Source organism: Phacochoerus africanus, chromosome 1 (genome assembly GCF_016906955.1).
Source record: "Phacochoerus africanus isolate WHEZ1 chromosome 1, ROS_Pafr_v1, whole genome shotgun sequence".
Lineage (NCBI taxonomy): Eukaryota > Metazoa > Chordata > Mammalia > Artiodactyla > Suidae > Phacochoerus > Phacochoerus africanus.
The window spans coordinates 181,508,060-181,580,148 of record NC_062544.1 but is presented as its reverse complement, the minus strand read 5'-3'; the positions used below and the strand labels follow the sequence as shown (position 1 = coordinate 181,580,148).

Below are 72,089 nucleotides of genomic sequence, written 5' to 3'. Positions count from 1 at the left end.
ACTACCTAAGGCAATATACAGATTCAATGCAATCCCTATCAAATTACCAAGGACATGTTTCACAGAACTTGAACAAAATATTTCAAAGTGTGTTTGGAAGCACAGAAGACCCAGAATAGCCAAAGACAAACTGAAAAAGAAAAATGGAGCTGGAGGAATCAGGCTCCTGGACGTCAGACTATACTACAAAGCAACAATCATCAAAACCATATGGTACTGGCACAAAGACAGAAATATAGATCAGTGGAACAGGATAGAAAGCCCAGAATTAAATCCACGCACCTACAGCCAACTAATCTGTGACAAAGTGGGCAAGGATATACAATGGAGGAAAGAGCCCCTTCAATAAGTGATGCTGGGAAAACTGGACAGCCCCATGTAAAAGAATGAAATTAGAACACTCCCTAACACCATACACAAAAATAAACTCAAAATGGATTAAAGACCTTGAAATGAGACCAGACACTATAAAATGCTTAGAGGAAAACATAAGCCAAACACTCTCTGACATAAATGATAGCAACATCTTCTCAGATCCACCTCTTAGAGTAATGACAATAAAAACAACAATAAACAATTGGGACTTCATTAAACTTAAAAGTTTCTGCACAGCAAAGGAAACCCTAAACAACACAAAAAGACAACCCACAGAATGGGAGAAAATCTTTGCAAGTGAATTGACTGACAAGGGATTCATCTCCAAAACTTATAAACACCTTCTGCAGCTCAATACCAAAATAACAAACAACCCCATCAAAAAATGGGCAGAAGATCTAAACAGATGATTTTCCAAAGACGACATACGGATGGCCAAAACACACATGAAAAAATTTTCAACATCACTCATTATTAGAGAAATGCAAATCAAAACCATGATGAGGTACCACCTTACACCAGCCAGAATGGTCATCATCAAAAAGTCTACAAACAATAAGTGCTAGAGAGGGTGTGGAGAAAAAGGAACCCTAGTACACTGTTAGTGGGATTGTAAATTGGTGCAATCACTGTGGAAAACAATATGGAGATGCCTCAGAAAATGAAAAATAGAACTACCATTTGATCTAGCAATCCCACTCCTGTGCATCTATCCAGAGAAAACCATGACTTGAAAAGACACATATACTCCAGTGTTCATTGCAGCACTATTTGCAATAGCCAAGACATGGAAACAACCTAAATGTCCATTGACAGAGGAGTGGAGCAGAATATGTGGTACATATACACAATGGAATATTACTCAGCCATTAAAAGGAACAAAATAATGACATTTTTAGCAACATGGATGGACCTAGAAATTACCATGCTAAGTGAAGTGAGCCGTACAATGAGACACTAACATCAAATGCTATCACTGACATGTGGAATCTGAAAAAAAGGACAAAATGAACTCTTTGCAGAACAGATATTGACTCACAGACTTTGAAAAACTTATGGTTTACAAAGGAGACAGGTTGGGAGGTGAGGGGATACGCTGGGGGTTTGGGATGGAAATCCTATAAAATTGGCTTGTGATGATCATTGTACAACTATAAATGTAATAAATTCATTGAGTAAAAACAAACAAACAAACAAAAAAGCAAACTTCTCCTTAGATCTTGTCTGTGGAGTGCGCCGAACCACTTCCAATTTGGCCCTGCCAGATTCCAAGCTTTGTCTGGTCAAATAAACTCTTAAAAATTTGGAAAAAAAAATATTGACTAGGTTTCAATGGGCGATTTTTATCTCAGATTTCTCATTACTTTAATAGGTTTCAAAATAAAGTAACATTTTTAAAAGAAAGAATATAAAGAAATCCTGACCCATTATATTTTCCACAAAGAAACTTCTAAAAAGAAGCATTTTTCATTGGTTTTTGAAGTAGAAGAGACATCCCGGTTAATTCACCTTTTTCCACATGCAAACACATTCAGTTCTGGAACATATCACTTTTAGTCTTTCCTTAGCATTATTAAAGAAATGAATATTTTCCAAAATAATCCTCTAATGTGCAGTATAAATCTATTTAGCATTGGTAACAGTAAAAGTAAATTAATTGTTTACTTCTCAAGAATATTAGTGTGCTATTTTATACAGGCAGTACACTTTATAATTACTTTCCAAATTGCTTCCAAGTAATTTTTTCTTATGATCCTTTTTTTGAAAAATGTTATAAGAAACTGATAGGGCAGATATACTTAGCCTGATCTTACAAACGAAAAGGAGAAAGTTTGAATGACTAGCCAAGGTCACTCGGCTAGGGTAAATAGGAACAGTGCCCAATCGTCTACTTCAGGGTTTTTCAGATTTTGTCAGTAAAAATCTGACTGTCACATTCTTATAGCAGTTTTTAAAAGTACTAACGAAATATTATATCAAGACGTTCCAGTCTTCAGCTGAGGTAATCACTCACCAGTTGCTTCTCCTTTGGGAGAGAAGAAAAAAATGGATTTTATAACCACCAGATCATAGTCACCTCCCAAGAGTCACAGTGGGACTAAAGACCAGATTGTTTATAATGGCATCTACATCACTGCTTATAATTTATAACCACAAGGAGAAAGAAAGTTGATGGAAAACTCAACAAAGCATGTTGATAACACAATATACTTTCTGAATAAATGGGCCAAATTTTATTTTGATACTAAGTAAAAATTCTCACCAATAGATGCCCAACTGTTTTTCCATTTGTTTTTCAGTTGACGGCAATAAATATAAACACAAATTTTTCATTTTTTTCCTGAGGAAACAAAGAACAGTTCAGGCTAGGAGAGGATAGAAATAAAAGGATTTAATAAAAATTAAAAAAAAAAAAAAACAGGAATGAAGAAACATGATCAGAAAAGGTTTTCCCCTTTAGTGTTGTCCTGACCCACCTAACCTAGACCCTTTGGTTATTTTTCCCTTGAGAGGTGATTGACTTGTGCTGAAGCTGTATATTCTCACAGTCTACTAGTAAAGAGCAGCCTGCATTTGCCTGATGGATGGCCTGTCATAGAGCTGCTCTCGGTGGGCAAGTAAAGAACTAAGACGCCTCCTTGTCCATTGATAAAAAACCTTCATTGTCAATTGATTTCATTAATACTACATGCTCCTGTGCCCACAAACTAAGGAGAAGAGATGGAGAACAGAAAGGAAGAAAGAAGAGAAGAGAACCTCAGGGTACAGAAGGGTGGATGCTAATTGTATGCAGAATTTCTCTTATAATCTTCTGCTGAAACGAAATAGAAATGTAGCACATTTCCCAGGGTAAAAAGCTGACTCCTGATACTTTTAACAGCTCCATCATATTTCATTGAGTTACCTACAGCACCCCACCCCATCAAAAAAAAAAAAAAATCCACCTAGGAAGTTAGATTTGTGGAGTTTGTCCTAACGTCTGTGGGGGAAGAAAAGAGAGTATTGGTGACAGTGATAATTGTCCTAGTATGGTTGGTTTCTTCTGGTTTTGCTTTAATTTTATATCAATTAAACATTTAAAACACCTTTAAGTTGCCCCTTACATTTTTATGAACAAGATATTTAGGTGGATATATTATAAATATAATACAAATATATTGAGTGGCCATGAAAAATAAAATATGGATTCCTGGGATATATTCTGACAGCAGTAAATGTTTTCACATTATATGATTTTATGGTATGGTCAAAAATTCTCCAGAAAGCAGTTAGCTGAATGAAATGGGACATCTTGCAAAGGTAGCCCCTAATAGAAATTGTTCTAACAATCAGTATGAATAAAACCAGAATAAAAATTTAATAAGATCAGGATGATACAGAACAGCAAACATGAAATAATGTGCTGAAACTGGGGAGACAGAGGAGAGCAACCCAGTCCAGAGCCACCCCTGCCTGGCTCCCCTCCCTCAGACACAATGCTGTACTGGGTGGAGGCTGCTGTCTTTATTTGTACAGTCACAGAGCAACTCAGGATAATTCCTAGGACTAGCATGAGGTTAAAAATAAAATAGTTTAGGCTCAGTGGAAACGAACCAGAGTAGCATCCACGAGGATGCGGGTCCAATCCCTGGCCTCACTCACTGGGTTAAGGATCCAGCATTGTGGTGAGCTGTGGTTTAGGTTGCAGATGCGGCTTGGATCTGACACTGCTGTGGCTGTGGTGTAGGCTGGCAGCTATAGCTCCAATTCAACCCCTAGCCTGGGAACCTCCATATGCTGCACCTGCAGCCCTAAAAACAAAAAGTTTTTTTAAATTTTTAAATAAAATAGTTTAGTAAGAAAGTGTTTACAAATTTTGAAATTTATATGTCACTATTTATTATTTATTAATATGATTATCAAAAATAAAAAGCCTTCTTGATATGCAGGTTTATTAAATACTGGGAAAGAAAATGAAACAAAGGAGCAAGGATTTATAGAGGCTACATTTTTGTCATATTAACATTTATTTAAAAACCAAGACAAAGCACTCTATTTAGTGGAATGTTTCAGGAAATACAGTAATAACAATAACTGTAGTAATAATAATAATAATAATAATAAGCTTTGCATCCATATGCTAACTTACAACTTAAACTTCATTTTACCTTCCCAATATGGATATTATTATTCCTATTTTATAATTAAGAAAAACATTAAGCAACTTGCCCAAGGTAGCTCAGCTCAAAACTGCAATGCTAAAGCTGAGACCCAGTCCCCTGATACCAGCTCACATGCTCATTTCAAGAGATTTTTAACGAGTATATTTGCCAATGAAACTAAATGCTGCTATCAAATGACCAAATTCAAGTTTTTAAGGAAAAATAGGAACCATCTTGGCACAGTGGAAACAAATCTGACTAGGAACCATGAGGTTGCAGGTCCAATCCCTGGCCTTGCTCAGTGAGTTAAGGATCTGGCGTTGCCCTGAGTTGTGATGTAGGTCACAGACACACATGGCTTGGATCCAGCATTGCTGTGTCTCTGGAGTAGGCCCGTGGCTACAGCTCCAATTCAACCCCTAGCCTGGGAACTTCCATATGCCTCGGGTGCAGCCCTAAAAAGACAAAAAAGAAAAGAAAAGGAAAAATAACACAGAAAATAACGTGTTGCTGAGGATTTAGAAATTAAAATCCTTGTATGCTCCTGGTAGGAATAATGTGGTGCAGCCACTAAGGAAAAGAGTATGGTGTTTCCTCAAAAAATTTTAAAAAAAAAAAGTTCTTTTGTGGCTCAGCAGGTTAAAGACCCAGCCAGCATTGTCACTGCTTCAGTTCGGATCACTGCTGTGGCAGGTGTTCAGTCCCTGGCCCAGGAATTTCCACATGCCACAACTGTGGCCAAAAAGAAAAAAAAAATTAAACATAACATTACCATATGATCCAGATGTTCCACTTCTGAATTGAAAGCTGAGATGCATAGACATTTTCACACCCACATTCATAGTAGCCTTATTCATAATGGCCAGAAGTAGTAGCAATCCAAGTGTCCATTGACAGATGAAGGGATAAACAAAATGTGGTATATATATATCATGCAGGTAGAAAAGAAGGAAATTCTTCTGCAATTGGGTGAACTTTGAAGACATTTCACTAAACCAGTCACAAAAGGCCAAATGCTGTGTGATTCAACTTGAGCTGCCTAGAGTGGTCCAATTCATAGAGACAAAAAATAGGATAGTGGTTACTAGAGACTGAGGACAGGGGGAAAAATAGGGAGTTATTGTTTAATGAAGACACTTTCGGTTTTGCAAGAAAAGGGTCCTGGAGATAGAGGATGGTGACCAGTTGCACAGCAAGGTAAACTTACATAATGTCACCGAACTGCATACATAAAAAATGGTTAAAATGGTACCTGGTAAAGTTTTTGTTATGTTTATCTTTCATACTTTTTAAATAAAGAAACTTTTAAATAACATATCCATTCAATGAAAAGTATCTGTGATGGTTAGGTACCTGGATCCTTCAACTTGGCTAGACCATGGTGGCTAGACCAGATTGGTCAAATACTAGTCTAGAGGTTAATGTAAAAGTATTTTTTTAGATGTAATTAACATTTACAATCCCTTGACTTTCAGTAAGATTATCCTATGTAAAGTGGGTGGGCCTTGTCCAATCAGTTAAAGACTTGAAGAGCAAAATGGAGGTTTTCCAAAGAAGAAAAAATTCTGCTTCCAAATTGCAACATGGAGATTCTGCCTGAATTTTCAAACTTCAGACTCAAGAAGACTACTACATCAGCTCTCACCTGAGTCTCCAACCTACAGGTTGTCCCATGGATTTCACACTTGCCCACCCCCACATTTGCATAGCCAATTCCTTAAACTAAACACCTCTCCTTCCTTCCCTCCCTCGCTCTCAACTTCTGATATCCTATTGGCTCTATTTCTCCACACATCCTTGATTAATATAGTATCTAAAAATCTTAAAGAAAAGCAGAGCCTTTAAAAAAAAGATAGTGTGTTCAACATTAGTAGCCAGCAGAAATGTAAGTTAAAACTATAATGAGATATCATCACAGACCTATCAGAATAGCTAAAACAGAAAATGCCAAACACTGGTAGGGATGCAGAGAAATTGGATCACTCATACACAACTGGTGATAATGTAAAACAGCACAAACACTCAGAAATAGTTTGGCCATTCTTTTTCATACTGAAAATGGACTATTACATGATCCAGTAATTGTACTCTTGATCATTTATCCCAGAGAAATCAACATTTATTTACACAGAAGAACTTACACAAATGTTCATAGCAGGTTCATTCATATAAGTCAAAAACTGGCAACTACCCAGGTGGTTTCAAAGGATGAATGGCTCAGTAAACTGGTGCATCCACACCATGGCAAACACTCAGCAGCAAAAAGCAATGAACTACTATATGCAACAACCTGGATGAACCTCCAAAAAAAAAAAATGATACTGAGTGAAGAAAATAAATCTCCAAATGATTCATATTTCAAGAGTCAATCTCTATAACAATCATGAAGTGACATAATTAGTGAAATGGAGAGCAGATTAGTGGTTGCTGGGTATAGGAAAAGGGGAGGAGGTGCGTATGCTATTAAGATGGAGCACAAAGCAGTCTTGCAGTGATGTTAGTTGCGTATCTTGTTTGTGGTGGTGATTATACAGGTTATACGTGTGACAAAATTACATAGAGCTACATACACACACACATATACATATGGTGCATGGACAGCTGGTCAAATCTGAATAATCCTTGTGGATTATGCCAGTGTCATATTCTAGGTTGCAATATTGTCCTATGGTTGTGTGGGATATTGGCACTGGACATGTAAGAACGGTTACAGGAGACTTCCCTGTACATCTCTTTGTGAACTTCTATCAATCTATAATTACTTCAAATTAAAAGTTTAAAAAAATAATGGAACACCTGTTTTTTTAATAGTTATATAAACTTTCACTCTATAGGAAATTAGACCTTATTCTAAATAAATTCTTTATTCTAGAGTTTCTTTAGTCAAGATGCATTTTTCCTGATCCACTCTGAGACCAATTTTTTTGTCCATTTAATTTACCACAATTTATTTCTGAAACAATGACTGCCTGTGTAATAAAATAAAATTACCGGGAAGCAAACCTACATCTATTAAGACTGTTTACATGTTTGTGAAATGTAACTATACAAAAGATATCAAATCTCATGAACAGAATAGTCATGCTACTCATTCAAATAATGTGACTCTATTATTTTAACAGTTTATGGCCCCCTTAAAGAGAAATAAGCTTCAGGATTAGAAATGCTACAGATCATTCCACCACCAGATATTTTCATTGACTGGGTTAGTGCCCTTTCAATACCAAGTTGATGAGCAATCATGGAAAACAATGTTATTAAGCTAGTTTGCATATTTATGAAGACTCAGTAGCTTAATAAACTTCTATTTGGCAATGAAAGTTTATGGAGATCACTAGAAATGTCAGAATCGTACTCTGAAGACACAATAAAATTTAGTAAGTTCTCATTTAAATTCCAACCTATCTAAAACAAAAAACAGTAGGGTTTTTTTATTAGCTCTAACTCATAACAAAATCCAATTTTCTTATGTAGTGTTCTGTTTACCTAATATTTAGTTGATCATATTGAAAGTCCTACCATACTCTAGAGTGCATGCAATAAATTTAAGGGATTTAGGCTTAATTTCATGAAAGTTGACTTCTACTCTCTTTAGCTGTACATAAAAGTTGATGGATAGTTAGAGAAAAGGGGTATAGTAGCTAAGATTACAAATAATACACCATACCCAATAAAGCTGCAACAACACTACCCCTAAAGCTAAAACATTATGCTATCACCCTGTGGTTTGGAACTAGATAATGAATCAGATCCTCTTGTTTTAAGCCGAGCATTTATCAGCTTAGAGTTTATCTCCACATTGACTGTTACTGCTCAAAGTAGAATTAAGAGTTAAGCTTTTATGTATTATAGCAACTGAAAGCAACTGATAAGTTTATAATGCTAATAGCCTTTAAAAAGCAGGATTCTGTAAGTTACATGTCAAGCTCCAGTCAGAGCATGGCCCTTTTTCTCCTCAGCTGCATGTATTCCACTCCTGAATCAGTTACTCACCTCTCTCTGTGGAACACAGAATACCAGGACAACCTGGATCATTTTCATGGCTGGCTGAGAAAGGACAGAAAAGATAAGTATCCCAAACTACACTATATATCTCAGCCCATCACAGTTACTCGGATTATTAAAATGATTTCTGTAAAAATCAAAGTAGAAATGTTTCTAAAGGGTATGTTTGTAATTTTAAGTAACTCACAGAGATCATCCCTGAGAAAAATCATAGAAGAATTAAAATCTCTGACTAAACAAGTTTTAGATAGATAAGGTTTTCACTTTTTTAACTAAGTTACTAAATTTTTTTTCGAGGTGGATTCTCTGCATAGATTCAGCCAAGCTGTTTATGCTAATAAGCCAAGACACTTCAACCAATATCTTTTCTTCATATTCATGTCTACCAGCCAATGGATGATGTGTGCAAAAAGCTAAGAGTAGAAGAAAAAAATATCCAGATCTAAACCAAACCAGAGGGAAAATCGGCAGTAGGTTTTGTATCCTTAACTTTATAGTCAAATTAAATAATTTTTTGAGAAGACACAGAGTTAATATTAGAGTGGAAGCTTTCCTCCTCCATATTTAGCTTTGTTCACCAAACCAATATATGATCATGCCAAATTGGCCTTACAATAAATTGGCTGCAAAATTCACTTTCCCTTCTTGCTTATACATTTTTTAACTTAATAAATATATATATACATTTTCTTTCTCCTCCAATCATTTTAAATCAAATAAGCAAATTTAACAAACTACAACATTAAATACATTGCAAGAAGAATAGTTCCCACTTAAATTCTAAAAAAGTTAGGTCCTTTTGACTTCATCAAATTCTTTTAAAATAATTATAGTAACAGCGCTGTTATAAGCTACAAAGGGCCAATATCATTGTCTCTGTTTTACAGATGAAGAAACTGAGGTTTATAGAAATTAAATGATTTTCCAAAATTATACAACTAATTAACAATAAAAATTTAGTGTATAGTTTTCTTTCACCTTCACTGTGCTTACTCAGAAAAGCACCATTTACAATTACATTTTAAAGTAAAGTTTAATTTAAAAAAAATGTTTTTGAATTAAAACACAGAAATTCATAGCATACATCATTTACTTCCTTTTTAAATTCCAGTTAGATAACCCCATATGCTGTTATTACTGTCAGTAACAGCAATATAATCTTAAATTTATCTTTAATTAATTCAAAGTAGAAAATCTTTGAACAGACACCTTTTTAATGACTTTAATTGATTCCGAAGCCAATTATGCCTTATTTTTAGTCTCCCACAGAGCCCAATTCTTAATAATCTTCCTTTTGTTGCAACTTAACCATTTGCATGAATCTTCTCTGACTTTTTAGAAACTAAGCCTGTTTTCTCAGTTGGAAGAAGTTTACATGCATAGATACAAAGGACAGTGCATATATGGAGGCACCACTCACAGCAATTGTCGAGTTGTGTGTTTATTAGGAAATGTTTCTGAAAGATGGCACTCCAAAGGCTTGCTCTAACAAAATCATTATGACTTGATAATTTTCTAACAGATGGAAATAAAATGTCTTGCAGAAAGATGACTTTCTCAATTCACAGAAAGACAACTAAATGGGCTAGCAGGGGTCCTGCTGATATCAAATACCTATGAAATACTAGCCTCACAGGGCAACTCTTTAAAAATCTTTAAATATGTCCAAAATAAGAGCTTTCAAAACTAGAAGGAAAAAGGGAAACAGGTAACAGATGTTGCAAAGAGTTAATACCTTTAATTTTTGAAGAGCACATTTAAGTGTAGAAGAATTTCTAAAAGAAAAAGAATTTATGTGGAAATTTTTCAGAAAATAATTATTGAATAGCACATTGAAAATGTTCAACTTCATTAATGTGCAAAGAAGGCTGGCAAGGCTGTGATGAAAGTATGACGAATGTGCTGCATTGGTATTGTGAACTGCAAAAGTCCTTTAAAAAAGGAATATAAAAATATGTAGTGAGAAGAAGAAAAAAAAAAAAACTTTCTGACACCTGACCTGATCATCCCACTCCTGGAATGGTACATAGGTATAAGAGATACTGCAGCATCACTGACATCCCTAACCCTCTCCTCAATACCATTTTCTGGCCAGGCTTGGCCCTGTTTCATAGTTCTAGTTAAGGAAAGTAAGAAGTAAGAGCAAGCCTTTTGGGTGCACTTTTCCCTTTTTTTGCTTTTTAGGGCTGTGCCCACAGCATATAGAAGTTCCCAGGCTAGGATCAAAGTTCCCAGGTCGAATTGGAGCTACAGCTGCCAACCTATGCCACAGCTACAGCTCACAGCAACACCCAATCCCTGACCCACCGACTGAGGCCAGGAATCAAGCCCATGTCCTCAGGAATACTAGTCAGATTTGTTTCTGCTGTGCCACAATGGGAACTCCCCCTTTCATTCTTCTTTCTTCCTACTTTACATGGGAAAGTGGTAGTTGAAGCTGGAGCCGCCATATAAAAGATCAAAAACATCATAGAGACACTGGCCTTGAATTCCATGAACCACCGAACCAATGCCAACAAAAACCACATAACCTACAAATGTGCAATACAGGAGAAATAAATTCTGGTTTGTTTGAGTCACTTAATGACATATGAAGGAATAAATTTAATAAAAAGTATTGCCTAATATGCTTCTGACTGCTTCTTTCAACGTTTTTCTGTAAGAGTGAAAAAAGGAAAGCAACCATTCACCTACTAATTGGAAGATTTTAGGAATACCAATGCAAACAAATCAAATGATCCATCTGAAGATCATGTGTTTGGTGGATTGATTGTATTAATGACCCCAATTTTTTTATCCTTTCCTAGATTCACACTTTGGACATAACACTTTGCAGTTACTCTTAACAAGGAGGCAGGACAATTTTCCCACTTGTGATTCTGAGTTCAGCAATGGGACTTGCCTTGAGCAAGGGGACTTTAGCAACCATGGCACAAGTTGTCTTGAAAAGTATTTCTTCAGTGTGCTTGTCCAAACAGTAGCACCTCCGCCATCACCAGGAAAATAAATCCAGGTGAGCCTGGTGGAGGCCAACACATGTGAGTGGCGCCAAGTCTCCCTAGTTGTCTGAGCTGAGGCCATTCTAAGCTATCTGACAGCCAGGCAACTCTCAGACACATAAGGAAGCCCTGCCAAGTTCAGGAGAGCTTCCCTAGATAGCCTGCAGCTGCCACGTGTGGAAGCCCAGACAAGATCAACTGAGCCTACTGCAGATAAGCTGAATTCTATAGACTCATGAAACATTACTGTTCCATGTCACAAGAGGCTTTGTGATTGATTCACAGTATTTATGTGGCAATAGGTAACTGATATAATGCAAAAAAATAATTTTATAAAATATGTATTCATCCATTTAATATTCAAAGCTCATCTACAATATACCAGGCATTACATTCAACAAAAAGAAGTAAAATACAGAATTGTACTACTCTATGAGGACAAAGTTGTAAACAATATGACATAGATGGGAAAAGTCAGGAAGAATGCTAAGGCCATATGTTGTCTTTGTTTGTTGTGACTTTCCTTTAAAATGGCCTTTCATGTGCCATGGGTATAGGTCTGTGACATGCAAAGGATGGAGGAGGAAATGTAAATTGAAAGAGTTGAGAGTTCCTGTCATGGCTCAGTGGTAATGAACCCGACCAGTATCCATGAGGACATGTGTTCAACCCCTGGCCTCACTCAGTGGGTTAAGGATCTGGCGTTGCTGTGAGCAGTAGTGTAGGTTGCAGATGCCACTCAGATCCCACTTTGCAGTGGCTATAATGTAGGCCAGCAGCTACAGCTCTAATTCAATAACCCCTAGCCTGGGCCCTAAAAAACAAACATCAAACAATTGAGTGAACTACAAGAATGATGTAGAAATGGGTAAGGAGACATTGGGACGATTAATCAGTCCTTTTGGGGATAAAGAATATGAAAACATGTTTGTAGGTTCAAGTGAAAGCACCAGAAAAGACAGAGCATTAGGAGAGATGATATAGGATAGCTGATACATGAGGTCAGTGAGGATGGGCAGGGGGCCACAGGACACCCAGCATAATTCAGTGCTGAACTGGAAGGAAAAGAGTTCATCTCTGTCTCTAAAACAGGGGGAGAGGATGGGAGAGTTTTATGTGCTTTTAACTGTAGAAAGCAATAAAGCTCCTACTTCAAGGGCTGCACTTTAAGCCTCAACGTAGCAAAATTATCTACTAAGGGTGAAGAGAATGAGATGGGGATGAAGCTAAAAGGGTTTTCCCCTCATTTCTATTTTTGCTGCCTTAACAGTTTCTGCCCTAATCTGCTTTAAAAGATTCTGTGGTTGTAAATTCCTTAGTAACATTTTGGAAATAAAATAACCAAAAAAATGGATCTAATCAAAAATAACATATAAGAGATCATGATGTTTCAGTGAAAAATATAATTTTCCTCCCCCACTGCTGCCATATTGCTTTTTTTTTAACAGCATGCAGAATGAAGCTGATATAAATAATTTAAAAACTAGTTTTACTTTGACAACCAAAGAATTAAAAGTTATGAATTTTGCAAAATATAATAGACTGGGGTCCAAAATTACTGACATCCATATTTTCCTTGACTTCATCCAGTTACAGGTTAACTTAAGTAAGCAGTTTGGTTACTTCTGTGCTCATGTGTGGATGTTTTCCCCTCCTCAGCTCAGTGGGTTACAGAACTCAGCTAATATCCATGAGGATGCAGATTTGATCCCTGTCCTCCCTCAGTAGGTTAAGGATCCGGCAATGCCACAAGCTGCAGCATAGATCGCAGATGCTGCTCAGATCCCGAGTTGCTGCGGCTGTGTTGTAGACCAGCAGCTTCAGCTCTGATTCAACACCTAGCCCAGGAACTTCTATGTGCCTCAGGTGTGGCCCTAAAAAAAAAAAAAAAAAAAAAAGACTTTATATGGTCAAACTCCAATGTTTTTCCTCAGAGGTTCCTAATATGCCTGGGGTCATAACCCCCCTAAAAACATACATTTGTGGGCACAGATTGAAATTTTGCACATCATTCCAGGAGGTTTACAGATTCCACAAAGCCCACCCAAGTGTCCTCACTGAATCTCTTCTAGATCATGTTTTCTAAGGTCCCACTAGATTAATAAATCTATGAAACTATGTTTGTTCTCTTTGGTGCTGCATCAGCCTTACCTAGAATGCCAATTCAGTGTTACCAAATCGACATTTCACCTGAGGCACCAAGATGCAATAGATCAAAAGGCAGGATTTACAGAGAAAATTAGGAGACCTGGTCCCCTGACTCCTGGACCAGTTAGCCAGATAAAGGATTTTTGTATAAAGATTTTTTTTCTGGATATACCACATACTCAGACCCAACTACCCATCTTCTAACTGCACCCTTACCTGAAGCCTAGTAAGCAGGGCAGGCAGCTTCAATGTGACACTTGGAGAGTGTGTGATTTGTGTCTCCTCTGTTGGGAGGCAGCATGAACCTGGAGCTGACTTCTAACCTGGGAGATCCAGAGGGGCAGAGATGTGACCAACTTCTTCAGAAAGGGATTACTCAGAATTTAGAATCAGCCTGTACTCCCAGAACTTATCAGAGGAAAGAACACAAAGGTGTTTTTATGTACCTGCATTGCCCTACACGACTAAGAGCCAATGTGGGTCAGCATCAGTCCTATCCAGTAGATGAGAAAAGACCGAATAACAGGAGTTCCCATTGTGGTTCAGCAGGTTAAGAACCCGACATAGTGTCTCTAAGGAAGCAGATTTGATCCCTGGCCTCACCCAGTGTGTTAAGGATCCAGCATTGCCACAAGCTGCAACACAGGTCAGAGATATGGCTCAGATCTGGTGTTGCTGTGGCATAGGCTAGCAGCTGCAGCTCCAATTCCACCCTTATCCCATGAACTTCCATATGCCACAGGTGCAACCATAAAAAGAAAGGAAAAAGAAAAAAAGACTCAGCAACAAAAAGCTGAGGTGGAAGTCAGAAATCCTAGGGCTTGCAGATGGAGGTTCATACATTCACTGACATCAATGTGCATCCCCCCTCCTGCCCAAAGAAGCTGCAGGTGAGAAATCTCTACTGATGGGAATCATGGCAGGAGCCTTGAGAGAACCTCAAAGAAAGTGAATTTTATCTGCCTGAGCCAGCTCACCACCATTATTTCAAGTAAGAACTTTATTATAGCCTTTACCCCTTCATCTATACCCCTCTTCTGTCCTCTTTTCCCTGCCAGAAATAACAAGCTGTGTTGAGAGAAGAGGGGAGGAATAAAGAAAAGAAGGGCCATAACACTCCCTCTCACAGCAGAGGGAAAGGACAGGATGGATGACACGCCAGTTATGAAATTTTGATCACTGTGGAAGACTGAAGACTCTAATTTCTGAACTGATAGTGTTCGTGACTTAACTCCACTGTGGGCAGTTCTTTTACTTAGGTCTGCTGAACCTGCCCACCGTTTTTTTAGTGGAAAAGCCTCTTCCAGGAAATGCAACTTTAGAGAAATCAGGGGAGACTAAAACAAAATTGCATTTTGATCGTGTCTCTCACACTATTTGTTCAATCTATATGTTCAGTTTACAGCATGAAAATTTAATAATGTTTCAGAGGTTGAAAGCTGTTGGCATGCATGCCTGGTAAGGCTAGCAAATGAGTGTATTTAGCTGCTGTAATGATTTTTTTAATTTAATAAGAATACCTTTAGGTGAAACATGCACCCTCCAGTTTAGCTCTACATGGCTTGCATCCCCTCCCATCTACCCTTCAGAGTCCCTCATTTACGTCCCTGGCTAGTTGATGAAGGCACTGGAGTTTGAGGTGGGAAGGTCTCCACCTTAGAGTGACAGAGATGGATTTTATGTAAATTCAAGCAAATCTAAGTCAAAATCTTGGTTTCAGAATGTATTGGCTTAGTGACCACAGACAAGATATTTAATGCTTCTGAAAAGACTTATCTATAAAATATATTAGATGTCTATCTCATCAGTCACTTAGATGTTAAATAAGAGATTGTGTGCACCTAGCACAGAGTGATGGCCCAGTGAATATTAGCTTCCTTTCTCCTCTTTATTTTTATTACTAAGTCCATTAGATGAGAAAATAGGTTTGTATAAATAACTGTTCATTGCATATACTGATAGCTTTTCTTCTAACTGTTTTGAAGCCTTTAGTAAAATTACATTAAGGGAAAATTCCACCTAATTATAAAATAATAACCAAAAATTGAGCTGGCCTCAATTAAAACAATTTCATCCAAGACTCTTCAAAACATTAAAGTTAAAATATGTGGCAACAGCATAATTAAAAAGTCAAAAGTCTTGTAATTGCCTTGTTTTTGCAGTGAGTAAAAGTAAATGCATGAAAATTTTAAATTCTCTCTAAAGGACTGTGTTTACCTTTTACTTGGCCTCATCAATTTTTAATTGTTTTTTTTTTTAACTGTCATATTAACGTCCTTTTCAATGACTACTTCAATAACTATAGCTTCAGGGTGATTAAGCTTTGTTGTTGAATGAGTAGTTTTAACTGCTGGTTTTTCCAAGGAATTACATGTTCTTGACTGGCGTTGACAGCTCATCAACAGAAGAGTTACAATGGCTTGTTGATAGATCAAATTCTAAATGAAGGTTGTATTTATGTTGACATGACTGGGAATTAAGACATAGTCAAAGCAGCTCGCAGCAAAGCAGTTACCTAGTCTAACCATGCATTCTGTGCATAAACCTCTCAATCACATCTCTGATAAATGACTGTCTCCCGCCATTCCCCCAGAATGGAAAGAAACCTCCAATAAAACAATTCACCATGACCATGAGCATCTCATTACATTTTGACAGGTGTAAGTTTTAGAGCATTTCCTTCTATTGAACTGAAATCAACTGGCTCCTTACCAGAGATCTCTCCAGTCTCTGCCATCTAATACCTACATACAGAGCCACCACAGTTTTATCTGCCCAGAGATCTCAGCTCAAATGACATCGAAGATGAATGCTGTCCAGCTGCAGGTGTGCTGCAGTTAAGCTAGTTGATAATTGTTTCTAATAGCATCAAAATTGATCCCTTTTAAGGCTGTGATGTGTATGTGTGTGTGTTTAATTTGTTTATGAGTAAAATCTGAGGTAAAGTTCCTGATCAGAGTTGCTGCGAGATGGTACCTTTAAAAAATGGTGTCTTCAGCTTATCAAAGAAAATAAAATCCTTTTTTCTTTATCACCTGAATGTTCTTCAAAATGAAGAAACTGCTAGGGAAAAAAGCTGGAGGATCATGTGACAAGCAGTGACTTTTGTGACTGTAGCTTTGCTATGTAATAGGCCCTGTGATAAATGCTCTGTTCCCATTTCCACTATCAGTCGGCCATGGTAGGGACTATCATCTTTGCCTTTAAGACTGAGGAAACTGAGGCAAAGAAAGAAAGCAATTGCCCAAATCCACACAACTAATCAGTAAAGAAGGCAGGATTTTTACACCATGAATCCAATCCTATAGCCCAATCTCTTCACCTCTGTGCCATTTAGTTACCCAAACAATTTAATGCAGAATGCCTAGCCAGTATTTTGTTTTTTTCTTCAGAGAGCATCTATGCAATCAGTAACCTACTTAAGTTCTTCATTCCTGTCTTTCATAAACTATGTAAATTTTAAGGTCTTGGTCCAGGGCATGTGACATCCAGGAGAGGAGCTCCAGATGGTTTCCAGCAGTATAGATGGTGCCTATGCCAAGTAAAATTGCAAAATTCATCTTGTCTTCTCTCCATCTAGATAACACTCCCCACCTTACTCTCAGAGGGTGAGGGTAGTTAGAGTACTAATAAGAAGTTGATCGGTTGTTCCACTCTTAAACTATTTAGGACATTATAGAATGATGAACTGTTTGGAGATGATTTCTTTCATATTCCTGAAGACCAGTGGAAGCAATGTTAACTAATTCTCAGATAACAAACCAAGCAAGCTTTTCTCAGATGATGAGATCTAGAGGAAGAAGAACCTTCCCCACCTCACCCACAGCAACATGGATCACCCCCTCAACCCCCACATGCAAACAAACATTCATTCACACATGAGAATAAATAAAAGTGAAACATGCTAAACCTGAAATCACTTCTATCACTCACACTATGCTCTCTATAGCCCAGGCAACCCTAGAAGTAGAATGGCGCCACGATTTTATCATAAGAGTGGACTAAATCAGTCAACTTGTTTTTTCTCAGACCGAAGACGGGGTTATCTCTTATCTCTGCCAATGATAAGGGTTCTTTATTTTATTTATTTATTTTAATTTTAGGGCTGTACCCGAGGTGTGTGGAAGTTCCCAGGCTAGGAGTCTAATCAGAGCTACAGCTACCAGCCTATGCCACAGCCACAGCTAACAGCAACACGAGATCCAAGCCAAATCTTCGACCTATGCCACAGCTCAGAGCAACACCTGATCCTTAACCCACTGAGTGAGGCCAGGGATTGAACCTGCATCCTCATGGATCCTAGTGGGGTTCGTTAATCACTGAGCCACGAAGGGAACTCCTGAGAGACAGGCTTCTAATGGTCATTGTTGGATAAACCCATTCCTCATTTCCTCCTAATAGAAACTCCAATATGTCCCAACTTCTACTGATCCCAGTAGGCTCCTGCTGCCGCAGTGGGTGCTGGATAATCTTAACCAGTCTTTATAATGCCACCCTTCTTGCCAGTGATCTATTTAGCAACCTAGGTTTAAGCCAATTAAAACACTTCATAGATACCCTTGGAAACCAATCCTGGCCCAAGGATGAGCCCATGACCTAAAGAGATAAACAAAACTGAAAGGACAAACTTGTTCAGACAATAAATAACTTGATCAGAGAACAAGAATTTAAAGTAAAACCAATAGTTTATCATTCTTTAATATACAGTTCAAGCTGGTAAGGTAGCTCTCCTCCACAAAACTGTCACATGTCCCAGCTACTTTCACCTTACGGCTTTGCCTTTTTCTATACCTGACTTCCATCTCAAGGACTAAACCACCAACAACCCCTCATTCCATCATATATATATACATATATATATATACATATATATACATATACACACACACACACACACACACACACACACACACACACACAGACTAAGAATTATAGTAATTGGCTCACGTGATTATGGAAGCCATGAAGTCCCACAAGATGCCATCTGCAGGCTGGAGAGCAAGGAAAGCCAAGTGTTTAATTGAGTACAAGTCCGAAGGCCTGAGGACCAGGGTAGTTAATGGTGTAATCACATTAGAGTCCAAAAGCCTGAGAAAGGAAGGAGATGGCAGAATTGTAAGCTCTGGTCCAAGTTTTAAGGCCCAAGAACCAGGAGAATTTACGTCCAAGGGCACCTCAGCTCAGGCAGAGAGCAAATTCACCCTTCCTCCTGCTTTTGTTCTATCCAGACCTTCAGCAGATTGAATGATGCCCACCTGCATGGATGAGCAGCTCTGCTTCACTCAGTCTACTGATTCAAATGCCGATCTCTTCTAGAAACAGCCTTGAGACACATGTTTTCCCAGATATCTGGGTATCATTTAGCCTAGCCAAGCTGGCACATAAAATTAGCCATCACAAGGAAGAATAGATATTGGATAATGACAAAGGAGTCTAATGTATTGAGGAAGAGCTATTTTCTTCTGGACATGGCCAAGGAAAGCAAGCTTCCTTGGACTTTTCTGGCAACCATGTTAACACAAGGGAGAAGCCAGCCTGAGAATAAAAGCAATGCAGAGAAAAGAGCCAAGAGAACAGCAGAGAAACAGAGCAAGCGTCCTGGTTTCCTCGTGACGGGGGGCCATGCAACCTCTCAAGCACCTATTAGGTGAGATGATGAATTTCTTGATTGGCTGAATTAGGTTTCTTATTAACTGCAGCTGAAAGGAGCCTAACTACTACAATAGCCAAAACACAAACAAAAGGAGAAGGGCAGGAAAGAAGCAGCTGAACCCAATGACCTCATCATAATTAATGAGGGCTTAATTTTTCATATTAGATAGATCAAACTTTCTTACTGCTTTTTATTCTATCCTCTATTCTTCCTTTTCTACTGAAAGGCTTTATGTCATCTGTATTTAAAAACAGAACTAATTCGATGCATCTGATAGGATGGGCTTCCTTGTGCTGAATTGCAAGTCTCTAAGTGTGGTTCACAGTGATACATCTTAATTAGAGAGGTTCATTGTGACCTCTAAGTCAATTGAAATTGCTCAACGGCTCCGTTGTAAGTAGTGTTCAGTGAAGCTGCGGAAGTGTGAATAATCATCTAAAATCATCCTCATTGCACACCAAGAACAACACCTAATATCAGCTTAATGCATAAAAGTACAAGAAGAAATGGAAGATGTGCTTTCATCATGCTATGTAGTGTCCTACAGTTACTTAAATGTCTGCCCAAAATACACTGCATTTAAACTATTCTAAGTTTTAATCCATAATTCTATAACTAAGTTTAACTCATAAATTCACACCTCGGCCAAAGCCATATTTACAGTCCCATTGCAAGGACTAATTTATGCTTTTCCCACACACAGGGAAAATGACTACTTCTGTCACTTGGTAGAGCAGAAATCATGGCAACATGCCAAGTGGTTTTACAGGGGGAAATCAGTTGTAAGGCATATTCTCCAAGACTATATCAGTAGCATTGCAATTATATGTACCTTAATCTACACAATAAAACATTCACCACCTCCCTCACTCCATCCCAGCTCTCCTCCCTTAGAAAATATGTTCCTGTGTTTAAAGACCTATGTGCCACTCTGACTGGGTGATTAGTATTATCAGTTCTAAATGCATGAATAACTGCTCAGATACTTCTCACAAATGGTCACCTGAATTTGAATTTTTTTCCTACAGCAAATCTTGCACAGTCAAATATTTCAGTTTATTACCATGTATCCCCTTCTAACATCACCTCTCCTGGTAAAGCATGGAACAAAATCTTAGAATATTTCCTTTGAACTGTAGTGTTTTCTAACAACTTCTGATCACAACACTTCTGAGAGAGATTTCAGTTTATTTGCAGATGTTATTTTGTAAAACAAGTACGTGAATGCATATGTACATCACGGTAGAATGTACTGATCAGCAAACATTCACACCAACTTCTCTCTCCCTTGCTCCATGGGAAGAGTGTATTTCTCAGCCCAGTTAGGCGTTTGGTCAGATTTTCCCTTGCAAATGGAAACTGAGTGAATTTGACTTACATTGCATGCAAGCAGAAACTCTTAGTAAAAGTTTCTATCATTCATTGTGCTTCAGCCTTCCACCCTAAATAATGCCTGCTCCTTCCACTTAGATTCCAGAATGAAGGGATATATAAAACAGACTTGAACCCTATCCACAGCCCAGAGCCCAGCCCAGGAGAGCCAAGCAGAGCTGATTAAAGCTACAACCAACCTGTAAACACAGAGTGAAAAATAAATAATATAAGCCATTGAAATTTGGGGGGTTATTACTACAGAAAAAGCTAATATATACCCAGTGCTTCCAAAGGGCATTTAAGAAGATATAATAAGTATAACCCCAAATTGATCCTTTTAAAAGAATTTGACCAGAATACAGCCAACTGGAAACCCAAAGGGCCATTTTCTTCTTGACACTTTAATAGCTTTATCTTTTGTCTGCTCTGACACTTCTTGGTAGAGCTGAATAGCCCAAAACTGCTTGACAAGTCTTTGAACACCTGAGGGTACAGGATGGGAAATCCCTATTAAGGAGTGTAAAATTCTAACTTGATGAGGATAAATGGAGTTAAATTGAACCCTGAATCTGGCTCCTTCCATTTTAATCCACCTCTCAGTTTCTCTCACCTTCATGTCACTGGGATATGACATTCTTACCTTCTAAGAACTTTAAAGGGTAAGATAGGGATGCTGTCATATTCATTTTTGTATTAATTCCCCCAGTGTTTATCAGTACCAGCCACAGAATAGGCCTTCCATAGATAGGAGTAAACAGATAGACAGATAGATGGATCTAGCTATTCCATGCCAGGGTAAACTGCAACATTTTTGGAAAAATCTGCTTCACTGGATTCTCACCAAATGCATCCCACATGATGTCAGCCATATTTCACTATTTGCAGTTCTGCAAATTCACCCACCTCTTTCCAAAGTGTAATTCTATCTATAGGAGCCCCTGCCAGGAGTGGCCTTCCTTCCTCTTCACCAGAAAAGCTCTTCCAGACAGTTTAATGTCATCTCCTCTTTCCCACTAAACTGCCAGCTCCATAAAAACAAAGACTCATCTTTCTTGTTCAAAGCTGTATCTGCAGCATCTAGCATGGTGCCCGGTATGAGGGAGATGTTCAATGAATATTTATTAAATGAATACTTGAGAAGAAATTAATTCAAAAGCTCCCCTAATCCTCCCAGACTGCTTTTAACCTCTCTTCTGTTCTCCTCTTATAATTAATAAATACCTAAATACCATAATGAAAAAATGTACAAAATTGTATGATGTTATCTATGACAGTACCGAATAGTAAGTGACCGATAAGTATTTGAGGAGTGGAGTATTTATGACAGAAAAAAAACTGGGATTTTCAAATCCCTGCCTGTGGGGGTTTTTTTTAGTACATATAACTGAGAAGTGGTTTTACAGTGAGAGATTCAACAATCCAATTTGCTTAGGTCATCTCTAAACTATGTTTTCTTTTCTGGCACAGTCTCAACTTGATGATGAGCAGAGACTGCTTGGGTCCTGCTAGGCATGCATGAGCATGCACACGCACATGCACCTATTTTAATTTTTTTTTCACTATTTTTGGCCTTCTTTGTCATCATTTAAATTGCCTTCAATGATACTTCTTATTTTTTTGAATATTTTTCCCTCATTTTAAATTCATCTTAGATCATTTTCTTACCTATAAGATATGAGACTCCATTTCCCAATGTAACCACTCACTAACTCCATAAGCATGCCTTGTAATCTCCTGGCAAGTCACTGCTGCAACATGAACCCCAGTTTCTAAGACAATAAACCTCCCTGGAACATCACAGCATAATGTTCCCAGGCTGGCATTAACCACTGATGGGGTAGTCTTTGAAAATAGTCTTGAAACCAGTGATCCAGTTATAGCGCTGTATTCCTTAATCCTTTCCCCTTTTTTGATGAGGGCAGGGGGGAGTGCGGTGCCTGGAAGTTCCCAGGCTAGGGGTGAAATTGAAGCTACAACTGCCGGCCTACGCCACAGCCACAGAAATGTGGGATCCAAGCCACATCTTTAATGTACACCACAGCTTACAGCAAAGCCAGATCCTTGACCATCTATGCAGGGCAGGGGATTGAACCCACATCCTCATGGATCCTAGTCAGGTTCGTTAACTGCTGAGCCACAAAGAGAACTCCTCCTTTCCTTTTTTTAAATGAAGCAATTGTTTACTGATGAATAAGTTTTCTTTTTCCTTTGTCCAACACTGAATTGGCCCAAATTTCAAGTTTAAGAAATGTCAGCAATGTTGTATCTCAGGGATATAAAAAATTGCCTCTCATTTGTTGTTCTCCAGATCCACCTCAAAAAAATTCCCATCAGTTTCCTAGTTTCTGAAATTCCACCATCAGATATTCTTAGTTTGTTTGTTTCCTTTTAAAAGGTAAATATTCAGGAGTTAAAGTAAGAAAGGATTTTTAGTCACTTACATCTAAGCATTAATTCACTTTTTTGGAAGCAACTTTACTCCTAAAAAGATAGAGAACCATCAGGGGAACTTACATTTGAGAGTCTTGTAAATCTAAGATGAAGGAATGAAAAGGAGGAAGGGGCTCAGAAAACAAACTGATTCACTTGCTGAAAAAGAGAAGTGGGTTAAAACTCAAGAGTCTTGTATGCAAACAGTCCAAAGAACTCCTATAAATCAATACGAAAAAGACAACCCACTGAAATTTGTTCAAAAAATTGAAACAAGCACATTGCAAAAGAGGATATTCTTTTTTTTTTTTTTTTGTCACATCTGCTTCATGGGGAAATTCCTGGGCCAGGGACTGAACCCATGCCACAGCAGCAACTCCAGCCCCAGCTGCCACAATGACAACACCAGATCCTTAACTTGCTGCACCACAGAAAACTCCCAACGGTTAATCATTATATGAAAAGATGTTCAACATTTTAAATACAACTGATGCACACAAGAGCATGGATGATGTTCCAGACAGATGTTAAGGACACAGGAAATATTATACACTGTATGATTCCATTTATATGAAGTTCAAGAACATACAAAATAAATCCACAGTTAGACATTAGAGTAGTGATCACATTTGTGAGGTGGGGTGATTTGGCTGGAAGTTGGCACAAGGAAGCCTTCCAGGTACTGGAAACAGTCCATGTCATGATGTGGTGATGACTTCATGGATATCACCATCTGTTTAAAGCCACCAAGCTGTATATTCAACATATCTGCACTTTTCTGTAGGAATATCATATCCTAAATTTTTGTTTCCTTTTGCAAATCAGAATCCTATGATTGGAATGTGAATACTGCAGGTCCTTGGTCACATATTTTGAGTTACAGAATCCAGCATTTGGACCCTTCCCTGCAGAGTTGCTGGTGAGGAGATCCTTTGCAGGCCCAGGTGAAAGCTTCTGCCTCCTTTGGTTCTTAACTTTGCCAAGTCAGCTTCTGATTTTCCCACAGAGTTCTTGAGACCTCTCCTGCTTGTCAATCCAAGGTCTTAGAAACAGATTTAGGGTCCCAGGAGGTAATACCCAAATATGAAAATGTTGTTCTTGGATTTTTTTGTTTAACATTTTTCTTTTTTCTTTCTTTTCTTTTTTTTTTTTTTGTCTCTTTAGGGCTGCACCCATGGCATATGGAGGTTCCCAGGCTAGGGGTCTAATCAGAGCTGTAGCTGCCAGCCTACACCACAGCAACGTGGGATCCAAGCCACATCTGCAACCTACAGCACAGCTCACAGCAAGGCCGGATCCTTAACGCACTGAACAAGGCCAAGGATTGAACCCGCAATCTCATGGTTCCTAGTCAGATTTGTTAACAACTGAGCCATGACGAGAACTCCTGTTTAACATTTTTCTTCTGCGGAGACTGAACCTTTTGAAATAAACTGCTTACCTAGTACTTCATGGGGTAGTTAACTAAGAACATCAATGAACCAACTTGCTGGATTAAGTGTTTTATCAAGTTCTCATAGAATAGTTATGGCATTTAGGTCCTTGGTCATCCCTGAGACAAAAAAAAAAAAAGATGGAACAACAACTGTATTTACTCAGTTGCATCTTCTATTAGACTGTGACTTCCTTGAAGACAAGAAATTATCTCATTCATCTTTGTATTCCTGGCGTCAAGCCTGGAGCCTGGTACATAGTAGGTGCTCATTAATTTTCCTGAATTAAAATGAATGAATAAGACCTTCACAAAACCTTTTGCCAGAGGCAATTTTAACTTGCATACAACATCCAAGGAGAGTGGGCATGCTGCTCTGGCACCAGCTCTGACATTGAATAATCTGGATGTTCCAAATTTCTTGTTGCTCATTTATCCTCAGGGAAAAAAAAGGGGAAGCAGGGGAGGATTGTGTTTGTGGGCCTGGTAGACACATCCCAAACGCATCACCCTGCGTGACAGCTCAGATGAGGCAGCAGCAAGACCAAGGCCACCTGCCCTGCTGTCTTCTGACTGCTGATGTTACCTTAATCACTGAGCCGAAGCAATTTCCTGCCGCTAACCCCGCCATGGTCCACTGGGAGGTCTCATTTGTCACTGTCATTACATTTCAGATCAGCAAAACATCCATCTTTAGTTGGGCCCTCCTTCAGTGCCTTGTTCAGGTGCCTTGCTCATGGTGAGCACTGCAATCCAGGACAGGGGTCCTCGGTGCCTCAATATGAAGGTAGATTCATGCACTTTGATGTATTAACTCTATTAATAGTGATTTTGAGAAAAGGGTGAGCCTCAGTCTCATTTCAAAGGAGTAGCATTTTATTTTTATGTGTCCTTTTTAAAACACACATTTTTGCATTTTTTTTAATGATGCACATATTCTATGGAAAGACCTTGATTAAATGTAAAGGTCCAATTCAACCATTGCTGTCACCTGGGATACTGCACTGAGCCCAAACCAGTACTGGTTTTATTCCGCCCCCCAACAAATAAGCTGAAAAACTAATACATATCTAACTCCCAAAAGGAGTCTGAACCACAAGCAAATGCATCCTCTCACATTTGATTGGAATAGAGCTGGCTTTTCTTTTTTTAAAGCCACACCTGAGCTATATAGAAGTTCTCAGGCTAGGGGTCAAATTGGAGCTATGCCTGCCAGCCTATGCCATAGGCATAGCAACATCAGATCCTTAGCCCACTGAGCAAGGCCAGGGATAGAACCTATACCCTGAAGGAGACTACGTCAGGTTCTTAACCCACTGAACCACAACAGGAACTCCCAAGAGTTGGCTTTCCTATTTAACAAATATCTGTCTAGCATTTACTACATGCCAGATACAATTCTAAGAGTTTTGCAAACATGTAGACTCATTTGTAACACCAAAATCTCACTTTATGGATGAAAAAACTAAGGCATAGGTAGACTAAGTGTCTTGACCAAGGTCGCGTGGCTAGTAAATGAAACTCTGACACAGTGCATCCTGTTTCTGAATCCACACACTTAAGCACTACAGTCAGACAACAGAGGGTCTTTCAACCCAAATGTCAAGCCCATTGTGCACATGTGTGAGTGCACAATGAGCAAGTGGCCCACAAAATTGTGCTTCTAGCACCATTTCCCACATTTTCTACCTCACAGCCACTAGCTGGGTCTCCAGAAGCAGGTATTCAGGGAGAATGAAGGGGTGGGAAAGGAGGCAGGACTGGGCAGGGAAGAGCCTAACTGCAAGGAAGGCCAACAGAGCCTCAGTCAGGCAGCAGAGTCTGGAGTGTCTATGGCCCATCCAGGTGGCCACAAGGGGCTGAGGCGGCCAGGCTTTCATCTACTCACCTTGCTGGGTTACCACTTCAGGGCTGTCCTGGGAAGGGCATAAGCTCAAAAAAGGCAGCTCTGCAGCTAAGACAGACCTTGAAGGAACTGGCCTACTACCATTCTTTTGCATCTAGATTTTTCCTTGTAAGGGGTCTGGGTGCCCCACCTCTGAGTCTACCAAACTCAGAGGAAAGTCAAGATTTTAGAATAGCCCCAAAGACAGACACAATCTGTGACCCCATTGCCTCTCTGTCCTCACCCTCTTCCTGCAGACCCCCTGGTCTCCTTGTCAGGCAACACCCTCCCTGAGGGATTTTTGTCCTCGTGTTCCCTCTGTTTGCTCAAGTGTCCACACGATTTGCTCTTTTGCCTTCTTCATATCTTGGCTCAGATATTACATTTCAATAAAACTTTAAATCCTTCTCACCACCCCTACAATGCTACCCTGCTACACCCAATTCTCCTTCCTGCTATTTCTCCCCATACCATTTAGCACATTCTGACATACTATATAATTAATGGGTTTTTTTTCTTTCTTTTCATAAGCTCTTTGAAGACAGAGGATTTTTTTTTTTCCCCTGTTGTTGCTCACTGATTTATCCTCAGTACCAAGAACAATGCCTGGCATACAGTAACCCTGAAGAAACGAATGATTACACAGAAAGTAAAACTAGGAAGATTCTGCCTCCTCAGCTCCCTCCACAAGCTCAAGACAAGAGAGATGTCTTCCAGAGTACCCCTTGTGGCTGAGTAGTAATGAACCCAACTAGTATCCACGAGGACACAGGTTCAATCCCTGGCTTCACTCAGTGGGTTAAGGATCCAGAATTTCCATGAACTATGGCATAGGTCACAGACTTGGCTCAGACCTTGCATTGCTGTGGCTGTGGTGTAGGCTAGCAACTACAACTCCAATTTAATCCCTAGCCTGGAAATTTCCATATGCCACAGGGGTGGACCTTAAAAAAGCAAAAGGAAAAAAGAGAGAGAGACATGACTTCCATGGATTTTCTACCTCAGAGGAAAGGAACCCTAAACATGCAAATCTCTCATGTCATCTCTATGAGAGGTAAGGTAATTCTTATAATTCAACCAACAATAAATATGCTTTAATTCTAGTTCGTAAAACAATCAAACATTCCTACTAAACAATGCCACCAAATTCACACGAATCATGTGCCAATTTGATCAGAGCACCAGAGCATTATCAGTAAACCCCATGGGTTTCAGCTGCAGTTCTACATGTAACCCACTCTTGCTGAGGTATCAGTGGATTCTTATCCCCTTCTCATTCCCTTTCCCACTTGGGATGATAGCCTTGAGAAACTGGGCTACTACCATTCTTTTACCAGGTTTTGACCAGTCAAGATTTTTAGTAAAGTCTCTCTTGTCTTTATTCCACCGGTTAGGAGTATGAATTCATGGCTCCCCCACCTACCAGTAGTCTATCCTTTGGCACATAGCCTAACTGCCCCATGCTTCAGTCTCCTCCTGTGATCCATCACTTAAAGCACTTTAGACATAAAGCTCTGTGCCCTGCACATTGTTGGGACCTAGAAGATAATAATTATTATGACTCCATAATTCCCAAGATCTCTCCTTCCTGCCCCACCCCAAACTTTGTCATTGGCAACTGGATTGTTATTAATTTTTCCTTTTCCCTAAGTTCTTCTTCCAAGTCTTACAGCATTCTTAAATCTTAAAATCTTACAGTCTTCTTGACTCATTTTAAAACCTATTTGTAAGTGGGTTTACAGGTAGAGAATATAGTTGTAATTCCCAGGACTTGGGATGCCCCATTTGGGGCTGGGGTGAGAGATAAAAATGTACTGGGTCCCCATTCAGAAGGAGCATCATGTCCAGCAACAGGAGACACATTCCCCTGCCATAGTTGTAAAGTTCTTCCTGCAACCCTGGGGAACTGATCCATAGTCCTGTGTCCCCAGAGGGTGAGGGGAAAATATGTAGCTCTTTGAAATACAATAAAACATAAAACATGTAATTTCATAAAGCCAATTTCTTAATTGTGAAATTTGTCACCATTTTATTTACTTTACAACAAACTAGTAATTTGCCATTGTTTTAAATTAAGATAGAAAACCAAAAGCAAGACAATCTGTGAGCACCACCTTGTGGAGAGATCTATAACCACCACATCGGTATGGACCCCATCAATCTTTATCCACTGAACATGTTTCATGTGCTGGTGCTGGGGAGAAAGCTATAAACAGACAAAAAGCCTTGGCCTCCCGGAACTTACTTTCTAATGGGAGGACAAAATAAACAAGATCAGTAAGTGAAATATACACCATATTAAATGTAGTGAGTGCTTTGGAGAAAAGTAAAGCAAGGAAGAGGGTCAGGGTCTGAGATTGCAATTCTAAATCAAGTGGTCAAAGAAGGCCTTACTGAAAAGGTGATATTTGAATAAAGCCTTGAGCGAAAAGAAGGGGCCAGTCATACAGTTACCAAGGAGAAGAGCGATTTAAATTGGTAGAGTGGTACATGCAAAGCCCTAAGTGGAAATATGCTTGGCGAATTTAAGGAAGAGCACTGAAAGCAGTGCCCAGAGTGAGCATGGAGGAAATGGAAGATGGAGTCAGAGGGAAAGCAGAGACCAGATCACTTGGGGCCTCCCTGGTCATAGTAAAAATTCAGCTTTCTATTCCCAATGAGATAGGAGCTTCAAGAGGCTTTGAGTGGAGGAATAAGATGATCCCATTTCCTTTTTAACAGGATTGATTTGATTGAAAGAGCTGGGGGCAAAAACAGTGTTACTGCCTTTAGACTCAAGCAGGAGGGCCCCCTGCCCTGGGCCCCATGTTATATGAGATCCCACATAAAACAAACACACAACATGTGTATTTATGATAGTACCCAGGGAATCCTTCTTAGAAATCAGGCTCAATTCCTGCACAGCACAGCCTGCAGTCATAAATATGTACTCCTATGCCTACCATATTTTAGACATTTTTAGACTCTTCACCATACATCTTGCTATATGTGCATCAACAAAAGATGACTGCCTCCAAATGCCATCAAGGTAGTGGGTGGACTGCTGCAAACATGGGAGATGGACCCTGCTTATTTGTGTGGGGAGGATGTGAGCAATGGATGTGCCTAATTAAGAGAGAAGAGTATAAATGCCGTAGATAACAAGTATTATGTCTCAGCTGCACTGAGCATCAGTTTCCCTGCTTCTCTTTGTGTTCAAGCCAGGATACAAATTGCCCATAGTTTGCAACCGTTGCATACTTACAGCTAGAAATATTAAATATCTCTTTAAATTTGTATCTATGCAGGTCCAAACAGAAAATTCATGTTGGAGCTAGATTCTAGAATGTTGTTTCAAGGGACGATGAAAATGGCAATACAAGTGATCATAGTTTATACAAAGAAATATAAATATTTTGAAATACTGTTTATAACAGTGATACTGTATCATATGCAACCCCAATTACAATATTTGATCATGAATGTAGAAGTCATGGTTCATTTCTAAACCTTATTGCTAGTTCAGCTGAGAAAATTTCTCCAAATTGAATAGAAATTAATTTTTTTTAATTATTTTTTAAAATGCAATGAGTCAACAAAAGTGGTTTAACCTGAGAAAACTGTCAATAGAACATGAATTATGGGGAAATCTTGAGTATGAAAAATCTATTTTGCTGAAATTAAGTTTTAAAAATAACACCTATAGGATAAACATAGAGTAATTCATAAAGTTTTTCTTAACTCATCCAGATATCACCTACCCATTAACAGAACACCCAGACACACGCAATAGTAATTTAATCATCTGTGATATATTGTTTCTTAGTCATATAAAAATCATTAATTTTCTTTTACTTGTTCAACATAAAAGTAAACATTAAAGTAGGAGGATAGAACATATTTAATTTTGTTAGACTAATTCATAAGTTTTAAATATTTAGATATTTATTATGTTGGGTCCTCTTGTATTTTGGTCCCAAACCCCTTGGATATTATGGAAATGCAATCTGGATGTAAATGCAATTTAAAAAATCCAGGCAATGAATGATGGTGGCTTGATCAGGGTGCTGGCAATAGAAATGTGAAAAGTCATCAAATTCTGGCTACTTTCTGAAGGAAACACCAAAAAGGCATCCTGACAGACTGGACTTAAGTATGAAAGGGAAAAATCAAGTGACACCAAGTTTTTGGCCTGAAAAATTTGTTATTATGTGAGTTAGGGAAAGACATGGGAGGAGCAGCTTGGGAGAATTTTAGAAACTTGTTTTTTCATGTGACACTTGAGATGTAGTTTAGTACTCCGCAGTTTAATATTCTGGGCAGGCATTATGGGGAGAAGTCAGGATATGTGACAGTCATTAGGGTAGCAGCAGGGTAGGCCTTGCATTCAGATCCTTAGGATGAAAGAAATCCACTCTGTGATTTTAACATGATGGAAGACATGGTATAGTTGAAAGAAAGGGACACAGTTGCATCACTTCTCCGCCCATGCAGCAAAAAATGGCTTAAGAACCTAGAAGCCACCTCCCAAAGGCTAAGAACTTCCTCAGTTTGGATGCCCTTGAAAAAGTTCCTAATTAAGCACCATTCCTGGATCCTAAACCAAAACTCTTAACTTCAGACTTCCTATAAAACATTTACCACATTCTTTTTTATGGCTGAATAACATTTTATTGTATATATCTATCACATCTTTTTTATCCATTCCTCTGTTGATGGACATTTAGGTTGCTTTCTGAAACTAACACAACATTGTAAGTCAACCATACTCTAAAATAAATAAAATAATATAAAATTAAATTAAATTAAATTAAATAAATGTTTACAACAAACACATGTAAGACACTGCTAGATATCATAAATCCTCCATGTAAATTATTCCTTCCTTACTGGTCCTCTGACAGCTGCCCTTTATATCATGTCCTTTGGTGTGGTTTTTCCTCCATCTTCCTAGGTTAGTTGGCTCTCAGCCTCCTGAAATCCCTCTAACCCAATGATGGAAAAGACATAAATTTTAAAATATATCCATAAGAGCATACTGAGAGACAAAACTCAAAGTTCCTGGAATTTCTTCACTATCCCATCCTCAAATTGGAAAAGAAAATTCTAAGTGCTAGCATTGCTATTTTGATCACTTGCAAATTTTTACTCTCCCTCTGACAAATACATGCAAAGCCACAGTTAAAGCAATATTACTATCTAAATAGAGGAGAACTGCTGAAGGAAAGGGGAAATGTCAGAAGTAAATTTTACCCTAGCCTGCTGGGTAATCTTCAAATGAGAAACTAATACAGCATTTCCAAAACTGGCATCTTACCGAAAGCTGTTCCAAGGGATGTTGCTTGATGAGTTCTATACTTAAAATAAATATAGGATCATTGGATAAAACAAAATTAAGAAAATGTATTATCTGTGGGAATGTCAAGGACTGCACTAACATGCTTTATACATCTTTAAGAGGGAGACACAAAACCCACTCTTTGTAGTAACTCATATTAACAACTTCCAGTAATGGTTTTCCTCTGAACATAGTTTGAGAAACACTATTTTAATATAGATGGAGATCAAAAATGAGTTATGTTTTTCAGAGTTTATCTGGCAGAGCAAGACCATTTCCCCATCATCCACTCTCTGATTTGACTCAACAAGATTTGCAATTTTAGTTTATATGCCTTCATTAAACTAAATTCAATTTAGAGTCAATAAATTCACTTCTTAAAAAATAAGGCTGCTTAGTTATTCTATATTCACAGTTTTAAATATTCACATTGCAAGTGAATTCCCAAATACCCACCTGTCCCAGCAGTGTTATCACTGAATAACTAGAATTAATTATTTTAGAAATGATGATAATGAAGCCAAAGAATTTATCCAAATTAAATGTTTATCCATTGAGAAAGGGCTAAAACTTTAGATCAAAAATGCTTTAATTTTACTCTTGAATCTTTGGGGGACATTCAGTTTGTCTAAGCACAATAATTAGATGAATGGATGGATCTTTGCTATGATGAAGCAGTATCTATCAACTCTCCACCTTTTATTCAACACACAAGTCCATATAATACAGGTTTTTTAATGAGCAAACACTTACAAAATGATTAATTTTTAAAGCTATTTTAGCTAGTCTTTACTATTCTTTCTCTGTATTCTCCCTGAATTAAACAAACATGGGAATAGTTCCATTTTGTTGGGAAACAAACCTCCAACAGAATTAGAAACATTTGAAAAACACTTGCCAATCATATCAGCTGTTAGCCTCACATTCACATGGAAAAGATTTGCACACATTTTTACGGCACACAGGAAATCTTTAGTAAGAATATATTTATTACAAATCTCATTCATATTTTGTATACAAATATTATTTAAAGGGCATGAGAAATGCCATCATAATGCTAAATGAAAAAAAGCTGACTGCAAAATTAATAGGCATGTGCCCTCAAATACATATTAATATTTTTAAAGGTGATTAAAACAGGAATTTTTGATTCTAGGTGATATAATTTTTTATTTTTCTGTATTAGTTTTATAATCATGAAAAAAATGAAGTTTTTTTGTTTTTAAGTAGCACTACCCAGTGTTACCTGACTCATTCCACTGAACCCTCACTACAGTGTTGAAGATACAAGTTTATGGTGAAATTCCAGGATTTTCCTCTGGGTACAAAAGGAACCCAGTAAAAATGCTGTCATCCTCAGCACTGACATACACCCCATTCCAATCTTTTGAAACTTCCAGCCAGACTTGGTCCCCTGCTCTTAATTTCAGGATGATAAGGAGAGAGGTCTGGTCTATCTCATGACCATAGAGCGTTTCTCTAGACTTGAACTGCTTCCTATTCCAAGCCACTAGGCTGATCTGAGCGGGTCGGCCCCTCACAGTGACATGGTAGGAAAAAACATATGCCCCAGGAACACTACAGTTAAATTTCCCAGTAACAGGGCTGTAATTCCCTTGGTCATTATAGAGAACCTTGTCAAATTTGATAGGGGTGTTGGGGGGAGGGAAAGGCTTGGATAAAGTGGCACTGAAAGCCGACCGGGGAACTCTGGCCACCTCCCCCTTGGAGCCCTTGAGCCCCCGGGAGCCCTTCTTCCCAATAGACCCGCGGACACCTTTGCTCCCGAGCTCACCCTTCGGCCCTGCAGGTCCCACAAGGCCAGGAGGACCCAACTCTCCCTTTTCTCCCTTAATTCCTAGATCACCTTTGGCCCCAGGTGGGCCCTCTGGGCCTCTTTTGCCTTCTGTTCCAGTATCTCCTTTACTACCTTTTTCTCCTTTCATGCCCACTTCACCTTTTTCTCCTTTCCCCCCCCTCTCCCCAGAATCTCCACAGTAGCCCTTATCTCCCACCTCACCCTTCTCTCCCTTGGCCCCAGGCTCTCCGTTCAAGCCTGGTGCACCCATAGCCCCTCGATCTCCTTTATCTCCTTTGGTACCGTTGGCACATGTGTCCCCCTTTGAGCCTTTCTGTCCTTTCACTCCTGCCAGTCCGATGTTGCCTCTATCCCCCTTAGGACCAAGTCCACCTGAAAAGAAAAATTAAAATAACACTTAAGGCTTGCATAGGGCAGGACCAGTGGGCTATTATCAGAGAGCTCGTAAAAGCAAATAAAAACCTCCTAACTGGTGCTGGAAGCCTGATTCTTGCCTCAAAAATTGCTGTGCCTAGGAGACTCTTAATTGAGCCACTCGTACAAAGCTAGTGGGTCATAAGGGGAAGAGAGAACGCTACCCAAAATAGCTTATATCTCATATAGCCAGTGTGTTGGTTGGTTTCACTTTTAAGATGATTAAAAAGTATTAGAACTATCGTTGCCCATTGTATTCCATTAGTCTTTGCATTTTGACCCAACTTAGATATTCTCCTAAATCTATATGTTGCCCATCCAAATCTAAATCTTACAGGCAAAGAAACTGCAGTCCAGAAAGATTTAGGGATTTTTTTCCCCAAGGACAGCTAGAGAGGAGCATAGCTCAGATATTTTACCACCTCCAGACTCCTAGACTAGTGTTCGTGACACTCCATTCAATCAGAACACTGAATTATTAAAAGATTAATAGCAATTTATATTTCCATCTTACATCCCGGATAATGTTAAATACATTTATATTTCCATTGTACACTCCTGATAACTTTAAACACAAACAGAAAGAAAATTAAGGCTATACTGCACATGTGACTATACACAATAGATATATGTCATACTCTACCTGGTTCTCCAGGTTTTCCTGGGTACCCTGGAACTCCATTTGTTCCTTGGTCCCCACGTTCTCCCTTAAGTCCTAAAATGATATCAAAATTAACTTTTTTCCAACTATATGAGCTATGATATAACCAACACCCATTTCACAACTGTGTCATATTTCAATACTTCCTTTACTAAAATGCATAAAGATAAAACAATCTGGAAAAAGGATTTATTGAACATCATTAGGAATATTTTATTCCAACTGATAGTAAACCATTTAAAGGATATTTGGGGGAAGAGTCAATCTCTTCAAGCAGAATTCAGCTTTTCCCTCAGCATTCCTGTAGCTCTTCAAATCTCTCACAAAACTCATGACATTCTGCCTCATATGTGTCTGTGCCTTTTCTATTATGAATTTTGAATGATAGTTAAAAGTCCTCTTTTTCACATTCCCCACAATGCCTGAGAAATAGTGCCATCACCACATAAGTTGAAACAGAGTACAACACCACAGTTAGCTGAAACCATTCATAATAAAAACCTACCCAGGAAAAAAATATATTGTCCTTGACATACACATAGCATCAAAGAAAAGCTAATTTTCATTTCATTTGGAATTTTTGTTTATCTTTGGACAAGTAAAACTGAAAATTCATGTTTGAAAAAAATAAAAAAATATCTGGGCTTTTAGATATTTGCCATATTACCAGAAAACGGATTTTTATATTGGGATTTTTATACAGTGCAACCACTCTAGATTTATTTTAATTGTAAGTAATAATAGCAAAAATAACAATAATGATAATAGCTCATTCTTTTTGAGCATTTACTTTGCACTAGCTAATGTTCCAAGCTCTTAACATGAATTTTTAATTTAATCAATATTGTTATTTAATATTAATTTGTATTTGATATTAAAGCAGCCTCTACCATAACAGGGAGGCCCACATAACAGAGCACATTTCATTGATTATAACATTTTTCATTTACAAAAGTTTGTAGTATCTCCCATCAAGAAAGGTAGAGTAGATATTTTTGTCACCACTTTATCTCAGAAGTAGCTGAGGTATGAAAATGTTTAGAGGAGTTCCCATTATAGCTCAGCAGTAACAAACCCGACTAGTATCCATAAGGACATGGGTTCAATCCCGGTCCTTGCTCAGTGGGTTAAGGATCCTGCGTTACTATGAGCTGTGATATAGGTTGCAGACCATGGCTTGGATCCTGAGTTGCTGTGACTGTGGCATAGGCCAGCAGCTGTAGCTCCAATTCGACCCCTAGCCTGGGAACTTCCATATGCCACAGTTACGGCCCTAAAAAAAGACCAAAAAGAAAAAGTTTAGAAAGTTGTACAAACAGGAATTCATATAATATTGGTTGGCATTAATTTGCAATCTTTTGACTTATAGCAAACATTTTTTTTTTTTTACTTTTGCCAGGGAAAAAGAAACCCTAAATCAAATTCAAAGTCATAAGAGACTCAGCCAGATTTCATATGACCAGCTAGAGAAATCCTACCACCAGCAGCTCAGCAGCATTGTCTAAGTAGCCAGCCCCTCCATTATCATTCCAAATAAAATTTAAAATTTGGAAGTTAACCTATAGGCCATCAGGAAAACGTCTGTAGGCCTTTGACGAGAACACAACTGCAAATGGAACTGAAGGATCAATTCTATTCCTAGTCTTTGTCAGTATTCATATACTGACCTTCACTGCACAGTGATTCCAACTAAGTTCCTTTAAAGAATTTAACTGCTTACAATTAACTTAATGATGATCCAGAATGCAGTCATTTGACTCATTTTTTTTAACTTCCAAACTTAGCCAAGAGTCTAAGCTAAGAAGAAGGAAAAGGAAAGTACACTTGCCACTTTACAGAGACTGTCTAAATGGATTTCTACTTTTGATCCTTCATCAAAGCATATTCTTAAGAATCTCATTTTATAATACTTCCCTGTTTTTTTCTTCTACTTCCAGAAGTCTACCTTCCAAAATGTATGAGTCACTGGGGAGGTTCATCACTCATCTTTATTTCACAGGCCTTTCTGCTAACATAATTCAGCCACAAAAGGATTAAATGTTTCCGAGAATGAAAATCGCATAACTGACAAGTGTGAAGTAGCTCTCTCTTACCTTAGCATCTTTTTTTGAGTAATTACTTCACTGAATGTTCTACTAGAAATGAGTTAGGCAGTTCCTGAGCTATGTGGAGGGTGATGTATAGATGATATTAGGTCTTTTGACATGTGACACTGAGGCTACAACATTTAACTTGATGGATAGATGGTATTTCTACAGGCTGGTGGTATTCACTGAGGAATTTCTAAATATCCCAGTGAATCTATAACCTTCCCCAAATACCTTGAAGCACTTATCAGAATCAGGGATTTCCCAGAGCAGAACACCCTCTTTGCTCATATGCTTACGGAATTAGAGAATTTCTGAGCTGGAAAAGATCTATGAAAGTACACATAACTGCAAATCTTCTTCAAACAAATATAACTAGACTATAGTCTAAATAGTCCATTTCCCTCATTTTCCACATGAGGTCAAGTGAATGGCCCAGTTCACTGGAATAAGCTTGATTTCTTTCATTTTAACTCAGCTCTCTTCCCACCATGGACGCTGCCCCTGATTTGAGAGTAAGCCAAAGGATATATCATATTTTCCTTAGCAAGTAGGCTCTCAGAGGAATGGCTGCTCTGGTTAGTGTTATTAGCATGCAAATAATCTGCATCATAAGGAAGAATTCAAACTGGAGTATATAGGAAAGGACTTCCCCAGAGTCTATGCCCTGAGGCTCCCAGTCACCAGGTCAGCTGGTGTATGGGGTGTGTGTGTGTGTGTGTGTGTGTGTGTGTGTGTGTGTGTGTGAGAGAGAGAGAGAGAGAGAGAGAGAGAGAGAGAAAGAGAGAGGTTACCAGGCAAGTTTAAAGGCAAGTTTAAAAATTTCTCAATTAGCTATTTATAAAGTTAACTTTTTTCTAATTACTCAATGAATTTTATTACATTTATAGTTGTACAATGATCACCACAACTCAATTTTATAGCATTTCCATCCCCAAACCCCCAGCCCATCCCCCACTCCCAACTTAACATTTTTATATCAAATTTCACCCACAATGTAGTTTACCAAGTTTTTACATTTTAAAAAATTGATTCACCTATCAGAATCTGGTATTTACTTAGCAAGCTGCTCTTCTTAAAAATGATGCAGAAATCTCTTTGAGTTTTGACATGAAATGAACATAATTACCTACCCTTCTCTCCTTTCTGGCCTTTTGGACCTTGGGGTCCAACAACTCCTGGTGGCCCTGGGATCCCTATAACACCAGCCTCTCCCTTAAAACCTGGAAATGAGATTTAAAAACCATCAGGGTAGAAAAATTATCTTTTGAAATTCATTAGTTCAAAAAAAAAAGCAGTCATTTTATTGAGACCAGTGACTGCCAGTGTCCTAATGATAAAATCTGGGTGAAAATAAACTATTACAAAGTTCTAAGGACAATATTTTTGTCTTATTTGCAATTTTGTACTACCTGAATAGATAAATTGAGCCCATTAGTACTTGTCACTGAATTCATGGAAGTGATCAAAGGATTCGGAGAAGCATTGCTATATTAAACAACAAGAATAAAATGATTATTTGACTCTTCACCTCAGATGAACCACACTTTCAAATTGGAAGTAAAACCATGATACCTAGCACTTTGGGTTTTCCCGTTCCTTCACTTAAGGTGTTAATTTAGGAACTGCTGCTGAGGCCTCTGACACACCAAGCATTCTGCCAGGTGTCAGGAATCAGCCACCAACATTCTGGCAGTCCCTCCCCTAATGGAGCTGAGAGTCCATGAAAGAGAAACACGAAACAAATAACCACACAAATAAATAGAAATGTCCACACTGTCGTTAGTGACGTAAAGGAAAAGAGGAAGTTCCTATTCTAGATTGTGATTAAAAAAAAAAAAAAAACTAATTTATGGGATCAGAGGAGACCCATGGCAGGGTGGGGTGGGGAGGGAATGGAATTAAGCTAAGACCCAATGAACAAATTAGAATTTTCTGAGACTAAAACAAACAAACAAAAACCATAGGTGAGGATTTCAGGGAAAAACAAGAGTAGAAAAGACCATGGCATTTTTTAAGAAACTGATAAAAGAGCAATGTGGGCAGAGCTAGCCATTAGGATAAAGAAGGCTGAGGGAGAGGAGAGGGTCAGATGGTGCAGTGCTCAGACCTCAGTGGGTGTCCTCACCCATCCCAGAAGTCCAGGTCCTGTTCACTTACCTGGGCCACCCAGAGACCCAAGCCTAGGAAGAATAACACTTCATGCAACCCCAGCCATTTTCAAGCATAGGAATTGCTTTACAACTCCTGATTGGAATAATTTATAGCCAGTTCTTTGAAAGTTAACCATATAGATACATGCACTCAATTAAACTAATATTTCATAGAAGTTATTATAATTAAGGAGAAAATTATATTTAATCTGTTAAATTTCCTCTTTGAAAGAACACCGTATTTGTTTGGATGAAAAACTTTAATAAATTGCTTGCAATGGAGATTAAGGCTGAAGGTAAGCTTAAGTAGCCAAAGGTGGTGGTGAAGCTCCTATGTCTAGGAAAGAAAGAAGAGCAGAGAGGAAAGGAATGGAGCAGAAACAGGCAGAGGAAACCAAAGCAAGAGCTATGGTAAATTATAATTCACTGTGATGTCTCCCCTTCCTCTTGACCCCCAAAGGCCAGGTTAGCACAGGGGGCACATAGTCACTGCCGGTAAGGCTGCCCCTTCCGTCCAGGTGAGGCCTACATCTTGGTGAGTTTACCATAAATACCGGAAATCTGGGCATCATAGACTAGGAGGGTCTTAAAAGTATACAAACCAAGTTTGACTCCAGATCCTACACTCCAGTGGTACAGCCTCTAGAGTTACCTAAAACTCTTTGAAATATGATTAAATCATCCACTGAAATTTAATAATATTTTAAACATTTTCTACAAAGATTAGAAACAACATCAAGTGCTTAACAGTTTTTGGCACATAGTAAGTGGCTATTATTATAACTGAACTAATCAGAGAATCTGGAAATAAAATTTCAAATGGAATTTTACCCTTGCGAGCTATTAGATATAGCTATATGCTCTAAAACGCTTTCATTCAGAAACTCCATAAAATTAGGCTTATGATTTTTAAAGTCTATATTATTTACATTAAGTAGATAATACAAATGTGATGTATGCAATGTGTGTGTTGTTCATGTGGCCAAGAACCAAGAGAAAACGAAGAAAAATTTAAAGCGTTGGCTTTGAGCAGATTTATTTTTGTTTTAAAATTTGTTCAATGTTGCCCTTATAGTAGACTTCTAACTTAAAATAATATTTTTCATAAACTTGTGGTTACCAAAGGGAAAAGGGGATAGGAGAGGGATGAATTAGGAGCTGGAGATAAGCAAATAAACTATATAAAACAGATAAACAAAAAAGTCCTACTGTATAGTACTAGGAACTATATGCAATATCTCATAAACCATAATGGAAAAAGAATATTAAAAATATATGTGTGTGTATGTATATCTGATTCAGATTGCTGTACACAAGAAATTAACATAATGTTGTAAATCAAGTATACATCAATTTAAAAATTAATACATAAATAAAAGACGAAATAAAACAATGTTGTTGAAACACTGGTAAAGCTAGAGCAAGTATCTTTGAATAGTAAAAATAGGAGTATTTCAGAAGAGATAGGGAAAGACTCCTGCTCCAGCTAACTGGAAAAATATACACACTTTATTGAGCATTTATTCTACTCCAGGCATCCACTGAGACCTTATATGTATGATCTCATTCAGTTCTCTTGACGGTTCCATGAAGCTGGTATTATTTCTTATGCCATATGATTATTTTAGAAACTGAGACTTGGAGAGGTAATGGAGCTTCCCCAAGGTCAGACCATGATAGACTTGACATTCTGAACTCTCAAACACTCTGCTCTGTGGCAGACTCAGTCAGACAAAGATATATGAGCATGCCAGGCAGGCTAATAACTTGGCACGCCTTCAAAACATCCGTGTATTTAGGGGAGAGACTGAGCTCTGAGAACAGCCCAGCTAAACCCACCACTTGATAAAACAAAAGCTCTTATCCTATAGGCCCATGACCCTAGAAGACAGTTTACCCAAAGCTGTGTTTACTTGACCCCTTCCTCCTCTCCCCAAGCAGCTTGCCAGCCAGGCATGACACTAAGAAAAATGCTAGTAAATACGATTTTTTCTCAGTCTCATTACATTTCCAGTCATGTTTTAGCAACTCTGAAATCTTGGTGCCCCAGATCCCTGCCCACCTCCTTTACCCTTCAATTCCACATCCACATAAACACCAATCACATTCCCCCAAAATTTCCTGCAATGGGATGAAACGAATGAAAAGCTTCATGAGGATGGAGAATTCCTGACTTTATAACTTTAAATTCTTCACGCAAGACAAATATTTACATGTAATTTTTTCAGGGAATAGTAGATTTGCAATCAACAGTCTGATCTCACTTTTACCTTGAATTCTCTGCTGTAGGACATGTAAAAGCTGAAATGTATTACAATAAAAGTAAGAGTATATTCATACTATAATACATTAAAGCAATCTGAAATTTTGAAATATTTAACCAAGATATTCAATAGAGAAAATTGCTGGGCAAGGGTACAGTGTTGCCTCAGAATTTCAATGAGAAGCAAACTGAATCCTGCCTTTATTCTCCATCTCACAGGCATTCCATTTCTAATCCTCACTACAAATAGCACTCCAAAAATCCATCAGTACACATTCTTACCAGACCACACAGAATGTTCATTTACCCTTTTTATATCAGCCATTAATGAAAAGACTATATAACTGGAAAGACTCCACACCAGGGCTGGGCTCGTAGGTGCAGTCTCTGCTCTAACCAGCACCATCCAGTAGGACTTTCTGCAGTGATGGAAATGCTCTGTATCTGTGTTGCCCAGTATGGTAGCCATTGGTCACGAGTGGCTACTGAGCTCTTGAAATGGGGCCAGTGTGATTGAGGGACTGAATGTCTCATCTCATTTAATTTTCATATTACTAGCCACACATGTGGCTTTGGCTACCACATTGGGCAAGAGAACCCATTTGTAATGATCACCGCATTACACCTAGGCTTGTCCCATTCACATGGCAGTGTAGAAACCTTGAAGCGATTCCACCACCAATCCACCACCTCTCACTCTAAAGAGGCACAAGTGAGAAATAGAGGACTTTGTGTATTTTTAAATACCTGGCTTTCCAGTCTGTCCGGGTTCTCCTTTTTGCCCTGGTCCAGATGAACAACAATCACAGCAGTTCAAGAGGAAATCAGCCGTGTCCAGAGTGAAGTTTTCAAAGGGAAAGAGGGTGGCATCACCAAAGGCAGAACCGAGGGCTGAAGGACTAGGGGTTGGTTTTGCCATTTTGGCCACTTCTGTGACAGGGCTTTTGTCTTCTTCTGGAGGTAGGCCACTAGATGGCTTTGGACCCTTCAGCATCTCTTTTCTCTCAGATTTCTTCGTGAATTTGGTAAAAGGTGTGGTCTTTGCTATTGCATCCATACCAGCAATAGCCAAAATAATTAAAATGGCACAAAACCAAGAAAACATCCACATATTTGAGGCTAGAAGAAAGGTATAATAGGAATATATACACATATTACAGGAGAACCAAACAGAAAGACTAAGTGATATAGATATATACTTATATGAGAGAAGCATATACACATACATGAACCATAAGAATGAACACTATGCACAATATTAAATAACTCTTTAATGTATTCTATATGTAAATGTAACTCGAATCACAACATAGTATTTTATTTAAAGTATTTATTTTAAGGAAAATTTTACTTCAATTCTCCTTTCTGGTTGTTTTCCTACTGTTACATGTACTAAGATATTGTTCTCCATCATTTAAATTATCTTGCTAAATAGCAAACATGATCTATAATAAATGCAACATTACTTAATAGCTCATTTACCCTGAGGAAAAAAATAGGTATAAAATCCTGACTGACCTCATGCAGATTTATAGGAATCAAATACATTTGTATGAGAGGAAGATGAAAAATATTGAGCTGAATAGTTTATTTCAGCAAACTCAATTATTTCAAGAAAAAACACTAGTAAAAGAGTCTTAAAATCTATTCAGGATAATGGTCTTGTTGTGAGACCAATCTTTTAGAATCTGTTGCAATAAATGGAGACTGAGAGAGAGAATAAAAAATCATAAATTTAAATATATGCTATGTCTTTAGATTCTTCACATGTCATTTAACTCTACAATTCTTTGCTTTATAATTTGAGTGGGTTTTCTGAAAACTCACATTTATCTTTGTAGTATTTTAATGAGCCAAATAGTAGTTATTCTTATTAAGGCTTTTATCAGTGTTCAAAGGGATATATGAAATAAGGTGCCTGATGAAGTAAAATTTTGATAGCCCACAGTATTCCATTCTCTAGCAACTCCCAGCAGTCCAGGGGCTGCTAAAAGATAGCCAGGGTTGGAAATGCATGATTTGTCACTGGAAACGGAAGGAGTGATTAGGACAAATAGTAAGAGCATAAAGAGAATGGAAATAAGGATAGTAATAACACCCATTATTTATAGAATTCCCGCACTAAGTAAGTGCCTTACATTACATCAATTCAATCTGCTCTCAAAACAGCTCTGCCAGGTAGTGACACACTGTCACTCACCTTCACAGATGAGGAAACAGGAGCTAAGTGGTTACAAACCTTGTTCAAGATCATACAACCTATGTTATTAATTCAGAACTTAACCCACGTCTGTTTAATTTCAAAGCCTCAACCCTTTCCCACAAATCATGTGGCATTTATAAGGATGAGATTAAATAACAATAAACCCAAGGGTAGGATCAGCGGAAGAGCTATGGAGGAGACATATAAATCAAAGCAGATGAGAAGGGACAAAGGATGCTACATTTCCAAAATCTTCTAAAGATCCCATTTTGCTATAAAAATAATTTGAGTTTGCAGAATGCTGAGTATTAATGCTCTAAGATGTTATCTTAAACACATGAAGTCATAGGGAAAATAACCCTTTTTTTCTCCTAAACATACCTGGGTTATTCTTCTATGCATACAAAGTACTTTTCACCCTGAAAACATGTTGTGATAGCCCTTTGTTAAATCAGTCCCGACATGACAAATAAGAGATAGCTGTTGAGACAAGGAGGGGAAGGGAACTGACACTGAGATCATGACAGGCACCGTCCAGGCACTTTATAATTGTTACTGCAATTATGCAAGGTAAGATTTACTGTGCCCACTTAATGGATTGTAAAACTGAGACACAGATATGTGTCTTCCCAAGAACATAATATTAATAAGCAATGGAGCTGGGATTAAAACCTAAATCCACTTGACTCTTAAGTCAGCCCATGTGCCATACTGCTGGGGTTAATGAGGGATCAGAGATGCTGCAGAACAAACTGAGTTAGACCCTTCACAGAGCTCAACCCTCAGTGGAAGAAATGGGGTTTCCCAAAGACAGGAAATGGGAACTTAAGGGAAGAAATGAGGAAGAGGAGAGGTAAGAAGTCTGGCTCTGACCCTGGAACATATTAGTGTGAGGCAAAGAAATTTGCAGAGGGAAACACAGCTCATCTGACAAGATGTGAAAGGACTGCAGAAAAGAATGAGAGCTAGCTGTTATTAGGAAAATGCTCAGTGTCCCTATCTGAGGATGTGAATTGTCCTCATAAATGTTTTCCTTGCATCGTGGCTTCTTGCTCCCAATTTAAATAGAGATGTTAAAGAATATGGAGTTCCCATCATGGTGCAGTGGAAATGAATCTGACTAGGAACCATAAAGTTGGGGGTTCAATCACTGGACTCATTCAGTGGGTTAAGGATTTGGCGTTGCTGTGAGCTGTGGTGTAGGTCGCAGACGCTGCTTGGATCCTGCATGGCTGTGGCTGTGGCTGTGGCCCACAGATGCAGCTCTGATTGGACCCCTAGCCTGGGAATCTCCATATGCCGTGGTGCAGCCAAAAAAAAAAAAAAATTTAAAGGATAACAGTCAGAACTTGAAGACTATGATGAGGCTCCCCAAGAACTTGAGATGAGGAAAACAGGAAGCCCTTTGAAAAACATTAATGTGAGAGTTGATAGCAATTTGACTGATGGTATAGAAGTATTATTTCTTTTGAATTAGATTTTTTAAGGTTTGTGTAAAAACATAAAAACCTAGCCAAACAATCTCCACAATGGGTCAAGCAAGTAAGGGCTTCTGACCAAATTTTAAGTCACTAGAACAATAAAGATAACTGAAATACTAAGTGTGAAGTTTAACACAATATAAATGTTAACAGAGGGGTTATAAGTAAAGATCTAAAAGGAGATTGAGGTCCCCAATCAACTAAATACAGTAAAACTCTTTTACCCAGTACACATTTCAAGAATAGAAAGTTAGGGCTCTTTTGTTTCCAGGTTTCCAGTGCCTAGAGTAATACGCATCCCATAAATGTCTGCCAAACTGAAATGAAGTAAATGTAGTACATTGCATTATTGTCTGCACTTTTCCACCCTTCCCTGTACTCACACTCTTTGATATGTGGGGTTTTCATTGTCTTCCACAAAAGAAATTAAGTCTATACCCCAATCCCTTGACTTTAAATTCAGCCATGTGACTTTAGCCAATAGAATGAAATGGAAGTGACAGGGTGCCTAGATCTTGAGAGTACGTCTATGTTTTCACTTGCTCTCTTGCACTTTGGTCATTGCCAGGTTAAGGATATACATGGCCAAGCTTGTGGTCACAGAAGAGGCTGAGAGATGTGTGGAGCAGAGCAGCCCCAGATAAGCTGCCCTAGCCCAACACGATCTAGATGAAAGTCCCCAACTGACCCACAGACACATGAGTGAGCCCTGGTCAGAACAGCTGAGACCAATCTAGATGAGACAGCCCTCACCAATCCCATAGACATGTTCCAGTTATCTATTACTGTGTAACCAAGTAACTCAAACTCAGCGACCTAAAAAAACCATTTTAGGACTTCCCATGTGGCTCAGTAGTTAAGGATCTGTTGTTACCACAGCAGTGGCTTGGGTTGCTGCTATGATGCAGTTGCGATCCTTGGCCCAGGAAGGAACTTCTGCATGCTCTGAACATGGCCAGAAAATAAATATATAACAATTTTACTGTAGCTCATGATGTCACAGGTCAGGAATTTGGGCCTGGATTATTTAGGTGATTGCTCTGCTCCTTGAGGCATCAACTAAGGTCATTCAGCAGTATTCAGTTGGTGCATGGGCTAATCTGAAGAGGCCTCACTGCAAATCCAGTGTCTCTATAAAAGTGGAAAAAAGCTGATCTCATCAATTCTCAATAGTCTCCCTAACACACTAGTCTCAAAACTGTCAAATTTCTTCAGTCAGACATTGGGTTTCCCAAAGACAGTGTTCCAAGAATATGGAAGCTACCAATCTACTTAGGCTATACCTGAGAACTGGAACAGCAATAGTTTATTAAATTCCATTAGCTACAGCAGTCACAGAGTCCAGCCAGGCTCCAAGAGAAGGGGTACACACTCCATCTTTCAATGGAAGAAGATCCCAGTACTCTTCGGCCATCTTGAATCCACTACAGACACTCAAACTATAGTTTGTAAGTCATGGAGTGAGTTTGGGAAAGATTAGGCAGCAAAAGCTAACTATTAGCAATAGTTCCAGCATCTATCCTAACACTGTATCTGCTGCCATTGACACCAAAATGACTAAGGAGACTCCAGGCACCCCAGTTTTATCTTTACCCTGCAGCAAGAGCACTCTAAGTGCCCCTCCCCTTTATCCATCAGGCCCCCAAAGTCCTGGAAGTTGCACTCACTGAAAGTTCTTAAGCAGAAACTGGGCCACCCCTTCTTGAGATGCTGTTATAAAAGATCTTGAAGATTCTTCAACCTTGAATGACCCTTCTAACATTGAAAGTCTACAATGTGGTTTTATAACAGCCAATATTTTATCAATATATGTAAATGAGTTCATACCCTAAAATCACATTCTAAATACTGGACACATTATATTTCTTCTAATTCTGTACTCTTCTCTCTCATTAAGTTAGTTCCCCTGCTTAAGATAATGTTCTTTAAAGAATTATTGGTTCTTTTCCCCAAAAAAGTGAGATATAATAGTGTATATTTGTCAGATGACTGGCAAGTTTTATATTGAGGCCAGGACCATGGATCATAAATAAATTTAATAACTGACTAGCAAATAATATAGTATTAGAACTAAAAGCCATTGGCTTTGTAGAAGTGAGTCCCGAGTACAAGATTCAGATCTTCTATTTATGAGTGATTCGTTTAGGAGCAAGTTACCTCTCAAAGTCTTGGTCCCTTATTTCTAAAATGGAGGTAATCATAGTAGATACATTTGTAGGGTTGTGAAATTTAATGATATAATGCATGAAAAGCTATTAGTAACTGCTGGCTATTATTTTTAGTAAGGATTAGAGCTAATGAAATTAACTAGCCAAAAATAGTATTTTAAAGCAGTAACAAGTATTTCCTGTTTTCATATTGTGTCAGATTGGCATTTGGCACAATTTCCATCCTTTGTAATGCTGTCCCCTTCATCCTACAGACTCAAAGCTTGAGAACTGCTTTTCCCAGAATCTCTTGCCATCAGGGCTCCAGTTTAGTTTCTGCTGCTAAGAAACAGTTGCATGGGACACGAAAGACAGAAAGAAAGCAGAAGCCGTTATAGTTCTGTGAGAAGCAGATGGTGACTGCCTGGACTTTGGCAGATTAAAAGTTTTGCAATGTTCTCTGGCACAACAACATGATTTCCTGCCTTTCTTGTGTAGGTGGCTGTGACCATCAGCAGCAAGTCCAGATTCTCTAAAGGCTGGTGGCAAATCTGACAGCTAGTGATAGCCCTTTCTGCCATGGGCTCCTTTCCCTTCAATGACTGCATAAGCACTCAATTACCTGTATCAATCCCTTTCTTCCTGACATACCTACAGTGGTCCCAGACTAAACCTTGCTAAATCCTTCTTCTCCATTTACTTTTACTTCCACTTATCTTATTGTAAACTCCAGGCTGCCTGCTTTAGCCTGTCTTATATCCAATCCTACATTCTCTTTTTTCTTAACCCTCATCTAGCCACAGCATTGTAATCTCTTAGAAACTAGCTGGATCCAATAATATACCAAAAAGTTTTGTCAAAAAAATCCTCCCACAGTATTCTGAGCCTGCAAATAAATCATCCACCCCAGTGTTACAGCCCAGTTTCATTCCTGAATGCTAATACTAGTATAGAGACTTTTGAAACAATTGAAAGCTCATGGATTAAGTGTGGATATGTTGTTGGGCTGCAACCGTGATGCACTTCTTTGACCTTATGTAGAGCATTCTCCCGCTCTGACACTTGTATAGTTATGTAAGATCACAAGATGAATTTTTACATATATAGCATTCCTTTCCAATGCAAATAGTTACTTCTAATTTCTCATATTTCATTATGACCAATATTCCATGTGGTGCCCCTTCTTGTACCCATGTTTCACATTCATTTGTTCTTTCATTCAGTCAACAAATGCTTATTAAACACCATTCCATGTAGACATAATATCATATGCAGGACTTATAGAACAAAATATCTGCTGTCATATAACTTACATTCTATTGGGAGTAGCAAACATCTGAGGGTAAAAAAGAAAAATCAACATTTCAGACTGTAGTAAGTCTGTGGAGAAAATAAATGGGGTAGTTGATAAAGAGTGACATAGAAAGATTGTTTCAGACAGGTGGCTGGTGAAAGTGGTACTTAAGCCAACAGAAAGGCCTGAGGAAGGAACACTGACAAATCAGAGCAGCCAGCGTCAGGAAGAGCAAGGAGAAGAGCTTTCCAGGCATCAGGAGCCTTTGTACAAGAGAAAGAAGGAAGCCAGGAGGCCCTAACTGTAGGGGCTGAGAGATAGAGACTAGTATGATCACCCATGATGCAATCTGCAGGGTGATGTGGACCATTGTGAAGATGTGGGGTTTATTTACAAGCCATAAGAAGTCACTGAAAGTGAAAGCAGAGGAGAGTCCCTGGCCATGGTATAGAGGTGGCTGCAGGTGTGTCAGAATAGGCAGTGAAAGGACACAGGAGCTGCTCTAGTCCAGGCAATAAGGCATGAGGGTGGCTTACAACAGCTGGCTGACATTAACTCACAACAAAAAGATCAATTCCTTCTGGAAGACAATCGCTACTTTACTTTCTCTCTGAAAAGTACATCTTCAACTTAGTTCAATTAGAATTTAACTTCATATTTTGACTCGAGGAGGTTTCCTAGCATTGTGGTTTTAAAACATCATTTTGAGAAAATGAGGATAAGAAGAAAGCAATCAGAGGCTCAACCTCTGTGAGGGTAAACCCCTGAAGAATACCATTAATAATTATTTCCCGGGAGTTCCCATTGTGGCTTGGTGGTTAATGAGTCTGACTAGGAACATAGGGTTGCGGGTTCGATCCCTGGCCTCGCTCAGTGGGTTAAGGATCCGGCATTGCCATGAGCTGTGATGTAGGTCACAGATGAGGCTCGGATCTGGCGTTGCTGTGGCTCTGGCATAGGCAGGCAGCTACAGCTCCGATTGGACTCCTAGCCTTGGAACCTCCATATGCCATGGATGTGGCCCTAGAAAAGATAAAAGACAAAAAATAATTATCATTATTATTTTCCTTTAGAAATACCAGGTGAGGTTTAGTTATTGGTCAAGGTTTGAGTTTAAAATATATAACTAATCAGAAATAAGTTTGCATATACTTAGCACAACCTAGACAAGATGTGTTTTCATGGAAATGATGCTTGTTAAATTTTGTCACCCTAAGACCAAAGTAATCTCCAGCTTCTCGGAATGGATTTGCTGAGCAAAGCAAGATCTCAGACCCAACATCAGATATAGTAGCTTGAGAAGTTGGTCTGAGGGGCTTCCCCTGCGTTGAGGAATAGAAGAAGAGAGCAAGTGTTATAAGAGGGCTGAGCCCCAGTCAAGAGATGGGATGACTCCAGCGCTTTTTCTCAAGATGTCCCCTTTGACCTTCCCACTTAAACAAGTAACCAAGAATGGAGGTGAGAGTCAGGAGTGGCAGGCAAGAAGGATGACTAACATCACACTCATTTTAGGCATGTTTACCCCAAGGTAGAAGGACCATAATATATAAAGATGTCAGGAAAAGGGAAATGGGGAGGGCCAGTTGCTGCCACTTCCTTCTCCTTCCCCAAGGGCCACATCCATCAAACAATCCCCTGTTTTACTTTACAAAGTACCTGGTGTTGAACTCTCAGTGCTATTCACTCACGAGGGTGAATTAAGAATTTCTGAGAAGGTGTTTTCCCCTGTCCTGATGCTTCTAGCAAACTCAGAAAAACGTTCTCAAGCTCAGAGTTGGAGTTTGTATGCAAATATAACCCCATCAAAAGGAAGGAGGAGAAACTTTGTAAATACAGATTCTTATTATCCACTTCAGTTTTTAAGGGCAACTCCAGAGGGACTATAATCAGCTCTGATAAGCCTCACTCACCCCTTTGTGTTGAGAGATGCAGCAAAAGCATCATAATTTCCATTATCCAGTGGGAGGCTATTTCTCCCAGAGTGTCAAAATAAGTGAATCCATTACAATTTTATTAAGCACATTGAATATAACATTACATTGTACCAAGTTAAATGCTTCTTGTATTTAATAAGTATGCAGTAAAATAAAAACATATTATCAGCATTTTTCAGTTAGATAAAGGGGATTAGCTTTGGTTCAGTTTAACACCATTTAAAAAAAAAGAAGAAAAGTCCAGCAGCAAATGTGGATACTTTTTTCCCCTCTGTGCATGCCATCTCTTTTTTACCCCTCTCTCTTCCTCCTACTCTGTCTTAAATCCAGGTAGTGTGATAAGAAGCAGAGTGGCAGGTAAGGCCCCCAGCACAGAATTGGGTGCCAAGAAGGAATCGCACTCAGAAGAGCTGGGAGCAATCAAGCTAAGGCAGGACAAAATAATCACTCAGGTGACTGGTTGGTGGGAAAGAAAACTCACCCACACAGACGGGTTAAGTAGAGCAGTTATAAATGTACATTAAATTTAGGCATGAAAAGAAGCCCTGGCTCCACATCTCCATAACCTAAAAGAAACCTTTAAGGATGGGATTAGGCAAAGGCAAGAATGAAATTCTTGCTAGTCTGTTTCATCTTTACTTCCCTCACAGAGATTCCAAGTATGTCTTCTGTAGCAGTTTCCTATTTCAGGAGGAGGGAGAGAGGAAGTGGGAAAAGGGACAGTGTGAATGAGTAGGTGGACAAGGAACCAGCTTTGCAGGCTGAAACCTTCCACTGATTGTAAAAGGCAGAGAGTAACTGTGTATGAGAGGTGGGGGATGGGGTACATGGGACATGTACTTTCTGCTCAATTTCCTATAAAGCTAAAACTCCTCTAAAATGGACATAAAGTCCACTGATTAAAAAAAGAAAAAAGCAATGGTGTCCTAGCATAATTGATTTGTTCACTTACTTGTTTATTAGTTGGTCCTGGTGGCAGTTAATAATCTATCAAAGTTGCTGTTAAAAAATTGAGTTTAAATTTTACCTATACTTGGGAGTTCCCATTATGGCTCAGAGGGATAAGAACCCAAATAGTATCTCTGAGGATGTGGGTTCTATCCCTGGCCTTACTCAGTGCATTAAAGATCTGGTGTCATAGCCACAAGCTGCTGCATAGGTTGCAAATATAGCTCAGATCCACTGTTGCTGTGGCTGTGGTGTAGGCCAGCAGCTGTAGCTCTGATTCAACCTCTAACCTGGGAACTTCAATATGCTGCAGGTGTCATGCTAAAAAGAAAAAAAGAAAAGAAAAAATATATCTATACCATAATACATTTTTGTTAAGTGTTGGCATATTAATAAAAATTTATGGTAGAGCCAAATTGGGTTCCATGTTAGAAACTGTCTTCACAAAGCAGAGATTTCACTGAACTTTTCAACTTCCTTGAATAAATTATTTATATATCCATCAAAATAAATATAACTAAACCTAAACAAATTGTTTCATCTTTCTAGAGACCAGGCAGAATGCCTGACGTGGGATGTTCCTCTGTAGGGAATTATTATGGATACGAGTAAGAGCCAGCTACCTCCTGCTCCACCGGGTCGACCCAGAAGTTAGCCAGAGGTTCCCTGTTGGGGAGGTTCTGGAGAAGCTTCAGGATACAGACTCAAGCAAATTGGAGGGTTTTAAAGAAGAGAAGTTTGTAATAACCTATAACAGAAAAGAATCTGGAAAAGAATATGTAAGTACATATAACTGAAGCACTTTGCTGTATAACTGAAACTAACACAACTTTGTAAATCAACTATCCTTCAATAAAATAAAAATAAAAATAATAAAGAAAAGTTTGTGAAGCAAAAGGTATTTTTCAGATAACATGATAGATGACAGTTTTCATCACTAGCAGTTTATCTTCTGTTAAGATCCTTGCTTCTCAGTGTTGAAAGATTTGTATTGATCCTTTTATGAGCTTACCCTGCATACCTAAGCAACTCAGGTATGAAGCAAAGCTACTAAAGGTATGGCATGAAATAAATGCTTTATTATAAAAAAAATATTTTCAGTTACCAAACCTCCATGTGTCTTCAATCACTGCAGTGTTTTAAGAACTCCCTTTTGTAAAATCTAGTTCCAAACCTATTCCTGTGCTCTGAATGTCTTAAAAACAAACATTAAGAAAGTCAGAAGTTTGAGGATGTCAACAGACGTTACCTATATCCCAAAAGATATTAGTCCTTATCCTGCCCACTGGAATCTGAACTAACATCAGAGCTCTTTGGCACCTTAGATCAAGGCTAGAGCAGACCCCATAGAAACATTTCAATCACAAGTTATCAAGAGAAATCAATCTAGGGCTACAGGCAATGGAGTTGGCTCCTACACTGCCCCTAAAACAGTTCAAAAAATTCTTGAAGAACCTTTAATTACTCATCATCACTAGTAAGGCCACTGTCTCTGACCCATACCATTGATCAAAGAAAAAAAGGCAATAAACAAGGATATCAGCCATGCTGTATTTTTCTGGGTTTAGTGACATGCTGATTCTAGCACCTTCCTGCTTTGCTCTATAATTTGGCATTAGTTTCCAAGATTTCATCATGATCTGGCTTCTGGTAAGTGCATAAAAAGGGAACCAAGAGCCTGGGTCACCAACAGCTGCAAGAGACCTGGGCAGATCAGATCACCACTAGGGTTTAATGTCTTTACATTAAAAACAGGGAATCTGGACCAGATGAGCCAGCAATAGACCCTTCTCTAATCCTAAAGTATGAAGGTTATTTTCCCAACAAATCCTCGCTAATCATACCCCTCGAGAATTAAATATTGTTATGCCCTCATTCTGTCACCTGATCTGGGGCCTCATTCTTTCTTTGAGAATCAGGTCATGGAAAGCTGTTTGTGGCAGTGGCTCTGGAAAGAGCCTTTAGAGGTCAAGGGCTCTCCCAGGGAGAGCTGAGAATCCCAGAACAACAGGGATCTCTGATAAGCATCAGGTTTGGTATCAGCCTAGAGAAGAACAGAAGGGAGTCTGTCATTTTGAAAAAGTTACCAAGAGGTTAATGCTTCACATGACAACCAGCAGTCACTTCCTCCTTCAGGACAACTGAGCTATTTAATACCCCAAAAGACCAAGGACAAAGAATGGCATTGTATAAGCACTGTAACTCAAGCAATTAGCCAGGTAATGGTCTGTGGGGTTCATTATAGCAGAATGTCAATTAAAACACTTGGAAGGAGATTATGCAAAGCCCTTAGATTTCAAATCTTATAAGCTACCCAATAAGACTAAATTATAGTAAATGTCATATCACTCTAATAGGTATCACATAAATGAAAATAAACTTTCTTTTCTAGTTTGGACTCAACATCTCATCCATCCCAGGAATTGAAAAAAAACAGCCAAGTGTCTAGTTTTCATTTAACAATTAAGGTTATGGGATAAATTATGTTATTTTTAATTGCATATCTTCTTTCCTACTTTTCACCTAATTAAGGTATATTAAGTATTATTTTGTATATTTCTAATTAATTTCTAAGTAACATTTTATATATTTTCAGTTAATTGTTTCTTTTCTTTTCTTTCTTTCTTTCTTTATTTTTTGCTCTTTAGTGCTGCACCTGCACTCTAGTTCCCAGGCTAGAGATTGAATCGGAGTTATAGCTGTCAGGCTACACCTTAGTCACAGCAACAACGCAAGATCCAAGCTGCATTTGCAACATACACCACAGCTCACCAGATCAGTGACCAGATCCTCAACCCACTGAGTGGGGTAAGGGATTGAACCTGCATCCTCATGAATACTAGTTGGATTTCTTTCCGCTGCACCACAATGGGAATTCCTCTAGTTAATTGGTTTTTTTTAAAGATTAAAAAGATATAACAATTTCATTTTGGATTTCTGCCAATGGAATTAAGGAGGAAGAAGAGAAGAGGAATGAATAAAATGTGAATTTCAGAAAGAAAATTATTTCTTAGAAATATCTTTAGATAAGATTTCTTCTGTTTAATGAGCAGCCTGACTTCATTTTCACAGAAGCACACCATTTCCTTTAAGTGTGGCTATGTCATTAGAAAAACTGTCTCCCTCAAAACAGAAAAATAGATGACAAAATTCTTTATGAAATTTCAAAAGTGCAAATAATATTTAGCATCCAGATAGGTGGCCACAATGATTTTCCCTAAACACTGGTAAAAGAACATAATATATAAAAATGAGTTTCTATCCTAAAAGCCCTCAATTCAAGTTTAAGCCAGCCATTAATTTTTAGTCATGAATTATAAATCCTTTATAGAAGAAAGTGAAAATAAAATGACCATTAGATCTATAAATATAATGTGCCACTGATTCTCTCAGAAGAAACTAAATGCATATTAAATGTTTATTATTATTCATAATTTTTCCCTAAAATACCACAGGCGTAACATTTTTAAAAGCAAACTATCTTTCCTCCTTAACAGATAATTATTATGACAGAAACCACATTTTTTATACAACTACCTGCATCATCTTAACTGAAGACACACCACAGTATTATAATCTAAACAAAACCTGGGTTTTAAAACCTTCATCTTTGAAAATATGTAGCTCCATTCCAGTAGTATCAATATATTATCATCTCCCTTTAGAATTTATTTATTCTACTTATCTCACAGGTATTCATTAACTTAGTGACTTTCAGAAAGATTCTATATTCCATGCCACAACATTCCACATTTCAAAAATCAGTACAAAAACACAGATTTAATACAACAGAGGGAAGGCTGCCCTCTATCAATTTCCTGCTTTTATCATGTCTATTTATATTCTTATTTCCTTGAGGCAAATTACATCAACAGGACTTTTTTAAGCCTGAGATCTTACTGTAAAAAGCCTGATGGAAGGTAAATTAAGTCAGTGTTTGTAATCGTCACCTACCTTATGGATGTTTCCTTAGCAGTAATCCCTCTCCTAGATGGCACATTGGAAAATTTGATCTCATTCACCATTAGACAGGGGTCTGCTTTATGCCTTTCCAGGTCTGGCCCTACCCAATGAGAGGTGAGTATCCTGTGATGAGGGGAGTGGTGACTTTTTCTGATTCTAAAGAAAGGCTCTGAAATCTGATGAAATGCAAATATCTTGGGAATATTAAAGCCTTAGCTCTTCACTGGTCTGCCATTCCCCTTGGTTTACAGGGTTATCTTTCATCCTGACACTTTTAAGGTCATGGCACCAATGTTTGAAACAATTTTCCTGTTTAATAGATGCCATGTGGAATTTCTGTTGTGGCACAGCGGAAACAAATCTGACTAGCATCCACAAGGATGTAAGTTTGATCCCTTGCCTTGCTCAGCAGGTTAAGGATCCAGCATCGCCGTGAGCTGTGGTGTAGGTCAAAGATGCACCTCGGATCCCGTGTTGCTATGGCTGTGGTCTAGGCCGGCAGCTGCAGGTCTGATTTGACCTCTAGCCTGGGAACCTCCATTTGTCACGGGTGCGGCCCTAAAAGACAAAAAAAAAAAAATAGATGCCATAGCTTTCTGGATAATTGCCACTGGAGTCTGTTATTCAGGCAGCATTTCAGGATCTAGAGGCATCTGCTTCTGCTGTTGAGTGAAGCCCTCACTGCAGGACAAGGTCACTTGGGTGACATTTCTGAACAAACACATTCCCCCTCACCTTCCCCTTTACTGCATGAGTCTGACATCCACTGAAGATTGACCAGGACTTAGAGATTCTTGGCCAAGTTCATTTCTAAGAAAGCAGCTTTGTCATATTTTCTGGGACTTCAATAAGATGCTCCCCAAAACTTACAAATTACAAAAGCACTACTGGTTTTTGGATAGAGCATTCATTCATTTAGCAAACAAGCAAGCAGCCCCTCATGAGAACCTATCCAGTGTCACACCCTATTCTAGATGCTGGGAATAGAACAGGAGAAAAATTGATAAGATCCCTACTTTCATGGAGTTTAATGGGAGAAACAACAAAGACTTAAAACACAAAGATGCAAACAGTAAACATCAATATTAATAACCTAATGAGCATCACACAAAAATTATAATAAAGTGAAGTGATGGGTGGGTCTTAAGATTGGGTGCTAAGGGACGGCCCTTCTAAGGAGCTGACAGTTAAGCTGCTGAAATTTGAATGACAAAGGAACTATGAAAAAGGAGGAAATCTAAGGATAATGCAAGAGCATCCCAAGTGCAGAGACTCTGAGATGGCAACAAGCATTAGATAGTAGGAGCAACATAAAATCAATCAGTATAGAAATACAAAGAATTTAGAAAAAACCAAACCAAATCTCAGTCTAGAAAAATGGTAATATGATTGAATATATTAACATATCTAAGACAGGAGCTCTAGAAGAGGACTAATCAACCATCAGAACATAGAAAAAGGAGTTTGTAGGAGTTCCTGTTGTGGCTCAATGGTTAATGAATCCGACTAGGAAACTTGAGGTTGGGGATTCCATCCCTGGCCTTGCTTAATGGGTTTAAGGATCCAGCATTTACGTGAGCTGTGGTGTAAGTCGCCGACACAGCTCTGATCTGGCGTTGCTGTGGGTGTTGCATAGGCTGGGGGCTACAATTAGACCCCTAGCCTGGGAACTTCCATATGCCACAGGTGTGGCCCTAAAAAGGACAAAAAGAAAAAAGAAAAAGGAGTTTGTGAGGTACAAGCAGGATTAGAAGCCAACCAGACAGGCCCAAGGAGCCTGAGCCAATGGGACTTCAATATTCCAGTCCCAAAAGTAACCTGATCCCCATTGTGAGTTGGATGCAGCTAATTAACCTACCCAGAAGCCATGGACTGTTTGATTAATGTAAATCCTCTTGTTCTGATTTCACACTCACCAAGTGCTTCCCCATTCTGCCCTCAGAGAGAATGTGCTGATCATAACACTTCAACCAATTCGACATGGTTATTGCTTGCAGTAAGTTCCAAAGTGGGTATCTATTTAACTTTTGGCTTCCCCTGTAGCTTGCTGGCTTAGAGAGGATGCTGTGGTCAAGCTGATACAAACAGAGTAGCCCATGTGTTGTTGGTTGTTTTTTTGTTTTTTTTGTTTTGTTTTTTCTCTTTTCTTTTTTCTTTTTACAGCCACACCCACAGCATATGGAAGTTCCCAGGCTAGGGGTGGAATCAGCAGGCCTATGCCACCCATAGCAATGCCAGATCCTATCCACATCTGTGACCTATGCCGCAGCTTGCAGCAATGCCAGATCCTTAACCCACTGAGTGAGGCCAGGGATTGAACCCACAACCTCATAGAGACTACTTTGGGGTCCTTAACCTGCTGAACCACGGGAACTCCAGCCCATGTAGTTATATTTCTCATTATAACTACCTGTCTCCTCCTCATTTTCGTGTTTCTGAGGTCCTAATGATAGCTGGACATTGACAATGGCAAGTTTAATCAAGTCACAACCTAGAGAATCCCAGCTCAGCCCCAGCTGGCCTTTCCTTAGTAGCCACTGCCTCCTGGTGCTGAGGAATATATGTCTCTGTCTACCACATCATCTAAAATGCCTGATGAGCTCAGCTGGGCATGATGAAGAAAGCTATTCCCATGAAATAAGCAATCAAGCACATTGACGTCTCCCTTTGAATTTACTATGCTCTCTGAGATCCTTGGCAAGCAAATTATGTTTCTTCTCTGTAAGATGGAAGAGTTGGTCTACTCCAGGTTTTTTTCATAGATTTTTAAATACAGAAGTAATATATAAATACATTTGCCCTGTAAATGCATAACATTACAAGGAACAGCACTCCAGTTGCTGTCTGCTATTCCCACCATCCCAAGACAAGCATTGTTACCACCTATGCATCCTTCCAAACCTTTTTAAGCATCTCCATCTTCTATATACATATATATATCTACCCATACAGAATAGTATCATTTGCTTTATGTTTAATGCCTACTTCCCCATGGTACATCTTTCTCTATAACTTGCTTTCATCAAGCAATATATCTTGCAGTTGGACTCATCTTCACAGGCAGTGTGTGAATAACAGGGGTAGATGGTTTAAAGTCAAAGTAAGGGTTCCATGACCTTCACAAAGTCATTTCTCAGGTTACCTACATTTATTTTTCTCTCTATAAATACCTAAAACCATTATGCTGCTTGGAGTTAAAAATATCTTTGCCTAACAAAATTGTAACAGTTTTGTTTAGCTCTCCTAGACAGAAAAAGAAGTAGATATTTTCTTCACAAAATAAGTGAAGTAAATGTAAACTTAGATTTTTTCCACATGAGAACACATGGCTCTCCTTTAGTCTCTTTAATTGCTGCATAACATTCCATTATATGAGTATGATACACTTTGCTGCACTATTCATCAGCTGGGGGCTACTTAGACTTATTCCAATTTTTAACCTCTACAAAATTTCACAATAAATGTCCTTGTACGTTCTTCATTGTGCATATAAAAGAGGGTATATAAGGGCTCCAGGAAGGGGAACTACCAAATGACAGCATCTGGGCCTGGGTTCATGCCACAGTCTATAGACCACCTGGATCATAGGTATGTTTAGTAAAAATAAAGAAATGCAGAAGACTGAAAGAAGAAGGCAGCTTTCTTGGTCCTACCTCAGACCTTGAGCCAGAAACCTTGGGTATGGGAGCCAGGACCTAGGTTTTATAAAACCACTTTAGGTGGTTTTCAGAGCGAAGTTAGAGAACTAGTAGCATAGGTGGCTCTCAGATTTCTAAAAATATACGGAAATGTCCATCTAGCAACCACCTCTATGTATAAGACACTGCATTAAGAGCTTTACACATGCTTCTTGTTGAATCATAACTCCCATGGTCTAGAGCTGGGCTGCAGTTAAATCCAGATTCCAATCCAGATTTTTGTCTATTAAAATTTACCCATATTCATTGTGGTTAAAAAAGTTACAGAGAAAGCTGCGAATATTAACAGAAAGCTGCAAATGTAATTGCAGAAAGCTGCAATTATAATATATTGATAATTGTATTTAATTATTAGCATACTAATAACAAACTTTGTGAAATATTTCTTATACCCCCATTTTGTATATGAGAAAACTGAGTACAGAGAAGATAAGACATGTGCCCAAGAGAACTAACCAGGGAGAGGCAGACCCAGCATTCAAACCCAAGTCTGTCTGGTGCCAGAACCCAGCTCATAAGCCTCTTTTATACTATTTTCCATGTCTAGTCCCCATGTGTCTGTGAATTTTTTCCTTCCTCTTTTTGGGTATTTACATAGAACATCATTATTGAAGTAGAAGAAACAACCTTGAGCATGAAGTTTAAAAGAGCATGGACCACATAAACTTCATCAATTCATTTGAAAGTATTCAGCAGGCATCACACATTATGCCGAGTCACATTAGGAATTCATGCCAGCCTATAATTCTTTGCCTTCTCTGACATGCTGGCACCGGATGGATTTATGTACCACTAAATGCAGGTAGCTTAAAATACTTCATTGCCTAAGCCCTCAGGAGTGCTGATAAAATATATGTAGCTGCACTTATAAATCATTACATTTACTTACATTTTAAAAATTGAACATAACATTTTCCAAGAAGTTGTTGGACAGCTTCAATTCATTATGGATTGGCTGTGATTGTGTTGTAGGCACCATATCTCTATATTCTTATCACCTTTTGTGTAGTTACTGTGAACTTAATTATGCTTCTCCCCACAAAATTCCTATACTGAAGCCCTACACCTCAACGTAATGATATTTGAGGACAAGACTTTTGGGAAGTAATTAGGTCACATGAGGTCATGAAGGTGGGGCCCTCATGATGGGACTAGAGCCCGTATAAGAAAAAACACCCTTAGAGCTTACCTCCTGCCCCATGAAGACCCAGAAAGAAGGCAGCTATCTACAAATCAGGAAAGAGCTCTCCCCAGAACCCTGCCATCCTCAGACACCCTCAACTTTCAGCCTCCAGAACTGTGAGAAAATTTAACTTCTGTTGTTTAAGCTACGTCATATTTTGTTATGGCAGTCCAAACTGACCAAGACAATAGTATTGGATTACTTTAGGTCATTTTTTTGCATTTCTTTTAAGATAAAATTAATAAGATTTTTTAGTCATTTATAACCTAGTTCAAACTTAGTTGAAGGCAAGAATGTCCTTATTCTTAGAGCTCTAAATTTAAGTGTTTAGCTCTAGTGAAGTATCATGATGACTATAACTTCCCATGGTCCCCAAAAACTTGTAGAAAGATAAAACAAAAAATGGTAAAATGTTAACAGTTGTCGAGTCTAAGTGATGAACATACAGTACTCATTCTACCTTTCTTTCTTTCATTTTTATGTCATTTTCAAATTTTGAAAAATAGAAAGCTGAAGGTGTACTAAGATTCAGCTGTGATACTGTTATATAACAAACCTACCTAAAATCTCAAGGGCTTACAACAAAAATTTATTTAATAAATAAATATTAATTTATTATTTAATGTATTTATCATTCACAGGTTTACAAATGGGCTAGGCAGCTCTGCTTCAAGCTGTAGGTCAGGTTTATTTCTGCTCTACTTATTCCTTATGCTGAGACCAATTGCTAGGCAGTCTGTGCTCATCTTGCAGCAGTCAGCAGAGTCCAAGAGGGCAAGAGAAACCTACAATGTCTCTTCAGACTGGAATCAATACAGTCATTTCCTCCTATATTCCACCAGCTAGAGCAACCTACATGGTCAAGCTCAACATCTGTAGGTTGAGAAAGCATGTTATTCTCACAGTGAACATAGCGAGTGGGGGAGGGGGAAGGAAGAATTGTTGACAATACAGTCTATCACAGGGGAAACATTTCATCAATATCAAAAGGGTTTATGGGGACAAACATCAGAGGAAGATAAGAAGAGTATTTATATCCAACACCACATACAGTCAATTTTTCAAAGTCAATGTAAGTAATCAAAGGAAGCCTCATTGAATAAATCATGTTATGAAGCACATGGAGGCAAAAAGATGTATAAACACTTTTTCACTGTGCTTGATGTTGGGTATGTTAGTGAAGTAAGTGAGTTTCACAAGGAGGTGTCTCCTTGAATACCACCAGTTTTCCAGCCATTCAAAGTCTAGTGTCCATCCTAATTTACCATCCCTGCAGTCAGATACCCATGAGGAATGCAGGGATAAATTTCAGCCCTGAGCTGTGCCTTTGACTTCTGACCTATTTCACAGTAAACTGCACTTTCCCTGTAACCAAGCATCTTAACCTAAGAATTGGCATTTTTACACTCATACTAGTCTCTAAATACCAACTTCTCTTTAATGGCAGTCATAGTCACCTAAAGGACACTTTTCATGTATTAAATTTTGAAAAAGAAAATGTGTCAAGGTGAAATTTACATTGTGAGCAATAGGAAAATATATAAATATACTTGTATGTTGCACATACACATCTGTATAAGATACATATCATCATACATTTTTATAATATAGGTATTATAGATAGGTATACATAAAACCAAACTACTTCATAAAATGTTTTATGTCCCTCTTCAGGGTACATTTGTACTCAAGATATTTTATTAGGAGGAAAACAATGAAGATCTAGAATAAAGCTCCTTTTATAAAACAGCTACATCACCAAGCAGATTATATTCCCAACCCTGCCCTGAAGGAGCTTGTCAGCTTTCTTTCTTTCCAAGTAAACTGGCCGTGTTGGGCTTCAGTCCAGAAAGCCTCTCTGCTTAACTCACTGCATCTCTCACTGACCTTTACTTCTCAGATGTGTATCTCATGTAACAGGTCTGTACACTTCACCCTACTCCTTTGATAGAACACAAAAGAGAAAGGAGTTCAAGGGGAAAGCTCACCTTGGTAAGTGGACAGCAAAAAAAATCTCCCTATTTCAGAGCCTTCTTTAATAACATAATTTTCCCTTAAACTTACCTATTTAAAAATTAAAATTTCATCTGTAGCATGGAGCTCTGAAAGTACCCAACAAGTTAAAATTAATTTTATACTTGATAAGATATTCATTGCTATGAAGTTTTGTTTCACCCTCCCTCTTATTAAAAATCTCATTGCAAAAATATTAATTTATTTTAAACTCTGGTAAAATTATAAACTTTATAGTGGAAAATGTAAATGGCAGAAAGCTTCCTTCTATTTTGTAATTTAATGTGTAAATAAAGTCAAACTTCAACAGCTAGACATTTCCCTACACTTGTTAATCATTCAAATTGACTACCAGGAAAAAAGAAAGATTATCTTTTGGTTGCTTCAAACCTTTTTCTAACACCATTTAGCTTCTTTCCCATTGATTCAAGCAATAAGAGGTCTAATGTTCCTTGAACAACTTACATTTGAAAATGCTTTTTACTTCTTGAAAATATTCAAGTTTTATAACACTGGAATTTTTTTCAACAGAGTTCAAGAATATAGGCAAATCTCTCACCAGGGATTTTTGAAATATTGCAATACACCAGCAATCAATTTAAACACTAAAAATAGTTTCTTTTATATCATATATATTCTTAAGGTCTGACGGATACATACTTTCCTTCTATAGACCAATTAATGTTTGCTAATATGCATCCATCACTAATTTACATTAATATCTGTGTTTACTTCATTTTTTTAGGGCCATGCCCAAGGCATACAGAAATTCCCAGGCTACAGATAGAATCAGAGCTACAGCTGCCAGCCTACACCACAGCCACAGCAATGCTGGATCCTTAACCCACTAAGCAGGGCCAGGGATCAAACCCATGTCTTCATGGATAGTAGTCAGATTCGTTTCCATTGAGCTACAACAGGAATTCCCTAAGTGTTTATTTTATTTTTTTATTTTAAATATAAGGAAATAAGTTCTCTTGTAGTGCAGTGGGTTAAGGTCCAGCATTGTCACTGCAGTGGCTTGGGTTGCTGCTATGACGCAGGTTCAGTTCCTGGCCCAGAAACTTTCATATACCATGGATGTGACCAAATGCAAAAACAAAAACAAAATAAATAAATACATGATAAGGTGACAATTAAAATCAAAACTTTTTTTCCATTATTTGTATTCCATCAGAGCAGTGACTCTGATGAACACATATGAACGCATATGAACACAGTCTTGGTCAACCACAAAACAACCCCAACATTGTACCAGTGAATCAAAAATGAAATACTTATACAACCCAATTTTTCTCCAGCTTAAGGTTGCCTAAGAAGTAACTACTCATGGAGTTCCCGTCGTGACGCAGTGGTTAACGAATCCGACTAGGAACCATGGGGTTGCGGGTTCGGTCCCCGCCCTTGCTCAGTGGGTTAACGATCCAGCGTTGCCGTGAGCTGTGGTGTAGGTTGCAGATGCGGCTTGGATCCAGGGTTGCTGTGGCTCTGGCATAGGCCGGTGGCTACAGCTCCGATTAGACTCCTCGCCTGGGAACCTCCATATGCCGTGGGAGCGGCCCAAGAAATGGCAAAAAGACCAAAAAAAAAAAAAAAGTAACTACTCGTATTTTACTTACTTCCACACCTATGTTCCAAGGCCCTCTGGTAAGTGTTTCTAAGATTTCTCATGTGTATCTTGCCAGGTGGCCCCCCCAGGCCCTACAATGCACCCCACCCTCCCCAAGGCTCTCTGGAACCCCACCTCCTCTCCTCATGCAGCAATGGGGCTGACATGCACTGTGAGGCTAGGGAGATACTACTCCACACTGTGTAGCCCCCACTTGGATATTGGCTTATTCTCTTGATGTCTTGGAGAGATGTAAGTAGAAACCATTTCCTCTTTCTCTCTACTGCTTCACATAGAACTAAAACATGAAATCAAAGAGGGCTAGCCTCGGAGATAAATCTAAATAACATGGATAGGTTGTATTAGAATTCTCCTTTCTCTGTGGCAACTATTTCTTTTTTATTGAAGTAAAGTTAATTTACAGTGTTGTGCTAATTTCAATTGCATAGCACAGTGATTCAGTTATACATATAAACATATTCTCTTTCAGATTCTTTTCCATTATAGGTTAATCAATTACACCTCAATAAAATTTTTTAAAGATATTGAGTATAGTTCCCTGGGCTATACAGTAGGTCCTTGTTCTTATCTATTTTATATTTTGTAGTATGTATATATTAATCCCAAACTCCTATTTCATGTCCCCCCACCTCCTTGTGCTTCTTCCTTTGGTAACTGTGTTTATTTTCTGTCTGTGAGTCTATTTCTGTTTTGTAAATAAGTTCATTTTTATCACTTTTTTAGATTATTCCTCTTATAAGTGATATCATATGATACTTCTCTTTGTCTGACTTACTTCACTTAATATGATAATCTCTAAGTCTATCCGTGTTTCTGCAAATGGCATTATTTCATTCTTTCTTATGGCTGAGTAGTATACACACACAAACACACACACACACATACCCCACAACTTCTTAATCCATTCATCTGTCAATAGACATTTAGGTTGCTTCCATGTCTTGGCTATCATAAATAGTGCTTCAGTGAACATTGGGGTGCATGTATCTTTTTGAATTAGAGTTTACTCTGGATATATGATCAATGACAAACCATATCTCAAGAATAAATTCCTCCCCCAGGAAAGTTCTTAATCCTTACACTTATCAGCTTTCCAATTCCTTAATGCTAGCTCAACATTTTCCACACAATCCCCAAAATATCTTGATCTCATTTTAAATTTAAGACCCCAGTTCAGGTGATTATCTATGTCTAAAGTAATGTGTAGCTATCACAAAAACATTTTCAAAACTTTCTATTTGCATATTAAAATAGGAATATCCAAATTTCATAGCTTAATTTTGGGGGCACATGCTGTATTGGACAATTGCAGGTTTTCTGACAAGCTTCTTTCTCTCTCACTTTTTTTTGGAGGGGAGGCAAATTTTCAAGCTCAACTGTCCTGCACCTTCAAGATAGAACCCAGTAAATTCAGATATGTGACCTAGACACTGCCAGTAAGGAGCACTCAGCAAGGCTTCAGTTTGGAAGTGAGCGACTTGAGGAGGGAGACTCTGAACACAATCCAACTTGTTGGTGAGGCTTACTGAAAAAGCTGCCCAGCTTCTCAGAGACTTAATTAATCTACACAGGGATCCATGGCAAAGTGAGACAGAGTCTCTCCTTGCTGTTTGCTTTTGTTAGCAGGATTCCAAAGCACTCCTGGTATTGGCCTCAATGTTATATGAAGCTTTCACTGAAACCACTTTTTCTGCATTTCTCACAGCCTTTCTGAAGTAAATGGGATTCAAGCATAAATCCAATGGCAACTACACATAGCGTATGTTCTCCTGACTGATGAATAAGTTTTTTTCATGGGGTGTTTTCAGCAAAGCTGGTTCATTCTTCCCCAAATAAGATTCCCCAGGCCTCCTGCAAATAGGTGTGCAGTGGGCCCAACACTTAATTTCAATCTAGGCAAATCCCACTTAGACCCAAGCTGGAGTTCCTGCTTTATGAATATTTTGGATGATTAAATTATTAAAGATTGCGTATACCTAAGCATGTTTAAGTAAAAAATCAAATCAAAATTCTCCATTTCAAGAGTTCCCATTGTGACACAGCAGAAAAGTATCTGACTAGTATCCATGAGGATGCAGGTTTAATCCCTGGCCTCACTCAGTGGGTTAAGGATTGGGCATTGCCATGAGCTGTGGTGTAGGTTGCAGATGCAGCTCAGATCCTACATTGCTGTGGTTGTGGCATAAGTTAGCAACTACTGCTCCAATTCGACCCCTAGCCTGGAACTTCCATATGCCACAAGTGTGGCCCTAAAAAGCAAAAAAATAAAAATAAAAAATAATCTCCATTTCAACACTTTAGAGTAAAGGAGGTCTTTTCACAACTAGTATAATTCCATGCCCTATTCTACAATTTGCAAGAGACCCCATCTTTATCCCAGGGGTCCGTTCCTGAGATATGTCCAAGGACCTCCAGCATTGTTTACTTAATCTAAAGAGCAGATTCCTAGTTATAGCTATTTGAGCCTCCACAGACAACCCAGCATTCCCTGCACTTTCTGCCAATGACAGTGGAGTCACCCAGACAAGTGCCCCATCTGCCATTGCTACTGAAGTTGTCCTGTTGGTGCTGGGCCAGAGAAGTTCAAGCAGAAACCACACTTTGAGGCCAAAAGCAGCCTCTCTCGCAATTGCTCCAAGCTTGGCCAATACACCCTCTTGACTTCCCAGAAGAACAGCTAAAAAGCAAGCTCTATGCTCCTAAAGAGCCCATCTCAAATTCTTAGCTTTTCAGTCCTTAAAAAACCCAAACACAAGGCACTAATAGTCCCAACTGAAAATCTTTTAGGAAAACTATTTCTATCCCCTCTTTCAGAACTAAAATATGTACATCTAATTGACATTACTAAATAGAACACAATGTGTGCATTCTTAGATTCAAGGTAACCTCATACCGTATTTGAGAGCAATGAGTGCCTATTTTTTTTCTTACAAACCTAGAATGAAAGAGCCTATTCTGAAGAATTTCCTTAACAAAGGTAGTGTTCCAAAGGTAAAGACATTTTTATCTCTATAAAACCAAATTGCCCCCCAACCTGAAGAGAAAAAAAAAAAGTTTCCACAGTAAATATTTTAAAAGGTAAACTACCTGCTGTTTAAATTGAGTTTTTTCTTAAAAATTATTGGTACTTTCTTACCTAAATAAGTGCTACGTGAAGATGGTACAAAATTCAAAATACACAAATTAGATCCCTCTCCTGCCCTCTTTGGCCTTTCAGAAACAACCACTCTTAGTGATATTTTTTTTATTCTTGCTAGATGTTGCAGAAGAATTGATGCTAGCATAATGGCATAACACCTATTGGAAGCTTCCTGAGTCAACTTCTCCTTGATTTTCAACTTTCCATACATTATAATTCCATCGTGTTCCAACTTCTGTACTATCTGGCCCATATAATTGTTTTAACCATATCATCAAGTAGCTCTTTCACTGATTCTTCCCCAGTGCAAGATGGTGGCTGTTTTGCCCCTTAATAGCAGCTTTGTTCTGCAAAGTGGGAAAATCGTATTTATGGTTACATTTTTGCTTTCTTATTTGTTTTCTTTATCCAATGCAGTTGGCTACTTATTCTGGTTTGTTTTTAAGCTTTCCTGAGATTGTACAATTTAGTGCAAAAGGCGTGCAAAGTGTCAAGAACTATGAAGGGCTTGAGATTTTAACCAAATTGAAAACTAATTTAGCCCCCCACAGTCCAACAGAAGTTAGTAGAAAACATGAGATTCATGGGTCAGAGACAAATGAGTTTATCCCTCAGAACAATAGCAACAGCCAGAATACCATCATTTGTGCCAGTCCCCAAGCCTCAGTTCCCACAATGTGACATCCAGAAGATGAAATGATACTTGTATATGAAGTATGATGTATTATAGGAGAGGAACCTTCTGCATAAGGATCCTAAACCTTCTATAATGGGAAGTAAATTGTCTTAATTTTAGTTAAAAAAAAAAAGATGACTTTATTATACTGGACAGTAATAAACCTGCCCATTGCTCTGGAGGGACTGGAGAAAGATACTATCTCCATCTTTCAAGGCTATTTACTACATAAATATCCTCTATAAATATCCTCTAAAAGATAGTTCATAACAAAGGTAGTCAGTTCCTCCACTCTCAAGATGTGCAGATACAAGATATTATGGGGAATTATCTCCAAATATACAGTGCCTACAATCTGCACTGGTAGGAATTTCAGTCCATTCATACACCAAGCTTTTATTGAGCACTTGCTTTATTCCAGGAACCATGACTGGTGTCCATTAAAGGAAATAACATATGAGAAGGAATTTTTAAAACTAGTGAGGGAGTTCTCGTAGTGGCGCAGTGGTTAACGAATCCGACTAGGAACCATGAGGTTGCCGGTTCGGTCCCTGCCCTTGCTCAATGGGTTAACGATCTGGCCTTGCATTGAGCTGTGGTGTAGGTTGCAGACGCGGCTCGGATCCCGCGTTGCTGTGGCTCTGGTGTAGGCTGGGGTGGCTACAGCTCTGATTGGAGCCCTAGCCTGGGAACCTCCATGTGCCGTGGGAGCGGCCCAAGAAATAGCTAAAAAATAAAAAAATAAAACTAGTGAGATAAGCATTAGCTATTTCTTCTATTACTTCCTTTATCTTTTTAGTATTTGCCAATAGCAAGTATTATGTACATTGCTTTTGCTGGTTATCTTCCAATGTCTATACTGGTCCTTTACTTCCCAATTGGGGTTTATGGCAGGAGTCAGAATACTAAAGTCTCAGAGCCTGGTTTCCTCTGCATAAAGCAGACTGGCTCCTCTCTGCTCATAGCCAGCCTTCCCAAGGCATTCAATCTCCTTTCATAAAGGGATGAAGGGAGAAACTGATTAGGCTAGAACTCAAAGATGTAAAAATTTTTCAGTTGTGAAATCAGACAATACTTAAGCACATTTTAAAATGTTAAGCCAAAGATTGTTCAATTGGATTGCTTTCTAATTTGAGCTAATCTATTTTACTTACTAAGAATTTGGATGGTATGTATTTAATTATGGTGTGTTACGTAATGAAGAAGAAAGTACTGGTAATTCTGAATATTTTTAACATATATCTATTTAACAAAATTTTTGAGGTGAAATCAACTGCTCTGTAAATTTATATATAATATGTAAATTGTTTATGTAATTCTAACCACCCCCAAAAACTTTAGGTAAAAATGTAAAAATTTCTGGGGTTGGTTTATTTTTATTATTTTTATTCTCTTATTTATTATTTTCTTTTTTAACAACTCATTGAAAGATAGTTGACATATGGACAAACTGCACATATTTAAAGTGTATAATTTGAGGGGTTTTAACATATGGATATACCCATAAAATCATCACAACACTCAAGATAATAACATTTTCTCCCAAAAGTTTCCTTATGTCCTTTTATAATTCCCCACTCCAGCAGAGTGAAAAGATAATTTATGGAATGGGAGAAAATATTTGCAAATCATGTATCTGATAAGGGGTTCAATAATCAAAATATGTAAGTCCCAAAACTCAATAGCAAAAATAAACAGCCCAATTAAGAAATGGGTGAATGACTTAAATAGACATTTCTCCAAAGACATACAGATGGCCCGCACGTATATGAAAAGATGCTCAACTTCACTAATCATGAGAGAAATGCAAATAAAAACTACACTGAGTTATCATCTCACATCTGTCAAGGTGACTATTATCCAGAAAAAAATGTAAGAAAATAAGTGAGGCAGAGGATGTGAAGGAATTGGAACCCTTGTACATTGCTGGCGGGGATATAAAATGGAGCAACCACTACGGAAAATAATATGCATATTCCAAAAAGAAAGTTCAAAAATAGAATTACCATATGATCGAGAAATTCTTCTTATGGTTATTTATCTAAACGGATTGAAATCAGGCTCTCAAAGAGATATTTACACACCTACGTTCAATACAGCATTATTCACAATAGCCAAGAGGTAGAAGCAACCTAAATGGGCATCAATAAATACATAAAATGTGGTATATGTAGACAAAAGCAAACAGTGGAATATTATTCAAGCATAAAGAAGAAAGAAGTCCTGTCATATGCTACAATAAGGATGAACCTTAAGGACATCAAGCTAAACGAAACAAGCCAGTTAAAAAAGGACAAATTATGTATGAGGTATCTAAAGTAGTCAAACTCACAGAAACAGAAAGAAAAACGATAGTTTCCAGAGGCCAGAGGGTGGGGAAAATGCAGAATGGCTGTTCAATAGGTATAGACTGCAGGTCGTGCCAAATGGAAAATTTCTAGCCATACAACGTGTGCTTAGGGTTAGCAGTACTCTGCTGTACATTTAAAAATTTGTGAAGAAGAAAGATTTCATGTTATCTGATTTTTTTTAGCCACAGTAAAAATAATTCAATGGGGAGAGATAGATAATTATCAAATAAATATCTGAAATGTCAGAAAAGGATGAATGCTATGGAAAAGAATAAAACCGGGGCAAAAGAATAAAGAAAAATCCAATTGCACATGTTTGGGCGGATCTGCTTCCAGACTCTCCATTCTGTTCCGCTGGGTTATGTATCTATCATTATGTCAATATGACGCTGTCTCTTTTTAGTCATTTTTTATACAAAAATCTACATGTATTTCACTTTAAATATCTTACAATTTTATCAACCATACCTCAATAAAGTTGGAGGAAAAAAAAACAGTAATTGAAGAATTCAATGAAAAATAAGAAGAATGGTATTTGGAGAAAAAAATCTGTGCATATTTTATGTATACAACTCGATGAATTTAGAGATAAGTGTACATCCATTAAACCATCACCACAATCTATGCTATAAACATCTCATCTACAAATAATTTTAAAAACATATCCATCATCTATAAAAGTCTTATCCCACCCACTTTATTTGTGTGTCAGTAATAAGAACACAACATAATATCTATCCTCTTTGCAAAAATTTAATTCTGTAATATTGTTAACTACATGAGGAATCTGAAACAATCAAACTCATAGAAGCTGAGAATACAATAACAGAGAATAGAGAATAAAAGCAAACTCATAGCAGGCCCTGTGGTTGCCAGGGCCAGGAAGGAAGTGGAAAAGAGGTATTTGGGAAAGAATACAAAGTTGCAGTTCTGCAAATTGAATAAATTCTAGAGGTCTACCTTACAACATAGTGGCTATAATTAACAAGACAGAATTAGACACTATTTGACTATAGTAGGCATGTAGAAACACTTGAAATCTAATAGTGTAAAAAAGCTTTATTCAAAATTGTTTTGCCTATCTAGGGTTATTGCATGTCCACATAAATTTTAGAATCAGCTTATCAATTTCTACTAAAAATGTCTTCAGGGATTTGGGAACTATGTTAAATATAAATCAGTTGGGATAGAATTGACACTTTAATATAGACTCTTCCAACCTATGAACCTGGTTTATCCCTCCATTTATTTATGTCTCCTTTAAATTTTCTCAAAAAAGTTTTGTAATATTTAGTATACAGTTTTTGAACATTATTGTCCAATACTTTACTAAATATTTCATATGCTAGCGCTAATGTATTAATTGTTTAATTTAAATTTTTGTATATTACATATTGACTTAGTATCCTGAAACCCTGCTAGTTATCCATAACCCAGCGGAACAGAATGGAGAGTCTGGAAGCAGATCCGCCCAAACATGTGCAATTGGATTTTTCTTTATTCTTTTGCCCCGGTTTTATTCTTTTCCATAGCATTCATCCTTTTCTGACATTTCAGATATTTATTTGATAATTATCTATCTCTCCCCATTGAATTATTTTTACTGTGGCTAAAAAAAATCAGATAACATGAAATCTTTCTTCTTCACAAATTTTTAAATGTACAGCAGAGTACTGCTAACCCTAAGCACACGTTGTATGGCTAGAAATTTTCCATTTGGCACGACCTGCAGTCTATACCTATTGAACAGCCATTCTGCATTTTCCCCACCCTCTGGCCTCTGGAAACTATCGTTTTTCTTTCTGTTTCTGTGAGTTTGACTACTTTAGATACCTCATACATAATTTGTCCTTTTTTAACTGGCTTGTTTCGTTTAGCTTGATGTCCTTAAGGTTCATCCTTATTGTAGCATATGACAGGACTTCTTTCTTCTTTATGCTTGAATAATATTCCACTGTTTGCTTTTGTCTACATATACCACATTTTATGTATTTATTGATGCCCATTTAGGTTGCTTCTACCTCTTGGCTATTGTGAATAATGCTGTATTGAACGTAGGTGTGTAAATATCTCTTTGAGAGCCTGATTTCAATCCGTTTAGATAAATAACCATAAGAAGAATTTCTCGATCATATGGTAATTCTATTTTTGAACTTTCTTTTTGGAATATGCATATTATTTTCCGTAGTGGTTGCTCCATTTTATATCCCCGCCAGCAATGTACAAGGGTTCCAATTCCTTCACATCCTCTGCCTCACTTATTTTCTTACAT

General features: G+C 38.3%; 1 protein-coding gene across 1 annotated transcript; it reads right to left on the bottom strand.

The window, feature by feature from the left end:
- Positions 1-32,950: 32,950 nt before the first annotated feature.
- OTOL1 (otolin 1) lies at positions 32,951-42,271 on the bottom strand. The gene is made up of 4 exons (XM_047755097.1): positions 41,905-42,271; positions 37,875-37,964; positions 34,637-34,708; positions 32,951-33,951 (listed from the first exon to the last, which is right to left on the bottom strand). Exons 1-4 carry the CDS (start codon positions 42,266-42,268, stop codon positions 33,053-33,055), a joined length of 1,425 nt encoding a protein of 474 aa, XP_047611053.1. The 5' UTR covers positions 42,269-42,271; the 3' UTR covers positions 32,951-33,052.
- Positions 42,272-72,089: the final 29,818 nt, after the last annotated feature.

Bases quoted from the DNA above. Each gene is read 5' to 3' on its own strand.
- OTOL1 (XM_047755097.1), bottom strand. From the start codon at position 42,268: ATGTGGATGTTTTCTTGGTTTTGTGCCATTTTAATTATTTTGGCTATT. The intron at 37,965-41,904 runs GTATTTAAAAAT...TCTCATTTCCAG, and splicing joins CGGACAGACTGGAAAGCCAG to GTTTTAAGGGAGAGGCTGGT. The intron at 33,952-34,636 runs GTAGAGTATGAC...TTTTCTTTTCAG, and splicing joins AGGAAAACCTGGAGAACCAG to GTGGACTTGGTCCTAAGGGG.